This window comes from Manihot esculenta, chromosome 1 (assembly GCF_001659605.2).
Source record: "Manihot esculenta cultivar AM560-2 chromosome 1, M.esculenta_v8, whole genome shotgun sequence".
Taxonomy (NCBI): domain Eukaryota; kingdom Viridiplantae; phylum Streptophyta; class Magnoliopsida; order Malpighiales; family Euphorbiaceae; genus Manihot; species Manihot esculenta.
In genome coordinates, this window is record NC_035161.2 from 23763781 (window position 1) to 23835869 (window position 72089).

Below are 72089 nucleotides of genomic sequence, written 5' to 3' on the forward strand. Positions count from 1 at the left end.
TTACTTTTATTGCAATTTATTTTTATTCTGCTTTCAGTTTATCTCATTTGATCCCACTTTCAGTCTTTTATCTCATCTTTAATTTATTATTATTTCAGTTCATTTTATTGGTCTTGTTGAGAAAAATAAATAGGTAATCAATTCTCTGTGGATTCGATCCTTTCACCACTATCTGCAGTTGTAAAATTGTTGATAACCAGGAAGGTTATTTTTGACCGGCTTCGACAACCGCGAGTCAATATGGCTAGATCTAAGTTTATAGGCTTTGAGTTGGGTTGTTGATGAATGTATGCTTATGTGATGTTCTTGTTGTTGTTGTTGGGGCTTAGGTTAGTTTTATGTCCCTTATACTTGATGGAGTGAGTTTTTGCATGTTTTGAGAAGTTGGGGTATGAGTTTGGTGAGTTTTGGTGGCTAAGTGTTGAGGCAGAATCGGGTTCTGCCATTCTGAAGAACCCAGGTTCGGCCGTCGAACTTGCCTGTAGAGACAGCCTTTGGCCGCCTAACTTGCCCCCGAAAGGATGGACTTTTGGATCTGTGAAGGGGTTAGGCCGCCGAACCTACCCCCGAAGGTTGGTGACTTTCGGATCTGTAAGAGAGTTTCGGCCTCCGAACCTGCCCCTGAAAGTCCCTAACTTTCGGATCTGTGGAGGATCTTCGACCGCCGAACCTGCCCCCGAAGGACCCCGACTTTTGAATCTGTAGAGGACCTTCGGCCACCGAAGGTGCCGCCGAAAGTCCTCTTGCCAGCCTTCTTTTGCTTGTTTTATATGCATGTTTTGTGATGTTTTAGGGGGTTTTTGGGGAGTTATATGGAGTCATGTTTTAGCTATGTTTGGTCCCTCATGGGAATCCATTTGTGTAGAATAGGACCTGGGAGACCGTAAAGGCCAGCAGTGAGTCTGCTGCTTCAGTTTTAGTCAGGCGTCAGCCAGAGGTGAGTAAAACTAAACTAATCTATTATTTTAAAGTAATCAACTTTTAAGCATGTTCATGCATCACGAATGCCATGTTACGTAATAGGTTGTTTGCATTAGAATTCATGAATGTGATGCATTGCATAATTTACTGTTGATGTGGATGGATGTTGGATGACCCACTAGCTCTCAATATGATATGATATGATATGATACGGAAGTCCAGGTCGAGGCTCATTCTACGCCCTTGGCACGATGTAAGAGAAAGTCCAGGTCGATGCCCATTCTACGCCCCTGGCACAGTTGGACATGTTATGTTATATTTAAGAGGAAGTCCTGAGGAGCTCCGTCGAGGACCGGACATTATTTGGATATGTAAAGGGTTACTGTTAACAAGTCTATCCTTGATGTGTATTGTTTGTGTTGTGATGCATTCCATGAGAGCATATGTTTATTAAATTGTTTTTACGTTCTGCTCACTAGGCTCTTGTAGCTTATCCCATTTCCTTAACCCCAGGTTTATAGGGTCAAGAATAGCTCGGGAAGTCGGCTAGATGGCTGGTATAGTTTAATGTAATAAAATAGAAGTGGACATGTACTATGTAATGGATTAGATTTGTGATTTGCCCTAGTTTATGTTTTGTAAATCCCTATAAACATGATTTTTATGTAAAAGTTTTAATGATAAGTTATATTGAACCAAGCTTGATGTATGTGGTGTTGACCATGCTAGAGCATTTGATGAGGGCTCTAGTGTGGGTTTTATGTATACAGTTTATGGTGCATGCACAGGTTGAGCTTGGTATATGAAAAGTTTAAATTTTTTATGAAAATGTATGATAATGTATGGGATTTTATCAGGTACACAGGAGGTATGGTAGGCTTGCTACGGGTTCCGGCGACCTTAAGTCGACCTGAATCCTAGCGCCGGTAGCGGTCCGGTTTTCGGGTCGTTACAACTGTGTTTTTCTTTATTGAAATTTGATATTTATTTTCTTTTCATATTTTTTCTTCTCTTTTATTATGATATTTTAAATATTTTATTATATGTTTATTAAAGTTAAAGTTTCAGCATTTTATTTTTAGTTTTTATTGCTGGATATTTGATATTTTTATACATAATTGTGTTGTTCTATTTTTTTAGTATATTTTCTATTTTTAAATATCTAATTTCAGTTTTAAACATCTATTTTTCATTCTAAATTAAATATGTATAGTTCTTTTTTTATTTTTCAATATTTTAGATGGCTCTATTATGAACATAATAATTAAACATTTATGTTCTTTTTAGAAAGTAAAAGAGAAGAGGGTTGATAAGGGATTTGATTATAAACTAAAATCAAGTTGACGAATTGATTCAATGTATCATAGCTACCAATGGGAAAAAGAGACACCAATGCAAATTCTCCTGCTCTTGTAGATTTATAAGCTCCAACATCAAACAAATTAGATCAAAAAAATTAGTAGCGATAGTTTGGGGGTGGATGTTAAGTTATTAATCATCCCATTATCACTAACAAGGCACTACTATGGTTCTTTGAAAGTCCGAAATTACATTGCAAAAATGATGATATCGTGTCTTCCTCCTCTTCTATGAATGTATGTGATTGTGCACAAAGTCTTTTATAATTAAAGTAGTAAATTGGTTTTTGGTATTTGAAAATAATTTTTATATTTAAAATATAAATTAATATTATATTAATAAAAAATTATAAATTATATTTTCTAAAGAATTGATATTGCTGAGATTAGATTGATGACGTGACCAAAATGGAACTGTGTTGTGATTGGACAGAACCTGCAAGGGAGACAACGTGAGGTGGTGGTAGGTGCCTATGACAGCCACTCCGACGCTTAAATCAGTATCTAGACAAGTAGGAAAAGTGTAATGAATTGCTTAGAGTTTTAGTATTTGAGAATAGCGTATCTTTGTCTCTGCGATTCTTCTCCCTATATATTGTAAGAGATAGAGATGAATGTAGTATTTTTTTTATAATCTAGCAGTAATATGGTCGTCTACTTAATAAGGGACATCGCTAGCTATTAGGTGAAAATCTCGCGATCACAGGAATAATGGAAATATATTAGGCTGTGTTTGATAATGGTAACTTCGTGTTGATTGCTGAGGGAAAGGCGAGTCTTTTGGTGGTAACTTGAGTGCTAAAGTGTCTGAATATTCTTTACCTCGGGATGGACTGCATCTCCTACTCACCTGATCCTTACCTCATAGACCTATCTCGTGATGACAGCTCATAGCTCACTTTTGACGGTTGTTATGTAGTATCAGAGATCCTCCCGCTAGTGTTTGATTCTTTAAATTCGAAGGTGATGTTTCGTCTTATTGACCCTATGGCGTAACCTAGTTATTTACATCGTTTTGTCTTCCCTTGGTCATAATGGCGTCCTTATTTTTCGGTCTATATTAAAGAGTTTGCTGGCTATGCCTCTATATAAGAATCCCTATTCTCTTTTGTGTTTGGCAACTGCCATTTTCGGGGAACATGGAGTGGAGCAATTTCTTACTTCTTCCTTTTAAGGATAACCAGGCTTGTGTGGAGGACATCAGTGTGGTCTACGAAAAGCAGCCAAAGGTGAATTTTTGTGAAGGCACAGACATACTACTGGAGATTGCATCCGACCCTACTATAATGCCTCTTCGGCATTATGATTTTCGAGCCTTTACAATTATACTTTTTGGCGCTGAAGGCTACAACCAGCTCGACTATAACCTTTTTTCTTTCAGTGTCACAACTCTCATGAGAAGGGTTGGATTATACAAGATTGATTCCAAGGGCAAGGCCAAAAAAGCAGTTAGGGAGACAGTTCTTCACATGGCCTTTCAGACGATGTCTTCCTATAGGATTAGATTTTGAGGGTTCTGATATAATAAAGAACTTTTTTGAGTCTCTTTCGTCTCCTTGTAATATTTTGTAATGAAAATACTTATTTTACCTTTTTGTCAGCAAAGATGCATTCACCTCTGCCCCATATGACACCATATGTGTAATATATGACCTTTTAATTCTTGTTTGTTCTTGTTTGGAAGGTCTACCTTGTAACAGCCCGGCCCTTTCACCGGCACTGTTACCGTTCACGGCCCAGGGCTATCCCTCGCCTGGCCTCGTGCCACCTCGGGCTTTCCACTGGCGTCGTGAACAGCTTTTAACATCCATTCACCCTCACGGGTTCCTGGCAGGATTTGTCCCCTTGGGTTCTCGCATCGCATCCTTCCCCAAGTGGATTTGGCCCAAATTTCCCTTTGGAAATTAGGTCGCCTCCCCCACTACTCGAACCCTTGACCTCCCACTTTAAGGGAATAGTCTGGTGAGAGTGAGTACCAATTATTCCAATTTTTTTTTGTAACAGCCCGGCCCTTTCACCGGCACTGTTACCGTTCACGGCCCAGGGCTATCCCTCTCCTGGCCTCGTGCCACCTCGGGCTTTCCACTGGCGTCGTGAACAGCTTTTAACATCCATTCACCCTCACGGGTTCCTGGCAGAATTTGTCCCCTTGGGTTCTCGCATCGCATCCTTCCCTAAGTGGATTTGGCCCAAATTTCCCTTTGGAAATTAGGTCGCCTCCCCCACTACTCGAACCCTTGACCTCCCACTTTAAGGGAATAGTCTGGTGAGAGTGAGTACCAATTGTTCCAAATCCACTTGGGCTGTTACAAAAAAAAATTGGAACAATTGGTACTCACTCTCACCAGACTATTCCCTTAAAGTGGGAGGTCAATGGTTCAAGTAGTGGGGGAGGCGACCTAATTTCCAAAGGGAAATTTGGGCCAAATCCACTTGGGGAAGGATGCGATGCGAGAACTCAAGGGGACAAATCCTGCCAGGAACCCGTGAGGGTGAATGAATGTTAAAAGCTGTTCACGATGCCAGTGGAAAGCCCGAGGTGGCACGAGGCCAGGCGAGGGATAGCCCTGGGCCGTGAACGGTAACAATGCCAGTGAAAGGGCCGGGCTGTTACATACCTCATCCTTCAATGGCTTTCCCCTCATTTTGTGGGGTTCAGTATATCCCCTTCTCAACTCTCTTAGTGTGGGTGATCTTTCTTCTGAGTTCAAGGCCTAAATGGTCTGGCAGACATTGTCTTAGGACCTAGCCTAGTGAAAATCGCCTTGTGGCCTTATTTAATGAGACCAACACCCGAGTGGTCTGGCGAAAACCGTCTTATGACTTGGCGAACACTGCCTTATGGCCTTAATTAATGGGACCACACTCGAGTGGTCTGGCGAAAACTATCTTGTGACCTGACCTGGCAAAGACTGGCTTGTGGCTTTGATTAAAGGGACTAACACCCGAGTGGTCTGGCGAAAATCGCTTTGTGACATGGCTTGACGAAAATTGTCTTTTGGCCTTGATTAATGGGACCAACGCCCGAATGGTCTGGTGAAAACCGCCTTGTGATCTGACCTGGTGAAAGCTATCTTGTGGCCTTTATTAATGGTACCAATGCTCAAATGGTTTGGTGAAAACCGCTTTGTGATCTGGCTTGGTGAAAACTGTCTTGTGGCCTTAATTAGTGGAACCAACGCTCGAAGGTTTGGCAAAATGACTTGACCTGGCGAAAATTGTCTTGTGGCCTTGATTAATGGGACCAACGCTCGAGCGGTCTAGTGAAAATCGCTTTGTGATCTGGCCTGACGAAAATTGCCTTATGGCCTTGATTAGTGGGACCAATGCCCGAGCGGTTCGGCGGAAGCCGCCTTGTAATCTGGCTTAGCGAAAATTATTTTATGGCCTTGATTAGTGGGACCGACGCTCGAGCGATCTGGCAAAATTATGACCTGACTGGCGAAAACTGCCTTATGGCCTTAGTTAGTGGGACTAATGCCTGAGCAGTCTAGCGGAGACCTTCTTATGATCTAACTTGGCGAAAACTACCTTATGACCTTGATTAGTGGGACTAATGTCTGAGCGGTCTAGCGAAAACCGCCTTGGATTGACCCATGGTAACTTTGAATTGTTTAGCAGATATAGGGGGAAGGAAATCTATTGTTCCTGTTCCCGGAGAATGTAACATATGAAAATACCTCATTGTTATTAAAAGAATATTGTTCACCTACATACGAGGGTGGAACCACTCGGTTCCCCCAAATGTTTTACTTATGAGATTTTGAGCGGACGACTCCTACGGGCGATAGACTCCCAAGATTTCTAAAAGTTGCTTATCTATCCAGTAATTATGTTTGTAAATAGACTTCCAAGATTTTCAAAAGTTGCTTATCTACCCAGTAGTTATATTTGTAATTTGCTTACTTTACCTACCCCTTGTCGGCTCCTTTTGTTATCATATGTATGCTCCTACAGGCTCTCTATCAGGAGTTATTTCCTCGGGTTCATATATCTTTTCTTCTTTACTATTCCTTGTGAATTTTCAAAGGGTGTCATCCCTTATGTGTTTTTCGATCTCGTCCTTCAGTTGTCAACATTTTTCTGTTGCATGATCACCTTGGCAGATCTTCCATAAGTCAGAAGAAAGGTTTTTAGGAGGTATGCAAGTAATAAACCTGAATTTGAATATCATAGCAAACTGTGTAAAATTTTGAATTAAATCTGGGCTTAAGTGTTGGTATTATTTCTAAGCTAAATACTCAGCACAACATAAAATTATTGATGTCCTGAAACCGCATGGTCATCTTGAAAATGACTAGATGGCTTCTGAGGTCCATCGTTTTGTTGTACTTGTCTAAGTTAGGCAGTTTGAACTTTAAAGGTGTCCGTTAATATTTCTTTTGAAAAATGTGAGACACCGTCAAAATTGAAATCATCTTCATTTTCTTGTTCCTTTTTAGTATTTTTGTACGGCTCGTACTAACTTTCAATAAATAAATAGTATGCTATTGTTATTATAAATATAAATATCATAAATATAAAATTTCTTTTATTTATAGAAAATAACTTGCAAAAATAATTTTAAAAAATATTTTCTATTAAAATAATTTATTTTTTATTATTTAATTTTAATTTAAAAATAAAATATATTTACAAATTTATATGCAAATGACTTCTTCTTTTTAAAATTACTTAAATTTTTCTTTTTATTAAAAAATATTTTCAATTAATTAATATTTTTTAGTGCCTAAAAAATATTTTTTGTATTCTATCTTTCTGACATTGTTGAGTTGCCAAAAGCTCTTGAACCGACAATGAATCTAACGCCTGAGCCAAACTATTTTGAACCGCAATAATGAGAAAAGGATGCTCAAAAAGGTTTGATAGCCTCACAATTTGCGATGGAAAGGGAGATGGACGGAAGCTGGATTGTTGTAGTAGTTAGCGGATTGTTACTCTTATTTTTGGTGTCGCCACAGCCGTCCAGCAAAGCAATACCTAGCTGCTTTTATAAAATTTTGCAAAATCTACTTGGATAACCAACTACGTATCTCTACAGAAGAAAAGACCTGTATTAAGGGTACAAAGGTTACATATATGTACACCAGTATTTCAACTACAAAATCAGATTCAGCTCCGCCTTTATGCGCCAAAACCTGTAGGATAGCTCGCCACCGGTGACCTTCAAGATGGTCAACTATCAAATGCCACTGATTTAGGGTTTCACCGGCTGACTTGATGCAATAATGTGTCTAGAGACTCTTTCGGCAAAGATTACACAACAGAGAATGCCCCACCTTATCTTACCAACTGGCTAAAGTCCCATGAGTTCTGAAAAATAATGGTAGCAGAAAATAACTATCCCAGATTCCCAGCAGAAAAGGAAGAAGCCTGGCTTCCTCATGAATCACAAACAAAGACCATTGACCAAAAGTTAAAACGTTGAAAATTACATTGCCCCCGTCTCATCTGAGCTAGCTGAGACCTCACTTCCAACTGGACCTGCTCCACCCCGGATCTCATCTTCACTGAACATACTCTCCTCGCTTGAATTAGAAAGTGGCTCACTATCATCATCAGTAAGCAAATCTGCCTTCCGCCTCTTCCTAATTTCGTTTATTCCTCTTCCTTGCAGTGCCAAACGCCTTCGTTTCCTTGCTTTCCGCTTGCCCTTGGGAAACTCATCTCTTTGTGGTGATTCAAGGCTTTTACTTTCACCTTCCTTCACATTTCTTCCCTTGCCATAATCATTATCTTCTGATTCCTCAGCGTCAAGCTTGCGCCTTTTCCGACTTGAAGTTGTCTGGAACAGAATCACCAAATTGCAAATTTAAATAGTGGATACAACTCGGTAAAAACTTTATCTCCTAGGATAAGGTAACACACATATAAGTCTGCCATTAACTTCTACTTTTAAATGATACTTGGGTAGAATAAGTGCGTAGAACAAATATTTTTCTTATTTCCTACCTTAAATTTTCAACTAACCAGGGGGTGAGTCTGTGTATTATAGCCATCATCACCAAGCCCATTCTAGCTATTAATTGTATTTATCATTTTTTTACAGCAATAATCACAATAGCAGGAACCATTCAACTAAGATGTAACAAGAACATATTACTAAATATCCCCATTTCAAACTTGCGAAACGTTTAGATGCAATTAGATACCATCTAGTCTAGTTTGCTTGCAATTTTCACTCAAATTTTCATTTTATTTTATATTTTTAATTAAACATCTAATTTTAAAAATTATTAAATTCAATTCTTTTTATTGAGTTATAAAATAAAAATATTAAATAATAAATCCGCTTGTATGGTCCTGAATTCAGTTATCAACTCCTCAAGTAGTAAAATAAAAAATAATAAATTCTACTTGTATAGTTATGAATAAATAATTAATAAAATACATAAATAATAAAGACATTATATAAAAGTGACAAATTAATTCAATATATAATATTTTAATACAATATATATTTAACTTTTATATTATATTTATTTACTATATTTAAATTTAATAAATAAAATATATATTTAAATTAAGTAAAAAATAGAATTTATTTATTTAATATTTTTATTTTATAACTCAATGAAAAGAATTTAATTTAAGTCTCTGTGTTTTAGCATAATTAACAAATCAGTCTCTCTATTTTTACAACTGAACACTTAAATCTCTGTATTTTTATTCCGTCAAAATTAAAGATCCCTCCGTCCTAAAATCCATTAAAAAAGAGAGAAATATTTTTAATTCCAAAAACACCCTTCAAAAAACCTCACCCTCTCCCTCCTTCATTTACTACCCTCCACATTATCTCTCTCTCCATTAAAACAAGCAATATTGGCTTTAGAGAAATGGGATTGCAATTGATGCCATCACAATAATCTTCCGCAATCCAATAATTTCCAGAGGAACCGTTTACGATATTAGAAAGCTTTTCTCACCAATCAACATCCTTCCGGTGATGGCATTTTGAGTCACACCCGAGGCGTTGGAGGGGATTATCCATCATTAAAGCACGAGTATCACAACCTACTACTGTGAATACGTTGTAGTCGGAAATAGAGAAAGGACTTCCTGTCAAATTGGGCGACAGCAGATGATCAGTCTCCATGCCAGAACAATTCGACGACATTATTGGACTTTTGACGTTAGCCCAGCCACATACAGAAATACTAAGGAGCTCCACTTTGGTTGTTGCACTTAATCTCAAACCATTCGTTGAAAGCCAATATTGCATGTTTTAATGGACAGAGATAATGTGGTGACAAGTAAATGAAGGAAGAGAGAGAGGGTAAGGTTTTTTAAAGGGTGTTTTTGAACTCTTTTTTAACGGATTTTAGGATGGAAGGACCTCCAATTTTGACGGAATAAAAATACAGGAATTTAAGTGTTCAGTTCTAAAAATAGAAAGACTGATCCGTTAATTATGCTAAAATATAAGGACTAAAATGTAATTTACCCTTTAAAATATAATAAAAGAAAATAAAATTCTGAGTGAAAAATGAAAATTATTTATAAATTTATAAAAAGATTTTAATATATTAATTATTAATTTGTAAGTATTTTGAAAAAATTACTATATAGTCCCTATGGTATAAAGAAATTCATTAATTAGTCTCTCAATTATGAAAAACACAATAAAACACCCATGAGGTTTTAAAAATTATACTAATTAGTCCTTCGTTAACTTTAATCTCAAGTATTATATAAAAGTCTAAAATGCAAGAGACTACTCAGTAAATATTGTTTAATACCGAGAGACCAACTAATGAATATTTTCATATCACAACACTAAATAGTAAAACACTTCACATTTAAGGATGTTTTAATATATTTTTCAAAACCAAAAAATCAACTAATGAATTTCTCCATACCATAGAGACCAAACAGTATATTTCCTTTAGTGTTTTAATATTTAAATTTTATATTAAAACAGGGACATGTCAACCACTAGACATGTTCAGTGTCGTACTCTCAAGGTTGGCCGTGACTATGAGTCGCATCCATCTGTGTTTTTTTTTCATAAAAAAAAAATAGTAGAGTAGCATCCAGCTAACAGTTCTTTTTAAAACAAAATTAGCCTGGCATGATTTTAAGTTATATCTGACTAAAAATCGCAACCTTTTCATAAATATTTTTTGATTCAACACTTTTTGGTATGCAAGTTTTTGAAAGACCACCTTTTGGTCAAGACCCACTAGTGGCATCTAACTTGGCTCAGTGAAAAACTATTGCACGTGCATTATGCAACAAGTTATTGAACAATATAAGAACATACCTTGGGACCGCGATCCACCAACTGTGCCCACTCATGTCTGTTCCTAAGGCAGTCGAGAACAGCCTGAGAATGACTAGAATATGCATAACGTTCTCCATTATGTTTCCTCAAGTTATGCCAATGCTGCAAATGGAATCAATAGAAATTTAGAGCGAACCTTTCTTTTCTCTAAAATGACAAGGAAATAAAACATTCACTTGATAGGCACTTAATTCAATTGGAAAAATACCGGCAAGACAGCATTACAGAGTTCCTCATATGTCATGCGCCTGCCTTTGCCCATAATCTCATTGATTAAGCCTATAGATGAAAAATAAATGGCCATATAGGATTCAATTATTGTAAGGAGGATGTATTAAAAAAACGATTCTAATTCCTTGAGAGTCAGCTACCTGGTAAAGTGTGATGAACAGGATCCCGAACATTGGCTGTCTCCTCATCAGATATATTTCTTGGCGAATTACGTGTAGATGCCAAATGAAGGTCATTAAGCTCAGTAGAAGAATATGGACCACTGTTTACAGTTGAGGTGGAGGCAGAAGGGATGCTTTTCTTGACAGAATGTACTGCTATTGGATCCTCTCCCTTAGACAAGTCATCAGCTTTATATCCTGTATCTTGTCTCTTCTGATCAGGTGAAGATGGCACTCTATCCCCCTTTTTAGTCTCATCATCAGGCGCGTGAGAATGGGAAAACCCATCTTTAGATGCATCCTTCTTTTTTCTTCTAGAAACCTGCAAAATTTTATCAATTCCGGTAGCACATTGAAGGACCATACTAATAAACAACTCTCACAAAAAACAACCATTGGGACAATGAGTTAGATATATTGTTCGTTAAGTACTATAAACAATATGCATCTTACCAAATTATAATCTCTTCCTCCAGAACTAGATGTACGTTTTATTAGCAGGCTTGTTGCAGTTGGAGAAGCCAACTGGGGTAAGCTGCCTGCATGACGAACACGTGGAACACGAGGAACTCTAGGAGAACTATTGAGTTCTTGATGCAAAAGCAAAGCAAGCTGCCAAGTAAATAAAAAATAGATCTCACAATCAAATCAGCTGAAAATAAATCAACCTAAATAAGAAGATATGGTGATTCTGTTTGTACCTCTTCATCGCTTAGAGTTGCGGAAGAATTAGTAGAAGGGGGAGGGTTCATAGACATTGCATGATTTGCCTGGGATGACGACTGGCTACCAGACTGATTAAACTTTTCACTTCTTAGGGGTAACCCCGATGCCGATGCCTTATTTTGAACCTGTGAAGCACAATCATTTTGTGGAACTGTAGTCTCACAGGAATTCTGGGCTGAAGATATTTTAACAGATGACTGATGATCAGAATCTTTTGACTCCATCAAAGCTCTCTTAATAACGGATAGATGTGAACTTTTGCTTGAGTTTGATGGTTTTGAAGCAGAATTCACAGAGGATTTTGGATGTTCATTTACTTTTCTTCTTGACAAGTCCTGGTTGTCTTCATCCTTGACCTTAACAATATCACTTGCAGCTCGTTCTTTCTTAGCATTAGAATTGCACTGAGACACTATTTGTTGCTTAGCATTAGGATTAGTATCTGTATCAATAATATCTACTGATCTAAATTTGTCACAATCGGAGGATTTGGAAACCATGACAGCAGATGAAGTAGAAGAAGATCTTCTAACACACACAACAATTTTATTCTGATTGGGTAACGCCAAAGATTTGGAGATAACACCACCTTCTTCATGAAAAGCTGAACCAAGTTTAGGTTCTGAGGCACATTTGTGCAATGTGAACAGACCCTCCTCTGATTCCTCTAATTCTTGTTGAATCAGGGAAGGTTCACTAGTTAAGCCATTCTGCTTATCTGCATGGCAATCAATGGTTGCTTCTCGAGTTTTGTCAACCTCTTGAGTATTTTGCTTGCCAGATAGTGAAATACTTAATGCTGCATTTTTCGTTGTAGAATTTTCAGTAATGTTATCATAATCAAGATCTATATGTTTCACATCACCAATCGAAGATCGATCAGTCAGGATTCCCATAGAATTTTCACCATTAGCATCTACTTTAACATTATTCTGCACTGAACTCAGGAACATATCATGCTCATCATTAATCTGACTGTCCTTCACTTCTGGAATAGTCATTGCCACCTCATCAGTTAGAGGCTTAACATCATTTCCAGCAGAACCTTCCATCATATCATCTCGATTACCATTTGGCATGTTATCTCCCTACAGTAAGTAGAGGCTAGTCAGTCCAAAAAAAAAAATAGAAAAAAAGAAAACAAGATGAAGTATAAATGATTAAAAGAAATGAATATACAATTGAACCAAAAAAGAAACTACAATTTCGCATCTGTCACCAACTGGTAGCAGCCCTGGATAATTGATTCAGGCCCAAGACAGTGAGGGTATACTTCAGAAGGAATAGAAGAAATGCTAATGAACTGGTAAAGGAAGCAAGAGTTGGAATTATCAAATTGGAAGGAGTGGAAAGAACAGTTAATTTGTTAGCGGAAATCAAGTGCTATGGTTGCAGAACCCTAACAGAGAATTTAGAGAAGAATAAAAAACGAGAGAAAGAGAGAGAAGATAGAAAAGAATTAGAGTGAAGGAGAGACAAAGTGATATTTCTTGATTGAGCTTGAATAAACTACAAGCTGGATCTATATTGAGCCTTTATACAGCTTTTTAGAGCAAGTGCCTCTACAGTCAAACCAAAGTAGTTACAGCTGAATCAACTACTCTAGAGCTACTTAACTGCAATTCCCGCCACCTCTCTACCATTTTCCTTTCTAGAAATATCCAGAATCTTCCTCATCTTCTATTTCTATATTTCTTCCCACAGTATGTGACAATACCCCCTTCATGAGCACTTGCTTGTCCCCAAGGAAGCGGAATACATGGAAACTGGACAGCACTAGATAGTAGCCAAGGAAGTGGAAATTTCTAGAAACTAGGCTATAGTAGTATTACATACTATAGGAAAAAAATATACAAATAGAAGATGAGGAAGATTCCGGATGTTTCTAGAAAGAAAACTGGTAGAGAGCTGGAATAAGTGTTAGATGATTGGTTATAATTGGAAAACTTGTAGAGTTTGAGAGGGGCACTAGAGTTTCTTGGTTTCTTGTTTTCTAGTAATTGCTCTTGCGATCTTGCCACTTCTGCTTGGGTTACCGCCTAGGAGAAAATGAAGGGGAAGTAAGTGAAGACTTTGGGCCCACACCAGTACGTTTGGTTGCAACTACAGAGGAATGAGGAAACCTACCCACAAAAAGTAATTCTCCCGTTCACTTCTCTTGCCAAGTTCATCATTCTGCAAATCTCAGTTGTTTCATGATGTCCAAGATGAATCCGAATCTCACGTTTGAGGCCATTAAATGAATTATCCAAGGTAATGTTGCTTGGTGAGAGAAAGAATTTAGGAAGCACAAGCAGCAGATTGGTCTGTAAAGAACTAAAGATAAACAGTGTCCACTTGACGAATAGAAGCCAACCTTTCAAATGGATTAACTGCTATATCGAGCAAGGAGCTCCTAAGTGTGTTGTTCCCAAGTAAGAAGGGGATGTCGTTCCCGCAACCAATGAAACCAATGAAGAGTGTTGCCATCCGTGCAGAATAGAGCCATTGGAACCTTGAACTTGGGTTTTGTCGAGTGAATCTCAAAGAACTGCCCAGCACAACCAATCCATCCAACAGCATTAGTGCCATCAAAAGTGGGGAGGTCGATGCATTTGGGAGGTAAGGTTGTATCTTCAGATAAAATGGTGGAGCACAAGGAAGAGGAATCAGGTGCAGGATCTGGTGGCATGCAGGTAGAAGAAGTATTTGAGGATGGTTCATTTTTTTGGAAGACCAGCTTTTCCACAAGCTTGGTAAGAAGTCCTTCAGTGCCTATTAACTTCGCTTGCATTTGCTCTGTTAGCAGACCCTTTCTAATGTATAACATATTCACATGTAGAAAAAGAAAAACATTGAAATGCAAGACCAAATCAAAGCCACTAAATAGGGGAGTTGAGAAATTCTTGTTTTTCTTGCAACATAATTAAGCTGCTACCATATTTTGTGGGTTTAGTTCAGTCATGTTCTCCACTTAATTAGTTGTTGCTTCGAGGGTGATCATCCATGTCTAGTTCATGCTTTTGAGTTCCCTTGCCTTGTTTGTAGGAAAAGGTTACCTTTTCTCTTCGCTATTTAAGTGCAGTAACTTAATAAAGAAGATACGATCAGAATCTTACCAAAAGTACTTAACTCAAGAGAGTTTCGAATTCTCTCTTAATGAACTTGTATAATATTCATCATAGGTCAAAAAAGAAAAAACATGATTTCACCCATATCCATTAACTCGTCCCATAACCATATCCTATACTAGGGACCATAACATGCTCATTCTCCAAATGCAGTTTTGCAACTCCATCATCAACCTCTATACCATCTTCACCCTAGACTCCATTCAAGTATTGGGTATTTGTCAGCATGTCGAACCAAATTAGTAGAATAAGGAACAAACAATGAGAGTAAACTCAGAAAATAATAAGCAAGCTCAAATCATTCTGCAAATATTGTACTGATTTAGTCTTTCTCATAAAAGAGATTTAAGAAGAAAGCAAGAGTAAACCCTTCCCACAACTGAGCCGTCATAATTCAAATTCCCCCAAGCTAATAGTAGGAAATAACAGAAAAGATATTTAGACAGGACATACCAATAACTTGATATTCCTCTCTTATACATATAGCAGTATCGCATTAATGATACATCATTTGCTGATGCTCTATTTGTTTTCTTGTGCTGCCACCTTGTCCTTACTAGAATACACTTTCCATTTGGGTTCACAGCCCTGCCTCTCTGCTTATCAGTATCTGGTCTCAAAATTCTTACCATCAACCTTATTTAACCTTTCAATCTCCAATGAAGCTAGACATGAAATAATTTTCCTTCAACTCAAGTATAAGCCTTTCCATTCTCACCCTCAAATCCTCAGATGCACTTGGATAATCCTCTAAAGACCCTACCTCAACCTACTTAATTTTTCTACTACATCCTTTAATCTTGAGTCCTAACTCCCCAAATCACAAATTGCTTCCTCAAATTCTTCCCAAGAATGAATCCCATCCCTGTTCCAATTACGCAACCAGACATCTACCTTATCCATCAAAAAGAGGCTAGCAATACTCACTCTTTGATCCCTGAGTATTTTGTAAACTTTGAAAATCCTTGACACACTTCCATAGCCACACCCTAGGCCCTTCTCCATAAAAAGTAACTAATTCAATCTTAGGCAGAATTGATTGCATACTTTCATTTTGTCAATGGTTTGTTGGGATTAGGTAAGAGACCTCTGTTTTCTCCACCCTTGGCTTAGAGATTTCCAAGATTTCCATATCTAACCCCTCCTTTAGTAGAGCTACTTGCCCCCTTGTTCTTCTTAAAAGCCAATATATCAGCCATCATCTTCACTACACAAGATCTCAGCTCCTCCAAACTTACATTGTTATCCTTGGAGTTCTTCCTCACTTATTCCTTAAAATCCTTCAATTCCTCACCATTTTTTTGTGTTGCTTCTTGCAAGTTCCTCACTTGATTGTCCAATTCTACAATGCTCTCCATTCTCTGATCTAGTCATATCTGTGAATCCAAGGAATCAATTGCCCACTGAATTCAAGAGCTCTAATACCAATTATTAGGGTTGCAGAACTCTAATAGAAAATTTAGAGAAGAACATAGAAGAAAGAGAGAGAGAGAGGATAAAAGATAGAACAGAATTAGAGAGGGGAGAGAAAGAGATAGATTGAGAGAGAAAATGATACTTCTTGATTGACCTTGAATGAATTACAAATTGCATCTCTATGAGTCTTTATACAGCTTAGAGTAAACTACCTTTGAAGTCAACCAAAGTAGTTACGAGCTCCAATTCCTGCCAACTCTCAGCTACTTTTCTTTCTAGAAACATGTAGAATCTTCCTCATCTTCTATTTCTAAATTTCTTCCTATAGTATGTAACATCAAGGTAGTCTCACAAGGAATGTGAAAATGGTTGGTTTATATCCGAATTGAATTTAAGAATCAAATTGAACAAAACTTAAATGAATCAGTTCAACTCTGTCAATTGTTCGGATTTCAAAAATCAAAAACACAAATCCATTTCACCATTCATCCTTATCATGATTTGATAATCAACAAAAATTAACCAACTCAACAAAAATCCATGAACCCAATAATAAAAAATCTCATATGCAACATAGAATGGTGAAAGAAGCTAATGAGCATCAAAGGCTGTTCAATTTACAATAGATGAGGATGCTTTCTTGAAGCCGAGGCCTCATAGGCAAGAAACTCTTTAACAATCAATTCAAAGCTAGCAGCAAGGTGTTATGGACCATTTAAACTTGTTCAAAAATTGGGTTTGTAGCTAACTGATTGTTAGCTACCTTCATTTGTTAAAACACATCCCATTTTCAAGTTTCTCGATTAGCAAAGTGGTGGGTAATCATGCTCTATCATCTAAGTTGCCAAAAGAACTAGAGGTAGATAATGATTTGGTTGAACCAGAAGAAGTTGATGGATACAAGAATGAAAAATGATCAAGGGCAGCAAATGATTCAGCTTTTGATTAGTGGAGGGAAATATCTATTGAAGAATCTACATGGATGCACAAGGTTGGATTCAGCATCAGTTTCAAAACTTCAACGTAGTGGACAAGGCTGATCTCCAAGGAGATAACAATGATACAGCCAGGGATAATTGATCAGGCATGAAGATAGCTACAGGTATATTCAGAAGGATTAGATGAAATGCTACTAAACTGGAAAAGTAACATGAGCTGTAATCATCCAATTGGAATGAGCAAGACAGCTAATTTGCTGCAGAAATCAAGTTAGTCTATGGTGCCACCTGGTCATTATATGGAATGAAGAGTTTGGAGCGGATTACAGGGGAACTTTTTGAAAAAAGGCATAGAAATTTAATCCTTATTTAGTAGCTGTGCATCTACCGCACGTCCAGAAGTGTTATAAGTTCCTGTGCTTTCGAAGGTCAATGGAAATCCTTGTATAGACGTCATAAAGGTTATACGGCAAAAACTAAGAAATTAATTCTATCCCAAAAAAAATTGAAAGAGTTTAACCACAGCATAGATCTTATGCAAACAGACCATGGTTTTAAATAAAAATGCAACGGTCATTGTTTATATGTTTTTGGCCCTCAATTTACCATTACACACGTTATTTAAAGGCAGTGAAAATTTGGTCCTATTACAGCTGTTATGACCTGAACATAATAGTAACAGCCATCATTTACCATTAAGTAATGGTAACCGTCTTGTTTTTTAAAGCCAGATGGGATCAACAACTCTTCATCATTTTTTTTTCCATATTTGGGAGTTTTAAGTTGTTATATCTCACTTTCTCAAATTTAAATCAAAACATAACTATCTATCTGCAGATCTTTCACTTCTTTTCTCTTAAGCTAAGATCATTGAGTATCTTTCTAGTTCTACACATATATATCTTACAAAATTTTAGTTATTTATCTTTATTTTGGTATTTTTTACTTGTTTGTTAAAGAAAATTATTTTTGATGCCAGGTTCTTTGTCAATAAAGTATGAAGAATTATTGTTTACTATCTATACTGTTATTTTAGCTTTAATTGATTATTGCTAATGATGTCCAACAATGAAGAATTGCATAACTTGATGTTTTTATGCTTACTATTTGATTGGGTATCTTAATTGGACTTACATCTCTAAATATCTCTTCATTTCATGAACTTTGCAAATTTTTTGAGAAAATTGTGATTATGGATAGCGATAGACTATTACTGTTACGTTGAAGCCATTACAATCCTATTTTTGTTACTTTCAACCATGACTACAAACTTGGCAATTTAAATCTGCGGAACAAACTAATTACCAAGAAAAATTAAACATACAACAAATTAACCAGCTTGAAAAAATAAAACATTTACTCACAATTCAAAAATATGAAAAGAGAATTTCAATAATAGAAAATAGAGTAAAAAATGTGTTAAGTTTTATGGTTTAACAAAAAGAAAAAAAGATTTAGAAATTCAGAAAAAATAAATAAATAGAGCAATATGAAAAAAAATGGAGCCAAAGGCAGCTGACAGAAACAACAAAGATCCAAATAAGGCAAAAAGGAGAGGGATGTTAGGGAGTGGTGTTCCTAGGGAAATGGAAAGATCAATTATGACAACTAGAAGTGGTGTTCATACAAGATCCCAAGGATAGAGATGGAAAATCTCGCTACTTTCCAACACATCCTATGCCAGATTATGACAGGGACATTCTAAGTCTAGTGACAGTGGTCTTTAGGTATCAGAAGACACGCCAAAGGTGAAGGTTTATAAGGTATGCATTTTTGGGGCCTTGCAATCCGGTGAGGTGGTCACCTCAACAATAGGCTCATTCCTTCCTGCCTGCCTTTGAGGTTCAAAAGGGAAAAAACATAGGCTTGAAGAATGCCTAAGGCATTGTTGACAACTATGCACCTACGAAAACAACAACTGGATTTCCATACCTACCTACCCACTTGTGTAGCTTCCTCAATTGAGAGGCAGGTATGGAAGTCAACTAGTCAAGACATACCTCTTGCTCTGCAGGGATTGTTCTGACATCAATTTCTTCAGGTACCGATTTAGCTACATCATGAAGTTCGGGAGAAGTCTTAAATGCTTCTACACCTTCATGGCTAACTTTCCCTTTATTCAGTTCAACTCCAGTTGGAAAATTATGTGTAGAAATGCCAGTAGATAAAGCAGCTTCTGAGGAGCACTCATTCACTGCCACACAGTTCTTGGACTTCTCTACACCATCATCCACAGAAGCATAAAAATCTGATTCATGTTCCTGAATCATAGTGTCTCTCAATTTCTTGTTCTTCATGCTCCAGTTGTCACTCTTGATAGAATTTGGACCTCTGTCTTCATAAAATTCCAATGTTGTTGCATCACCGATGGATGTAAATGCTAGTAATAACAATAAAAGTCACAAAAAGAAAAAGAATTGGAGTCAACAAGTGCCTTCTAGCACTACAACATGTGACCCTTAACATTCAAGCTATTAGTATAAATTATGCACCTTAGTCAACATTTATGTCCTTTTTTGGGGGGGTGGGGGGTATTTGCATAATAATTAAAAGGCATGAAAATGTGCAGAGTACATCAAATAACCTGTTCTAGAAACATGTGAACCTCTCTTCCTTGCATCCACCTCCTTGTATGCAGCTCTAGCCTTCTTCTTTCCACTTTGTTCTTTGGATGTTCCAAGATCTTCTTTCTTGCTTTTACTTGAGTGTATTACAACTGGTCGAAGTAAGCTTCTCTCCTTTTTAACTCCAACCTGCGGATGCCTAACCTCACTGTCCTCATTCACCCAATTTCTCTTTTCCCTAGAGTACTGTTGTCTATCAAAACTGCTTTCCTCACCTCTCTCCTTCATGCCAATAAAAGCTGCTGTGGGGGTTGGCAATGGACCCTCCTTGGCTAGGGAAAACAAAACACCTGCACCTTTATCAACAGTATTTTCATTATGTTCCTCATTTCTGCTATCACCACACTCTTCCTCCCAGCAGGGGAACTCCTTATACTGAAAATTAAACTTTTTAGGCACATATCCTGTGCATTTCCACAACTCGGGTGTAAAAACAGAGGGCAACCCGGAAAACAATGCAGGATCACCACCTGGAATGCCCTGAACATGTACTCTCTCCTCCATTGGTATATCAGTCCAAAGCCTAAAAGGCCTGCATGAGGACCCATTTCCTGCAAAGCTACTCTCTAGTCGGATAGTTTTGGTAGGCAATTCAACCAGCAATTGAGCAACCTCAGTCTCCTCACTTTCATCCTTATTCTTCTTGCTCTTGCACTTATCACAAGTAAATAACTCATCTCCCTTCATATACCGGGAGCACCGCGTGTGCACCCAAACACCACAATCATCACAATTAACCATCTCTTCCCCATCATCAAAATTAACACCGCAGACGCAATCCACCGTCCAGGAGCCATCGACCCAGTCCTCGTGCAGGTCATGACTCTGGAGACGGTGCGACCGCCCCTTCATATCTTGAAATTTGGTGCCCAGTAACCCAAAAGAAAAACTGCCCCTATGATTCACCAGGAGATTGTAAAATACCTAACCCTAAATTATCTGACCCTATGTTAAGCAAAAGCTCATTCACATTTTTTTGTGATGAATTATTTTTGAAACATAATAGTTTCCCTAATTCTCACCAGATTCGAACACTAAACCATATGATAAGAATGAGCACCTGATAATTTTCAAACTTGAATTCTGATGAAGCTGTTCCTCCCTGATACTTTGGTTTTTGCCACGAAGAGAATATATCCGATTGCTAGATTGATTAAAGAAAGAAGATTGCGAGAAGGGAGCTAAAAGAGCTGTGTGGGAGAGAGCGGAGAATCCTGTTTCTCCTCTATCTGCACGGAACGAAAAATGGCACGCGCTTATGAACTCTAGCGGAATCGGAACGGAACAGGGGCATTTAGAAAGTGTTGGGTACTTGGGGGTTCATTTGGCGTCCGCCTCTCTCCGTTTGACTCTCCACCATTTTCCATGGGACAAAAGTTCAAATATGCCCTCCACTATTAAACAATGCCAAATAAGTCACTTTTTATGTTCTTTTTTTAATTTACTCCTTCGTTTAAACGAAGCACAAAAATAATTTTATATTTTATCGATTTTTCACTTCTGTGTTTCCATTTACATAATTTTTCTGATGTTATTAAAAATATTGATTTAAAAATTATATTATTATATATTAATTTAATATAAATTGAAATATAAATTTTAAAATAAAAATAAGAAAAGTTATAAAAAAATTTTTATATTTTTTTAATTAATAATTATATTTTAATTATTATGTAAAAATTTTTTAACCGCATTAAAAAATTACAGTTATTTATTAATAATACGATATTATAAATACTATTTTAATATAAATTAAAATTATAGAATCTTAAATAAAAATGAATAAAATTATAGAATATTTTTTTAATATTTTTTCCTTTTATTTAACTCTGTATCAATTTTAACATATTAAAATATTTTTATAATAACAAAATATTATTTTTTTCAATATTATTTTAAACTTTAAAAAATTATTACAAATTTAAAAAAATAAAAAAATTTCTAAAATTTCAAAAATAATCTTGTAACTGAATATTAAAAATACCAATTTTAAAAAAATCAAAACATAAACTGATTGATAAAATCATCAAAATAAAAAATAAAAGAAGATCAATAGAATAATATTTAGTTGTAACCATCATAAATGGATTTATAAAATCATCAAAAGAAAAAACAAAGAAGATCGATAGAATAATATTTAGTTGTAACCATCATATCCAAAACATTTAGAACCAAGCACTCGAGAATAAGAGAATAATTACATTTTCTCTATAAATTTAAACACTTTTCCTAAAAAATTCAAGAATATTAGAGCAAATATTTTATTAGCAACAATTAAAATTTATATAGCACAATAATCTTTTAATGTAGATAATATATTAGCACTCGAAAACAGAATCACGTGGCAAGAGTCTAATAAAAAAATACTATATTCTAAAAAAAACTTAGACACTTTAGATCTCAGCAAGACTCTCCCTCAACTACAGAGTGAAGCTCCACACATAAGTTACCGCAAGAGAGCGCAATCCAGCAGATCCCCTTATGCATATAATCATGAGATTTCCTATCAATTAGTTGGGATCAACTGAATTTATAGGAGATGCGATAATTAACTCTATCTCCTCATAGTATAAAAACTAATGATCTCAGATACTAAAGTATGCATTCTTACATAACTACTATTGAGTTCTAAGCAATTTCTTATATTCATTCTTTTCTTCAGTTTACTGACTTGAGCGTCGAGTGGCTACCATAGACGCCAACCACCTTGTGTTTTTTTTTTCTTATAGAGTAACCAATCGCGGCATAACTTCGTTTCAGCCACATCATTTAGTTACATTACCGGGAAATCTATTGAATTCTCTCTATTCATTTGGATTAAAACCGGTCTCTTATTCCTTTTTTTTTTAAAAGAAATCTTTCTTTTCTCTCTCTCGAAATAATCAATAGTTCACGAGATGCTGCTAAGATTGCTACTAATGAGGACACTATCATTTTTTCCGCTCCTGACAGCAGACAAAACATATCATCTATGATCAACGATAGAAGATAAAACATATCCTCTATGATCAACGAAGCAGATCTCAACAATCTAAAGAATGAGTAAATGCTCTAATACATTAAAAGGTTGCAGACCACCCTCGAACAGTATAAAACTCGGGAGGAGGCCTCATTTATGACTCCCAAAATAAGGGAGGACAGTTTTATTGATACTCCAATGATTTGGACAGAAGCGATCTAGAAGAAATTGAGAAATGAATTAAAAATGAATTTTAAAATTTATTTTTAATTTTAAAATTTAAAGATTTTTTTTCACAAATAAAAAAATATATTATAATAATTTATAATATAATCGCTAAAATTTAATAAAATGTATAATTTAATTTTTAATAATAAATAATATTAATTTTTAAAATTTAATTTTTTAATAAAATAATTATTCTATTAAATTTATTTTATTAAAATATAATAATTTAGTCTTTTAAATTTAATTTTTTCTATAATTATTTAATCCTTTAAATTTTAATAAAATTAATAATTTACTCTCAATTTATTTAATAGTTAATAATTTAATTTTTATGCTTTTATATTTTATTAATAAAATAAAAACATAAAAATTAAATTATTAACTATTAAATAAATTGAGAGTAAATTATTAATTTTATTAAAATTTAAAATTTATACTGTAAATTATTCCAAATAAAATATGAGACGCAATGTGACCTTTATTAAAAAATTATCTTCAACATCTTTTTCATTCTTGATACATAGTGTCTTGTTATTATATTTTATTATATTATATGTTAATTATCTTGTTATTATATTTATTATATTATTAAATCAAAATTATATAAATTATACTAAGCTAAAATAAAATTAAAAAATAAAAAATATTTATTATTTAATTTATCTAAATCATTTTATTTTTTTATTATATTCATTCTATTAGTTTTTTTTAATGCCATTTTTAATTAGACAGAAATAGATTTCATATCCATTTTCAAAATTTCAAAAAATGCAAGATATTTATGTATAAACTTTTTAAGGTTTAAAATTTAAAAATAGATTTTAAATTTCATTTTTATTAATAAAATATTTTAAATTAATTAAGCTATAATTAAAAAGATAACTAAAATAAATGAAAAAGATTCGAATGATATTAATCAATCTGAGCATTATTCAAAATAAAAAAAATGAATCGAATCAAATTAATTTGAAAATTTGGTTCGGTTATTTATTTATTTTGATTTGGTTTAGTTTTTAATTTCAAAATTTTCGATTATTTCGATTCAGTTTGATTTTGATTAAAAAAATAAAAAAAATCAAACCAAATTGATTAGTAATAATAATATATTATTTTTAATAATATAGAAAGATTAGATCATTATTAAAATATTTTAATTAAATTTTAAAATATTAACAATAACGTGTAAATAATAAAAAAATTAATTAAAAATTTAAACCGATTAAATTGAATCGAATTGAATCAAATCAATTCGGTTTGATTTAATTTTTAATTAAAATAAATTTAATTCGATTTTTATAAATTTAAAATTTTAATTTTTTATTTATTCAGTTCAATTTTAAATTGAACCAACCGAATGCTAATCTCTAATTATTAATACAATGTGTTGATAGGTTTAGGATGATTATATTAAATTTTAGAATATCACAAATTTAATTTCGAAGATCTAACAAATCTCTTTGAAAAAAAAAAATCTGCTTATAATAAAGAAAAAAGAAAAAGAAAATGCCACGTGCGTAAGGCACTTACTTCACTGGCAAAACTTTCAGTGAGAGTGAAGTGGTCTTGCAGCCGTTTCAAATGCTCAAGTAGTATTTGTGATCCGTTAGCTACTTACTGGAGATATCAATGATCTTGTGGAGAGATTTTCTCCTGAGTTTGTTGTTGAGATCCTATAAATAAATCCATCCTCTTAGCTTTAATGCTCTCTGTTTGTCTTTGGCTTGTATTTCTTCTTCTCTATCCAATTTTAACATTAGTCTCTTTCCCCTAGACAGGAGGATCATCATGGCAACTGCCACAGCTGCACAGTTTGTCTCAATGAGCTCTCACTTGAGCAATCATCCATCAGAACCAAAAGCTAATTCGGGTCTGATGGGACTCAGGAGTCAAAGCACGACTCACCATGGTTTAAGATATCTGAACAAGATAGATAAGCTCCAAATGAGGACACAATCAAAGGTACAGAAAAAGGTATCTGCCACTGAGAATGTTAGGCCTTCTGGCAAAATCATTTGTGGGCATGGGATGAATTTGGTCTTTGTTGGAGCTGAAGTTGGTCCATGGAGCAAAACTGGTGGACTCGGTGATGTTCTTGGAGGACTTCCCCCTGCCTTGGCTGTGAGTATAGGCGCCGCTTTGCTTGGTTTAATTACGCGTTTCATTCAACTAATTCAACTTGCAATTCTTTTCCAGGCAAGAGGGCACCGCGTCATGACAGTCTCTCCCCGCTATGATCAGTACAAGGATGCTTGGGACACCAGTGTCGTGGTGGAGGTATTTTGCCATGGCTTCTGTTTTTTCTCTTATTTCTAAATCCTGTTGTATTGTAGGATCGTCTCCTCTGGTGATTTGCCTCTCAATTCTCATTTACAGATTAGAGTTGGAGAAAGAAATGAAACTGTCCGCTTCTTCCACTGCTACAAACGAGGAGTTGATCGTGTGTTCGTGGATCACCCGTTGTTCCTTGAGAAGGTTGGAAAAAACTTTTAGCAATTTTTTTTTGGTGGGTAGTTCTAAATTTGTTCTAATGTTTAGGTTTGGGGAAAAACTGGATCGAAAATCTATGGCCCAAAAGCAGGATTAGATTACAAGGACAACCAGTTGCGTTTTAGCTTGTTATGCCTAGTAAGTCTTCCATTGTTCCTTTTTCTTTGCATATAATTAAACTCCATCTCTGGGGCGCTTAACAAAAGTGCCCAGTTTTTTTTTTTTTTGTTTTTTAAATATATGCCGGCCAGCAATGCCAACCGGCATCTCATATGTTATAAAAATTTATTATTATATTATAAATAATATTATTAAATTAATATAATATAAATATATTAATAATTAAAAAAAAAAATTGAATTTCCAAGCTCTGGGCGCTTGTAAAGCGGCCCAAGGTTGGGCTTGACCGCCAATGCCGCTCAATTCCAAATCAATAAAATTTTTTTCCCTACCTTAAATTAACAAATTTTTTTCTCTTTAATTTCAAATTTGCAAAACCCTATAATTCATGTACCTTTTATTCTTTTCCTCTCAAGTTGCATGAAGGAGAATTTTTTTTTTTCCAAATTACTTCTTTACAGTGTGTAAAATTTCACATCTAAATACTTGCAGGCTGCTCTAGAGGCACCAAGAGTTCTGAACTTGAACAGCTGCAAAAATTTCTCAGGACCCTATGGTGTGCATTTCTTCTCAAAATTTTAACTGCGATTTTCAGTTTTTCTGTTGACGGGTAACTGGTTCAAACTATGCATTTTATTGTCTTAAATTCTTAATTCAGGAGAGGACGTTGTCTTCATTGCCAACGACTGGCACACGGCTCTGCTTCCGTGTTACCTCAAAACTTTTTACCAACCTTCGGGGATTTACAGAACTGCCAAGGTTTTGATTGCCCATGATTGGCATTGGATAATTTATGGTTTTTGTTTACTTGTGTCATTTGCGGGGTTACTGACTCTTTTGTCATTAATATTATTATTTTTGTTTGGTGGTCAATTGATGATAGGTTGCCTTTTGCATCCACAACATTGCCTATCAGGGTAGATTTTCCTTCTCAGAGTTCTCACAACTCAATTTGCCTGATAAATTCAGGAGCTCTTTTGACTTTATTGATGGGTATGATTTTTCAGGGCACATGCAATTGATTTATTTTCATAAATTACTTGTTTTGCCAAGTGTTGAAAGGCTTTGCTCTTGGCAGGTATAATAAGCCCGTGAAGGGAAGGAAAATCAATTGGATGAAGGCTGGGATATTGGAATCAGACAAGGTGTTGACTGTGAGCCCTTACTATGCTCAAGAAGTTATTGATGGAATTGAAAGAGGTGTGGAGCTGGATAACATCATTCGTAAAACTGGCATTACTGGCATTATAAATGGGATGGATGTCCAGGAATGGAATCCTGCTACAGATAAATATATTAGCATCAACTATGATGCCACAACTGTAAGTGGTTTGCTTAAAATGAAGTTTGGTAACAATAAAGAATCAATGGCAAAAGATGGCGTTTACTGGGATTTTGTTGTTCAGGTTATGAAGGCGAAACCTTTGTTAAAGGAAGCCCTTCAAGCAGAAGTCGGATTGCCTGTTGGTGCGGATATTCCTTTGATAGGCTTTATTGGTAGATTAGAAGAGCAGAAAGGTTCAGATATTCTCGTTGCAGCTATTTCCCAATTGGTTGAACACGACGTGCAGATAGTAATCCTTGTAAGTAGCACAATCAAGTGTGTCATTGGTGTATTACTGATATCCAGAGTGTTAGATGCTTTGCTTTTTTATTCTCTTTAGGGAACAGGCAAAAGTAGCTTTGAGACGCAGATTGAACAGCTGGAGGTACAGTATCCTGACAAAGCCAGAGGATTGGCTAAATTCAACGTCACCTTGGCTCACATGATCATAGCTGGTTCTGACTTTATGTTGATCCCAAGTAGATTTGAGCCCTGTGGTCTCATTCAATTGCATGCTATGCGATATGGAACAGTAATGGCGCTAAAACTTTCTGCTTCCTTTTAGTAGCTATTATCATGGTGACGGGAATTTTCTCATATGGCAGTTAACAGCAGTAATTTATGCTAATTTTGGCGCAGATTCCCATTGTTGCTTCCACTGGTGGTCTAGTTGATACTGTTAAAGAAGGTTACACAGGATTCCATATTGGAGCCTTCAATGTTGACGTAAGTAAAGAAGCAATAGCTCTAGTCTGCTTATCCCTTTACTTTGGTAGATATAGAAATAATGAGACTCTTAATGGGATTTTTTCCAGTGCGAAACAATTGATCCAGCAGATGTAGCTGCAGTAGTAAAAACTGTGGGAAGAGCCATTGCCACTTATACCACCAGTAGTTTGAGAGAAATGATCCTGAATTGTATGGCCCAAGATTTTTCATGGAAGGTTTGTACATTGCCAAATCATCTAAGGATCTCATCTCTCTTGCAATGGTAAGAAAACTAACCAGTGATTTGAGTTTTAATAACGCGTTTTGTTTTGAATGCAGGGACCAGCCAGATTGTGGGAGAAGTTGCTCCTAAGCCTGGAGGTTGCTGACAGTGAAGCTGGAATTGAAGGGGAGGAAATCACACCTCTTGCTATGGAGAATGTTCCCGCTCCATGAACCAGCAAGGATGAAGGTGTAGATAGATGAATGCAGACGTCTGCTAGGATTAGGGGCACCTCTGTTTTAAAATTTTTTTCCCTATTTTACCATGGCATTCTCTTGCGGAGGGTGAATGGTATCTGGATCAATGTCGCAGCCTTTGCCAATAAATAATGGTTGAATTCTCATATGCTAACCGTTGTCAATTTGCATGTCTCATCATATCCTTTATCCTTTACATTGTTCACCGATCTACAAGACTATGAACATTACTCTAAAAGTGAATTGGAGGATAAAGTCTCAATGACGAGAACTGTTAGCCAACCTTTGAAAATGCATCACACATGAACACAATTTTCATGGTTATTGAAATTCCATACCAGTTCAATTGGTGGTTCAACTTAAATTTGAAAGCCTTTGAAGACATGGGACCTTGGAGGATTTTTATGGTTTAAATAGAAAATAAAACTTCATTTTTATTTGAATACTATATTGGCAGCCTTTTTGAAATTTTAGGGTTAGAAAAAAAATTTTGACTTTCTGAATTTAAATTAAAATTATATGTGAATTTGAAATTTGACCCTAACACATTTCTAAAACACCCTAGTGAATTTGGGATTTGATCGCTATATTTATAAAACGTGCTAAGACCTAAAAATTATTATATTAGTAAATTTACATTTAAAATTTTTTTAACGGAGTTCAAGTATTTACTTTTTTTTAATTAATATATTATAATAATATATTTATATTATATTAATTTAATAAATTTTTTAAAATAATAAATATTTTAATATTATTTTTAATATATTAATACAGTGACACTAATCTAAATAATATCAGTTATAAATTTATCGGCATGTGCTTTTAAAAAATTTTTATCGATATGTAACTATTATATTTAATATATTTTATTATTTTTAATATATAAATGTATTATAAAAGTTGATAATAAAAAAAACAATAATAATATTTAAAATTATAAAATGGGAGTTGTTTATAATTCATAAAAAAAATTAATTAATTAATTAATTAATACAAATATTTATATAATATTTAATTAATTAATGCATTATTTTCTTCTTCTTCTTCAGATAATGAAACCATTTATAATCCCTTGGAAGTATCAGACTCTGACCAAGACATTAATGTTCCTATAAATACTATAGAAAAACAAAATAAGAGACCAGATGATCTAAAAATATTAGATAGAAAACAAAAACAATATAATGCAAAAAACATTTACGAATAGAACATAGATGATCTATCAGAAACAGAAATAATACAAATAACCAAAGAAATGGTCATAGTAGGAAATATTTATAAACAAAGAGTTGGTATTACTGAAAGAGATGCTGTTGAAAATCTAATTCTAGGATTTACTGGAGAATTAAGAACTACTTGGTGGGATAAATTATTAAGTAATGAGATAAAAACAAATATATTAACAGCAAGAAGAATTGATAGTATGAACCAGTTATTGACCCAGCAACAGGACAACCACAATCTTTTACCTTAGCATATCTAGTATATAATATTATATCACATTTCATAGGAGACTTAGACCTATATACAGAAAGAAATAGTGAAATTCTACAAAACCTAAAGTGTAGAAAATTAGAAAATTTTAGATGGTATAAAGACAATTTTCTCAAAAGAGTTTATGCTCTCGCAGACCCTAATGCATATCATTGGAAAGAAAAGTTCTTAACAGGACTACCAAGATTATTTGCAACAAAAGTAAAAGAAACAATTGAACAAAAATTTGGCCATATATCATACGATGATTTAACATATGGTGACTTAATAACATGTGTCAATTTAACAGGAATAAGATTATGTAGGGATATGAAATTACAACAGAAATTAAAAATAGAAAATAGACAATCTAGAAGAGAATTAGGAAATTGGTGTGAACAATTTGGTTTTGGAACCATAAAGAGACATAAACAGAAGAGATATAAACCTTTTAAGACATATAAGATTTATAAAAAATATAATTACAAACATAAACGATATAATAAACAAATAGACAAGAAACCCTTCAGAAGAAAACAATTTAAACGAAATAATTATAATAGAAAAAATAACTTCAAAAGACCAAATAATAAAAATAATATAACATGTTATTTATGCAACCAGAAAGGACACTATGCAAAAGAATGTCCTGCTAGAAAGAAAATATATGAATTAGGTTTAGAATTAAAAATTGACAACATAGAACAATTATTAGAAAAGATTGACCAAATTAAACTATCTTCTTCAGAACTAGATGATGAATATAGTAGTGACAACTCATCAGACACAATAAGCAGTACAGATAGTAACCATAACTGTCAAGGAGAAATTTGTAATTGTAATAATAAAATAAATGTCTTAACAGAATACCATCAAGTATTAGAACAAATAGAACAAGTACAAGATTCCAATATAAAACGTAAAATGTTTAAAAAATTAACCAAATTAATCAATGAGGAAATAAAACAAGAAATTGAACCTCCAACAAAGTTTGAAGATATTGAACAAATGTTTAAAAACAAAAAATCAGTAACCACAATTTCTTCTATAGATTTACAAGCAGAAATAAGACAATTAAAATCAGAAGTAAGACAATTGAAATTAAGATGTGACTATTTAGAACAAAATAAAAAATTAACACAGAATTTAGAAATAGGACAAAATTCAGGAAAAGATAAAGTAAACATAGAACAAAAACCAACAGCAATAACTTCAGACAGTGAGGGAGAAACAACGTTAAAATTCAATGATATTACGAGAATAAGATATCAAAAATGGTATGTAAAAATAAATTTGACAATAAGAGATTTTACATTAGAAACTATAGCCATGTTAGATTCAGGTGCAGATATGAATTGCATAGACCAAGGAATTATACCAAGTAGATATTTTCATAAGACTAAACAGACATTATCCGCAGCAAATTCGACTAAAGTCAAAATAGATTACAAAATACCAAGTGCACATATTTGTAATAATGGAATATGTTTTAAAACCAGTTTCATGTTAATTAAAAATCTCAATACACAAATTATCCTAGGAAATCCATTTTTACAAATGTTATATCCCTTTAAAGTCACACAATTAGGTTTAGAAACCAATGTATTAGGACAGGATATTATATTTCAATTCATAACACCAATTAATTACCATGATGTTAATTTATTTCAACAAGAAAACATAAGTAAAATTAATAATTTAGAAAACCAAATAAAATTTTTAAAGGAAGATTTACATTCTATTAGAATCGAAGAACAATTAGAAAATCCAAACATTAAACAACAAATTAAAAACCTTCAAGAACAATTTGAAAAAGACCTATGTTCAGATTTACCAACAGCATTTTGGGATCGAAAACAACACATAGTAACTTTACCATATGAACCGGACTTTAAAGAACATGATATACCAACTAAAGCCAGGCCTATTCAAATGAACCAAGAAATGTTAGAATTTTGTAAAAAAGAAATTCAAGATTTATTAAACAAAAAGTTAATTAGACCAAGCAAATCACCATGGTCATGTGCAGCATTTTATGTCATTAAAAATGCTGAAATAGAACGCGGTGCACCAAGATTGGTAATCAATTATAAACCATTAAACAAGGTTTTAAGATGGATCAGATATCCTATACCAAACAAACAAGATCTCTTAAATAGATTATATAAAGCAGAAATCTTTTCAAAATTTGATATGAAATCAGGTTTTTGGCAAGTACAAATAGATGAAAAAGATAAATATAAAACAGCATTTACCGTACCATTTGGACAGTATGAATGGAACATTATGCCATTTGGCTTAAAGAATGCACCAAGTGAATTCCAAAAAATTATGAATGACATCTTTACACCATATGATTTTATCATAACTTATATAGATGATGTTTTAGTATTTAGTCAAAACATTGATCAACATATCAAGCATTTACATATCTTTTATAAAATCATAAAAAGAAATGGATTGGTTTTATCCAAACCCAAAATAAAAATTTTTCAAACAAAAATTAGATTCTTAGGTCATGAAATATATCAAAATACTATAGTACCAATTCAGAGAAGTATAGAATTTGCAGATAAATTTCCGAATGAAATTAAAGATAAAAATCAATTACAAAGATTTTTAGGTTCTTTAAATTATGTTGCTGATTTCTTACCAAATATAAGAATATTATGCAAACCATTATACAATAGATTAAAAAAGAATCCTAAACCATGGACAGAAGAACATACTCAATTAATACTGGAAATTAAAAAGCATGTAAAAACTTTACCATGTTTAAACCTTTGTAACCCCAATTATCCTAAGATCGTAGAAACAGACGCATCTGACCAAGGATATGGTGGAATATTAAAACAGAATATAAACCATAAAGATTATATTATAAGATACTATTCTGGTATATGGAATCCTACACAAGAAAAATATTCTACAATTAAAAAAGAGATTTTAGCAATAGTTTTATGTGTTACAAAATTCCAAAGTGATTTATTAAATCAAAAGTTTACCATTAGAGTTGATTGTAAAGCTGCGAAAGATGTTTTGACCAAAGATGTAAAAAATCTTGCAGCCAAACATATTTTTGCTAGATGGCAAGCATTTCTGTCTATTTTTGAGTTTGAAATTGAACATATTAAAGGAACTGATAATTCCATAGCTGATTTTCTAACCAGAGAATTTTTGCAGGAAACACCATGAACAAGGATAAAGGCAAGGAAGAAGCACCAAAAGTCTCTTTAAGACAAAAAGCCAATTTGACCAATGCCAATATCAATTTATTTTCGGGACAAAGTCCTCGACCAAATTTAAACTTATCATCAATATCAGGACAAAGTCCTAGACAAAATGCATACATGCATAGGCCCATGTTTACTAGTAGTACAAGTATAATGAATAGGCCCTTAAGCCTAATGTCCAGCGCTCTTATTATCAGACCAAGTTCTCCTCAGCCTAAGTCACCAAGCCCACAATTTACTTTACTAAATAAATTTACCCCTTTACAATCACAAGAGTTAATCACTCCCTCTACCTTCAAACAAGCTGTCACAGGACAGCTCAAACCCAAATCCATTACCAATGAGATCCTCACCAATAGAGCAATCCGAATATAGTTACAAAGATATTGAAGACATTATTCTTACCATAGAACTAGAATATTGGATACAAAATCCAAACCTTAATGCCTACCAGATTTGCAACTCCATTTTCCCAAAAACTCATTTTTATATTCCAGACAATTTCTCTAAAAATCAGTCTTTTTATGAGTCTATCCTTGTTAAAACCAATTCTATAATTATGCATAATACTTTTGATCCTCATATTCAGAATAAAATAAGATATTGCAAAGTAAGAATTACCAAAGTTCTCACCATGTCTGATTGGGGACAAGAGCCTCACAAAAGTAAAGATATTTCTTTGTCCAATGGACAATTGACCAAATTTAATTACTATGATTATCAAAGTGCTTGGGAACGAACGTTTCTAAACCAAAATGACCAAATGTCTATTTCATTTTTCTTTTATATCTCTGATGACTTTCCCTATCCAATACCTTATTGGTTCCATTATTGGTGGAATAAATTTGGTATAGATTCAAGTATTATACCAGCTTCAGTTCACCAAGCCCATGATCAATTTTTTGATAATGCCCAATTACCCGACCATATTATCACATCTCCTAAATGGCTTATTTTTTCCCACCTTTTTCATATCCCATGGATTTATATGTCAGAATACCAAATAAAAGACCAAACCCTAGATAATTTTCAAATACCAAATCTAGTCCGCAAATACAAAATAAAATGGTGGACTAAGACCGATCCAAATAATTGTAGCCCAAAAGCTGTAGACCAATTTCTGTCCTCTCAACCTCATTATTGTAAAACCTTGAGCCCAATTCAAATTACCAAACAAGAAACATTCCTAGCCAGGAAACAACAAGTCATGACCCAAATGGCCAAATGTACCTCAGAAGAAGAATATGACAAATTATTGGAAGAAATAAAAGAAACCAAAAGCTCTGTCTCTTCTCCTATAGATCTCTCCACCGACAATGATGATTTTTTCACACAAGCAGAGATATAAATGGCCCACACAGGACCCACAAGACATATGATGTAAGCACCAAAGATAAGAAGCACTTACCAGAAAAGACAACAAGTGGCCGACAAAGAAAAAGAGAAATGACACCAAGTGGCCGACAAAGAAAAAGAAAAAGAGAAAAAGACAAGTGACTCAACAAAGCACTGAAAGAAACGACAAAGGAACAGACGTAAGCGATGATGTCAAAAGGCACTCACCAATAATGAAGCAGACAAAAGACAAATCATGGGACCCACACCAACACAATGGCAGACAAAATAAAATGGTGGACCCCACAACGCATTTACCTCGACGGACCGCTCAGCCGGATTTAATAAAAATTGGCGTCCGCAGGCTATAAATAGAGGTTCCCACTTCATTGTACAGACACACGGAAAAATTCACCAAGAAATTTCTCTCTCTATGTACTTCATGCTTAGTTTAGCTTATCTTTCTACAATCTGTAAGGAGTTCCAAGTTTACTACAACTGGAACGTAGCAGTTTATGTTTAAACAAAGTTTGTAATTAGTAAGTTGTATTTATATTTTGTATTCTGTATTCAATAATATTATACAATTGTTACAAAGTAAGTCCGTGTTGACGGCAAACTACTCTCTCTCTCTTCGATTATCATTCTGAGTTAACTCTGGAATTCCAGGTTAACAGTGCAGGAACCCTGACCACAATAAGTATGCTCTGTGCTTGCAGTTCAAACTGATCTGGCACATCAGAAACCATGAACATTGAAATAGGCATATTTTGTTGTCATATTTGTGATCAATTTTATATTTTATATTATTGTTATGATTGTAAAAATTGGTATACTGTTGACATTATTGATCCTTATTGTACTCTTAATATTATATAATGGAATATTTAATTTTAGTTTATGTTTATGAATCAGACAATGAATATATTACTGAATATATTGTTTATTATGGACCATCTCTTTATGTATTCTTTCATACGATAATAGGGATTGCATTACAATTCTTTAACAATTAATCATAAAATGAGATTTATAATAGCTGCATTAGAACAGTTAAGTTTAGTAGATTTAACAAACAAAGGTGAAGTAGAAGTTTTTAGACATTGTTTAGTACAACAAGGAACATTTATATATGAGTGGCATATAACCAATCATAACCAGTTCTGTGACTGTAGAGAAACACAAAGAACATTAGATTTATTTAATTGCATTATAGCCTACTTAGATCAATTATTAAGAAACAATAATTTTTAAAAGTTTTTAAAGAAAGTAAAGAAATTAACTATTAATTATCTGTAATAGAATTTAAATCAGACCTGGGATCGTTTAATGGTATCAGAGCCAGTGAAGGCTTTATTTGTCTTAAATAAATTCAAATTAAATTTTTAGGGTTGGAACTGTGTCACGAAAGTCGTAAGTCAGGCAAAAGGTGTAAGTCCTGCAGAACAAGTAGAGAAGGAAGTGTATGCGAAAACCCTAGACTTTTAAGATGAGTTTATTTAGGAGAAATAGATCTTCTAGATCCAGACAACCAGATAACGAGCTCATAAATGATTTAAATATTAATACAGATAATAGTAAAACAATATTATCTAGAGAAAGTATTTGGAATAATCAACAATTAACAAATTGGAAACCTCCCAAGACACCAATAGATACAATATATAAAACAGGTATATTAGATTTTAAATCTGCCAGAGCAATTAAAACAAAAGAAAAGGTAGTACCTTTATATTCTGAAAACCAATCTATGAGTCTATTAAGTAAAAAGACCATATTAAAATATATTAATCAAGGATATAGATTTATGCATATAGGATTAGTACAAATTGCCATAAAACCATTAACAGTAGAAGGATTAAATACCAGTATGCATGTAGCACTAAGAGATTGCAGGCATCTTAATTACAAAGATTCTTTACTAGGATTATTTGAAACTAGTTTAACAAATGGACCAATATATTCAAACTGTTTTCCTAATTTTACAATTTCATTAACTGACCCTCATATAATGAAAATATTAACATTAGACATATTAACACATAACTATAATATGTTAAAAGGATCCCATATTTATGAAGTATTTTATAGATTAAATTATAAAATAATGAATACAGGATTATGTCCTAATGCTATTGACCATAATAGACAAACAGGAGAAACAATTTATTGGGAAATTGACCAAACCAAAGTGTACCCCCTATGGGTCAGTGGACCCAAGTGTGACCCGTCAGTGGCAGAGTCAGTCTGCCAGTGTAGTCCAGTTTTTGTGGAGGGAAGATGCCTGTCCGCCGACCTTGTGGTTCTAGATTTGACAGATTTTGACGTCATTCTAGGGATGGATTGGCTATCTACCCATGGTGCTACCTTGGACTGCAGAGACAAGGTAGTTAAGTTCAGATGTCAGGATGGGTCAGAGGTTGTCTTCAGAGGAGATAGGGGGAGTACACCTAGAGGTTTGATATCAGCCCTTTAGGCTCATATGTAACGACCCGAAAATCGGACCGCTACCGGCGCTAGGATCCGGGTCGACTTAAGGCCGCCGGGACCCGTAGCAAGCCTGACATAAAACCTGTGAACCTGTATAATCCCATACATGATCAACAACATGCATAAAAATTAAAACTTTTCTTTTCATAAACATCAACCAAACTCAACCTGTGCATAAATATAAACATAACTTTGATCCCTCTGTGGGATCTCATCTGTGCCCTCAAAGGGTAACATAACCTGTGTTGAGCTGGTTTACATAAACATCACCAAAATCTCTAAGATCATGTATAAAAAGGGATACAACATTCTATGGTCAAGCACACACTAACATCCATAAAACTCATTACATAACTATACTGTACTTTTACATTACAATTTGATCATGTCCATTGCTAGCTATTACATAAACATGACTTCTTTACTCTATCCGGACTCCCGCACTATACTGTACCTGCAAGCCTGGGGGTAAAGGGAGAGGGGTGAGCTAAAAGCCCAGTGAGCTGAACTATTAAAACACTTTAATACTATGCTCTATGAAATGCATCATAACATAAACAATTCACATAAGGGTTGGGTGAACCCGTCACCAATTAGTCCAAGTTAACTCTGTGCCAGGCCTGTAGAATGGGGTCCTGGTCTTTCCTGTCAGAACATACATTACTTACCATTTTCCTAGGGCCTCCTCTGGGCTCCTGGTCTTCAAGTCCCATAACCGTGCTAGACCATAGGATGGAATCCTGGTCTTTCCTTACTCTGTGCCAGGCCTGTAGACTGGGGCCTGGTCTTTCTTACTCTGTGCCAGGCCTGTAGCATGGGGCCTGGTCTTCCTGTCATGGACTAACTGGGTCATCCGACATTCACCCACATCAACAATAATTTATGCAATGCGGCATATTCGTGAAAACTAATGCAATCATCCTATTACATAATCATGATGCATGAAACATGGTAAAATATTTAATTTAAAAGATTAAGTTTTAGTTCCACTCACCTCTGGCTGACTCTGACAACACCGAAGCAGCTGAACTCACTGCTGGGGTCCTCGGTTCCTCGGGTCCGAACCTACACAGGTGGACTCAAAATGAGGGACCAAACATACCTGAACATAACTATAAACTACTCCCCAAAAACCCCCTAAAACATCCTGAAAATATCACATAGAGATATGCATGAAATGGCTGAACAGGGCACTTTCGGCGGCACCTTCGGCGGCCGAAAGTCCTGGACAGATCCGAAAGTCAGGCAGGTTCGGCGGCACCTTCGGCGGCCGAACCTCCCAGACAGATCCGAAAGTCTTCTTTCGGGGGCAAGCTTCGGCAGCCGAATGCTGCCTCCACAAGGGGGTTCGGCGGCCGAAACTCCCTTCGGCGGCCGAACCTGGTTTCTGCCAGAAGGGCAGAAACTTGGTTCACATGAACCTCTTGCCTCCCAAAACCTCAAATCATGCATAAATCTCAACTAAAACATGCATACAAGTTCCTAGGGGTCTCAAGCAGTCATATACCCCAACTACAACACTTCAAACACACACAATCAACACACATTGTTCATAACATCAACATTAACCCATAAACTCAACATATACCCTAACATGCATTTCTACCCATAGATCTTGCATAAAACTTATTTAAAACACATAAGGAGCTTAAGATCGGCTCTTACCTCTTGAAGATCGAGAGGGAGACGACCTAAACTTGGAGATCCACGAAAATGAGCTCCTGAGTTCCCAAAGCTCCAAAACTTGGTTTAAATGCTCAAACTTGCAAATATGAGTTTAAAACTCAAGAAAAATGGAAGAGATTTGGAGGAAGAACACAAGAGTTGCAAAGGGAAGGTCGGAAGCTTGCTGTGGCCGAAAATGGGAGAAAACTCACCCATTTCGGCTAAGTGCCCCTTTTATAGGTGGCTGGCTAGGCCACGTTCGGGGGCCGAATGTGCCTCCGCATCCATGCAATGTTCGGCGGCCGAACTTGACTTTCGGCGGCCGAAACTGGACTTCCCTAACTCATGCTTTCGGGGGCCTAACGTGCCTCCAAAACGCATGCATGTTCGGCGGCCGAACTTGGCTTTCGGCGGCCGAACCTGGGTTTTCCTCCTATGACTTTTCATGCAAAAACTCATTTAATTTCATACTTAAAACCATTAAAAACATGAAAACATTTTACAAAAACATGATTCTACCCTTCTAGAGATCTCCGACATCCGAGATTCCACCGGACGGTAGGAATTCCGATACCGGAGTCTAGCCGGGTATTACATCATAGGTTGCTCAGGAGGGGTTGTCAGGGTTTTTTAGCTCATGTGAGAGAGCTGGATAGTCATGTTAGAGAGCTCGCCTCAGTGCCCGTGGTCAGTGAGTTCTTAGATGTGTTCCCAGACGAGCTGCCAGGTTTACCACCTGCTAGGGAGATAGAGTTTAAAATTGAACTGATGCCTGGAACTAGACTGATCTCTATCCCTCCCTACAGGATGGCACCAACAGAATTGAAGGAGCTTAAGGAGCAGCTGCAAGAGTTGGTAGATAGAGGATTAATCCGACCGAGTACCTCACCTTGGGGTGCTCCAGTTCTATTTGTGAAAAAGAAGGATGGATCTCTCAGACTTTGTATCGACTACAGGCAGTTGAACAAGGTCACTACCAAGAATAAGTACCCGTTGCCAAGGATCGACGATCTATTCGACCAGCTAGCAGGAGCAGGTTGTTTCTCCAAAATAGATCTGAGATCGGGGTACCATCAGCTAAGGATAAGAGAAGAGGATGTACCAAAGACAGCTTTCAGGACCAGATATGGGTATTATGAGTTCCTTGTGATGCCGTTCGGGTTAACCAATGCCCCTGCAGCATTCATGGATCTCATGAACAGAGTATTTAGCCAATACCTGGATCACTTTGTTATTGTCTTCATAGATGATATCTTAGTGTATTCCAGGAATGCAGAGGAGCATGCCCATCATCTGAGGTTAGTTCTGCAGACCTTGAGGGAACATGGCTTGTATGCCAAGTTCTCCAAGTGTGAGTTCTGGCTGAGGAGCATCTCTTTCTTGGGGCATGTGGTGTCAGAAAATGGAATTGAGGTAGACCCCAAGAAAGTGGAAGCTGTAGCTAGCTGGCCTAGACCCACTACAGTGACAGAGATCAAGAGTTTCTTGGGTTTGGTAGGTTACTACAGGAGGTTCGTTCAGGACTTCTCTAAGATTGCAGCTCCCATGACCAGATTGACTAAGAAGAACCAGAGGTTCGTGTGGACCGACCAGTGTGAAGAAAGCTTTGAGGAGCTCAAGAAGAGGTTGACTTCAGCACCAGTGTTAGCCCTGCCATCTAGTAACGAAGACTTCTCAGTGTATTGTGATGCGTCCCGTGTGGGACTGGGTTGTGTGCTTATGCAGAATGAAAGGGTGATTGCTTATGCTTCTAGGCAGCTGAAGAAGCATGAGTTGAATTACCCTACACATGACCTAGAGATGGCAGCGGTAATCTTTGCACTCAAGATGTGGAGGCATTATCTTTATGGGGTAAAATGTGAGATCTTCATAGATCATAAGAGCCTGCAGTACATCCTGAGTCAGAGAGATCTGAATTTGAGGCAGAGAAGATGGGTAAAACTGCTCAGTGACTATGATTGCAAGATCCAGTACCATCCGGGTAAGGCAAATGTTATGGCAGACGCCTTAAGCCGGAAATCACTTGGCAGTTTGTCCCATATTTCAGCAGAGAGAAGGCCAGTAGTGAAGGAGTTCTTCGAACTCATCAATGAAGGTCTACAGTTGGAGTTGTCTGGTACAGGTGCTTTGATTGCCCAGATGAGAGTGGCACCCGTGTTTCTGGAGCAGGTGGCTCAGAAACAGCATGAGGACCCAGAGTTAGTAAAGATTGCCAGGACTGTTCAGTCAGGCAAGAACGAAGAGTTCAGATTTGACAGTAAGGGGATCCTCCGCTATGGGAATAGATTATGTGTACCAGATGACGTGGGACTGAAGAGAGATATTATGAGGGAAGCTCATAATGCCAGATACAGTGTTCACCCTTGAGCCACCAAGATGTATCAAGATTTGAAGAAGGTTTATTGGTGGCCAGCTATGAAAAGAGAAGTGGCACAGTTTGTGTCAGCCTGCGAAGTATGTCAGTGTAACGATCCGAAAATCGGACCGCTACCGGTGCTAGGATCCAGGTCGGCTTAAGGCCGCCGGGACCCGTAGCAAGCCTGACATGCAACCTGTAAACCTGTTTAATCCCATACATGATCAACAACATACATAAAAATTAAAACTTTTCTTTCATACATTCTATCATACACCAAACTCAACCTGTGCATGCACTGAACATAATCATAAACTTGACTCCTCTGTGGGATCTCATCTATGCCCCAATGGGCGATACATCATACGTTGAGTTGGTTTACAAAAACATCATAAAACATCTAAGATCAAGTATTAAAAGGGATACCTCATACATAAAGTCAAGCACAATTTCTAATCCTCAATATCATTACATGACTAAAACTGTACTTTTATATAACATTAATACATTTATCATGTCCACACTATCTATTACATACACATAACTTCATTACTCTTGCGGACCTCCTGGTCTACCCTGTACCTGCAATCCTGGGGAATTTGGGAGAGGGGTGAGCTACTAGAGCCCAGCGAGCAGAATAATAAAAACATTTAAATCATATGGTAACATGGAATGCATCACATCACAGCTAATCACATCAAGGATGAATTTGTCACCAATAGCCCTCTACATAGTCCAACTGTGCCAGAACGTAGAATGGGTCCTGGTCTTTCCCTTACATAGCATAACATAACAGTCCAACTGTGCCAGAACATAGAATGGGTCTCACATCATAGATCGAGGGCTATGGATCATCCAACATTCATCCACATCAACATTAAAATATGCAATGCAACATATTCGTGAATTCTAATGCAAACAACCTAAAACGTCACATGGCATTCATGATGCATGAACATGCTCAAAACTTTACAATTGATTTACTTTAAAACGTAGAGATTTATTCTACTCACCTCTGGATAGCTCTGACCAGACACTGGAGCAGCTGACTCACTGCTGGGGTCCTTGGTTCCTCGGGTCTGAACCTACACAGGTGGACTCAAATGAGGGACCAAACAACTAGAACATAACTCTAAACTACTCCCCAAAAACCCCTTAAAACATCATGAAACAATCATAGAAAAACATGCAAGAGAGGGCTGGACAGGGCACTTTCGGCGGCAGGTTCGGCGGCCGAAAGTCCCTGCAGAGCCGAAAGTCAGGCAGGTTCGGCGACCGAAACTCCCAGACAGAGGCGAAACTCATGCATGTTCGGCGGCACTTTCGGCGGCCGAAACTCCCAGACAGAGACGAAAGTCTCCTTTCGGGGGCAAGCTTCGGCAACCGAAGGCTGCCTCCACAAGCATGTTCGGCGGCCGAAAGTTCCTTCGGCTGCCGAACCTGGTTTCTCCCATAGTGGCCGAAACTCAGCTCTTCTATGCACATTTGCCTCCAAAACTTTCCAATCATGCACAAACCTATTCTACAACATTCCCAATCATACACAAACAAGTATACAAGCTCCTAGGGGCTTCAAACCATTAAAAACCCCAACTACAACACATCAAACAACTCACATTGTTCATAAACACATATTAAACCCATAAACCTAACCATGAGCTAAACATGCATTCTACCCCATAGATCGACTTAAAACTTACTTAAAACATGCAATGAGCTTAAGATCGGCTCTTACCTCGTGGAGATCGAGAGAGAGATGACCTAAACTCGGAGATGGGAGGGGTTGAGTTTTCTTGAACCTCACAGCTCCAAAACTTTGCTCAAAACTTGAAAATCTTCAAAACAAAGTAAAAACTCATGAAAATCGTGAAAGATTTAAAGGAAAGGACTCAAGATCGGTGAGGGGCGGCAGAGAGCTCACCTTGGCCGAAAATGGGGAAAAAGCTCGCCCGTTTTCGGCTAAGGGGCCCTTTTATAGTGGCTGGCCAGGCCACGTTCGGGGGCCGAACGTGCCTCCGCATGCATGCCATGTTCGGCGGCCGAACCTGGACTTCCCTCACTTATGCCTTCGGGGGCCTAAGGCACACCCGAAATGCATGCATGTTCGGCGGCCGAACCTGGGTTTTCCTCCAAGGTTGTTTTCATGCAAAAAATCATTTCCTTTTTACTTAAAACCATGAAATACATTAAAACATTTTATGAAAACATGTTTCTACCCTACTAGAGGCTTCCGACATCCGAGATTCCACCGGGCGGTAGGAATTCCGATACCGGAGTCTAGCCGGATATTACAGTCAGAGGGTGAAGCTGGAACATCAAAAGCCGGCTGGAATGCTTAACCCACTACCTATTCCAGAGTGGAAATGGGAGAACATAGCTATGGACTTCGTGGTGGGGCTACCGGCGGCGTCCAGCAGATTAGACTCCATATGGGTGATCGTGGACAGACTCACCAAATCTGCTCACTTCATCCCTGTCAGGAGTGGCTATTCTGTGGACAAATTGGCGCAGGTGTATGTTGATGAGGTTGTCAGACTGCATGGGGTTCCTGTTTCAATAGTGTCTGATCGAGGGCCCCAGTTCACCTCCAGGTTTTGGCGGAGTCTGCAGAACGCTATGGGTACCAGGTTGGATTTTAGCACTGCTTTCCATCCTCAGACGGACAGACAATCAGAGAGGACCATCCAGACGATAGAAGATATGCTCAGAATGTGTGTGCTGGATTTTGGCGTTTCTTGGAGGCAGCATCTACCTTTAGTGGAGTTTGCCTACAATAACAGCCATCATGCTAGCATATGGATGGCCCCATATGAAGCTTTATATGGAAGGAAGTGCAGATCGCCTGTCTGTTGGGAAGAAGTTGGAGAAAAGGCCTTGGCAGGGCCTAAGCTAGTAGAGATCACCAGCAGAGTGGTGCCCATAATCAGAGAAAGGATCAAGACTGCTGCAAGCAGGCAAAAGAGTTATGCAGATATCCGCAGAAGGCAAGTAGAGTTTCAGGAGGGGGATTTGGTATTGCTCAAGGTGTCTCCAATGAAAGGGGTGATTCGGTTTGGGAAGAAGGGTAAGCTAGCTCCACGATACATCGAACCCTTTGAAGTCTTGAAAAAGATCGGGAATGTATCGTACAAGCTGGACTTTCCTGCTTCAATGGAGAGAATCCATCCGATTTTCCATGTTTCCATGTTAAGAAAGTTCGTGTCAGATCCGGGCAAGGTTCTTAGTGAGCCTGATATGGAGATCCAAGAAGATCTCACCTATGTTGAACAGCCAGTACGGATTCTTGACACTCAGATCAGAAAGTTGAGAAACAAGGAGATCCCGATGGTGAAAGTCCTTTGGAATCACCACAACATCGAAGAGTGTACCTGGGAGACACGGGAGTCCATGCTCCAGCAATATCCTCATCTCTTCTAAGGTGAGTTTTTATGTGCTTTATATGAATGTTTATGTTTTATGCTTTGTATGACCATGTTTGATGCCATGCTGTGTTGTTTGGTGAACATTCGGGGACGAATGTTCTTAAGGGGGGAAGAATGTAATATCCGGCTAGACTCCGGTATCGAAATTCCTACCGTCCGGTGGAATCTCGGATGTCGGAAACCTCTAGAAGGTTAAAACCATGTTTTCATAAAATATTTTAAGGTATTCTATGTTTTTAAGTGAAAAGGAAATTGAGTTTTGTATGAAAATGACCAAGGAGGCATTTCCAGGTTCGGCCGCCGAACGTGGGATGGCTTAGGGGGGCATGTTAGGCTTTCAAAAGTCTCAAAGGTTCGGCCGCCGAACCTCATGTTCGGCTGCCGAACTTGCATGAGATGTGGGGGCACGTTCGGCTGCTGAAAGGTGGTCTGCCAGCCCTATATAAGAGCTCCATGGCCGAAACGGGCGAGTTTTCTCTCCATTTTTGGCCACGGTGAGTGCATGCTCTCCTTTGGTTCATTTTTGATGTTTTTCCTCCAATCTTTCATGTTTTAACAAGTTTTATGTTGATTTGAAGAGATTTGAGCAAAAAGAGCAAGTTTTGGAAACTTGGAGACCAAAGAGCGGATCTCTCCCATCTCCAAGTCGGATCGTCTCTCCTCTCGTTCTACAAGAGGTAAGAGTAGATCCGTAGTTCCTTTCATGTTTTAAATAAGTTTTATGAAGTTTCTTAGGGTAGAAATGCATGTGTAGGTTTATGTTGAGTTTTTGGTTAAATGTGTGTTTATGAGCAATGTATGTTGGATATACATGTTTGATGTGTTGTAGATGGGGTTTAGGATAGTTTGAAGCCCCTAGGAGCTTCTGTGGACAAATTGGCGCAGGTGTATGTTTATGAGCAATGTATGTTGGATATACATGTTTGATGTGTTGTAGATGAGCAATCTATTTTGGAGAAACAACCCGCTCCTGCTAACTGGTCGAATAGATCATCGATCCTTGGCAGAGGGTACCTATTTTTGGTAGTGACTTTGTTCAACTGCCTGTAGTCGATACAAAGTCTAAGGGATCCATCCTTCTTCCTCACAAACAAGACCGGAGCACCCCAAGGTGAGGTACTCTGTCGGATGAAGCCCTTTTCTACCAGCTCTTGCAATTGCTCTTTCAACTCCTTCAACTCGGCTGGGGCCATCCTGTAGGGAGGGATAGAGATCGGCCTAGTTCCAGGCACCAACTCTATCTCGAACTCTATCTCCCTAGCAGGTGGTAAACCTGGAAGCTCGTTTGGAAAGACATCCTGAAATTCTCTGACAACTGGCACCGAGGCTGGCTCCCTGACCTGACTACTAAGCTCTCTCACATGAGCCAAATACCCCTGACATCCCTTCCTAAGGAACCTACGAGCCTGAAGAGCTGATATCAGACCTCTAGGTGTGCCCCTCTTGTCTCCTTTGAAGACGACCTCTGACCCGTTCTGATCTCTGAACCTGACTACCTTGTCCCTGCAGTCCAAGGTAGCACCATGGGTAGATAGCCAATCCATTCCTAGAATGACGTCAAAGTCTGTCAAATCTAGAACCACAAGGTCGGCGGAGAGGCATCTTCCCTCGACAAAAACTGGACTGCACTGGCAGACTGACACTGCCACTGACGGGTCACACTTGGGTCCACTGACCCATAGGGGACACTCTAACCCAGAGACTATCAGACCCAACCTCTCAATGGCTCTCGGAGCAATAAATGAATGAGATGCACCCGGGTCCATTAATGCATACACATCAGAACACCCAATGACGAGATTACCTGACACCACGGTGTTAGATGTGTTAGCCTCCTGCTGAGTCATGGTGAAGATCATGGCTGGAGCTGATGGACCTTCACCTCGGGAACCAGAAGAAGAGGCTGCCCCTCTCCCTCTACCTCTGCCACTGCCCTGAGTTGTGGCTGGAGCTGCTGGCTGTGCCACACTACCAGAAGCTGTCTGCTGGGGCTGGCCCATAAAAGGTGCTTTAGGACACTCCCGAGCTATGTGTCCCTCCTGTCCACATCTGAAACATGTATTAGTCCCAGCTCGACACACTCCCCTGTGCGGCCTCCCACACCTTTGGCATTCTGTACCATCTGAGCCTGAGCTCGAGCCACCGCCAAATCCCAGACCGGATTTCAACTTATTCCAAAACTTATTCTTCTTCGGCTTCTTGGTGGTGTTATCCCACCTCTTCTTACTTGAACTCTGAGAAGAGAGACCTGGCCCTCCTCTGCCTGGGGTTTTAACCCCTGAAGACTGGGTCACTGACTGCTTCACTGACCCCTCAACTATAGCACTCGCCTCCATCCTTCGAGCCATATCCACCACAGTGTGGAAACTTTCCCTCTCAACTGACTGAATCAACGAGGAGTACCTAGAATGCAGCTTCATAACATATCTCTTGGCTTTCTTCGTATCTGTATCTAGAGCTTGCCCTAAAAAAGGCAATAGCTCCAAGAATTTATCTGTGAACTCCTCTACACTCATGTGCTCTGTCTGCCTCAGTTGCTCAAACTCAATCATCTTCAGTTCTGTGGAACTGTCTGGAAAAGCCCATCCAGCGAACTCATTTGCAAATTCTTCCCATGTGATGCCGTCTAGTCTCGGGTCCACATAACACTTGAACCATTCCCATGCCTTCTTGCACTTTAAAGTGAACCCTGCCATCTGAATGGCCCTGCTATCATCCGCCCCTAGCTCATTAGTTATTGTCTTCACTACTCTCAGATACTCAAAGGGGTCATCCCCTGACTTGTATTTCGGAGCATCCAACTTGAGGTAATCTGTCATCTTTACTTTGCTCCCACCGACTGAGCTAGGTCTAGAAGGTTGAGTAACTGGGGCTGCTAGTTCTGAAGGTGGTGGAGGTGGGGGTGCAGCATTCCCCGAGGTGGGGTTTGCCGGGTTTGGATAGAAGGGTGAGGGAGGGTAAGCTGGGTACTGTGTGTAAGGTGGATAGAAAGGTGGATAAGGCATGAAGGTAGGGTAGGGGTTAAAGCTGGAATAATCCGATGTACCTCCCATCGGATACCCTGAACCCTGTGGGAAGGGTGGATAATGGGGTGGAAAACCATACCCCGAGGCCTGAACGCCTCCCTGTGACTCCCCTATCCTTTCTTCCTCCATGCTAACATCCAGATTCCCATCCCTCCTCTGATCCTCTTCCATGACCTCCCTCACATCTGAAGAACTTCCTGCTCTATCTGTCCCCCTTTTGCTAGCATCAAAAGACCTTCTAGGGTCCCTTGACACTCTTTCTCTGTTTGCTCTACAAGACATTGCCCTAGGCAATGTAGGAGGACGGGCGCTTGTGCCCTCATCCTCAGGTGGTACTCCAGTCAATCTTGCCGATCGACGGGTTCCTCTCATCCTATTTTCTGAAAAACAGTACACATCACACAACATTAGCATCATATGGTTCATGTGGGCACATATGAACCCTCATCACATATACATCATTCATCTCATAGCATCAATGCACATGTATATAATCATGGCATTTCACATCATCATACAAGACAGGACTCCATATCCTATCCTAGTGGACATGATCTTTCCTATTGTGCTTGACCTTTTATAACATTTATGAGCCCGACACTCTAGGTCCGATCCTATGAACCTAGGGCTCTGATACCATTCTGTAACGACCCGAAAATCGGACCGCTACCGGCGCTAGGATCCAGATCGGCTTAAGGCCGCCGGGACCCGTAGCAAGCCTGACATGAAACCTGTAAACCTGTATAATCCCATACATGATCAACAACATGCATAAAAATTAAAACTTTTCTTTCCATATACCTCAACCAAACTCAACCTGTGCATGCACTGTACATAGCATAAACATAATCATGACCCCTCAGTGGGATCTCATCAATGCCCCAATGGGCGATACATCATACGTTGAGTTGGTTTGCATACTCATCATAAAATATCTAAGATCATGTATTGAAAGGGATATCTCATACATAAAATCAAGCGCAACCTCTAATCCTCAAAGTCATTACATACCTAAAATTGTACTTTTACATAACATTAATACATTTATCATGTCCACACTATCTATTACATTCACATGACTTCCTTACTCTTGTAAACCTCCTGGTCTACCCTGTACCTGCAATCCTGGGGAAATTGGGAGAGGAGTGAGCTACTAGAGCCCAGTGAGCAGAATAATAAAAACATTTAAATTATATGGATCATGGAATGCATCACATCACAGCTAATCACATCAAGGATGAACTTGTCACCAATAGCCCTCTACATAGTCCAACTGTGCCAGAACGTAGAATGGGTCCTGGTCTTTCCCTTACATAGCATAACATAACAGTGTCCAACTGTGCCAGAACGTAGAATGGGTCCTGGTCTTTCTCTTACATAGTGCTAGCGAACGTAGAATGGGTCCCACTGGTCTTACATTCCGTACCGTACATATCACATCGTCACATCATGGATCGAGGGCTATGGATCATCCAACATTCATCCACATCAACATTAAAATGTGCAATGCAACATATTCGTGGATTCTAATGCAAACAACCTAAAACATCACATGGCATTCATGATGCATGAACATGCTCAAAACTGTATAATTGATTTACTTAAAAACATAAAGGTTTATTCCACTCACCTCTGGGTAGCTCTGACCAGACACTGGAGCAGCTGACTCACTGCTGGGGTCCTCGGTTCCTCGGGTCCGAACCTACACAGGTGGACTCAAATGAGGGACCAAACAAACAAGAACATAACTCTAAACTACTCCCCAAAAACCCCCTAAAACATTATGAAACAATCATAGAAAAACATGCAAGAGAGGGCTGGACAGGGCACTTTCGGCGGCAGGTTCGGCGGCCGAAAGTCCCTCCAGAGCCGAAAGTCAGGCAGGTTCGGTGGCACCTTCGGCGGCCGAAACTCCCTGACAGAGGCGAAACTCAATCATGTTCGGCGGCACTTTTGGCGGCCGAAACTCCCAGACAGATATGAAAGTCTCCTTTCGGGGGCAAGCTTCGGCAGCCGAAGGCTGCCTCCACAAGCATGTTCGGCGGCCGAAAGTTCCTTCGGCTGCCGAACCTGGTTTCTCCCTCAGTGACAGAAACTCAGCTCTTCTATGCACGTTGCCTCCAAAACTACCCAATCATGCATAAACCTATTCTACAACATTCCCAAACATACACAAACAAGCATACAAGTTCCTAGGGGCATCAAACCAACAAAAACCCCAACTACAACACCTCAAGCAACACACATTGTTCATAAACACATATAAAACCCATAAACCTAACTATGAGCTAAACATGCATTCTACCCCATAGATCGACTTAAAACTTACTTAAAACATGCAATGAGCTTAAGATCGGCTCTTACCTCGTGGAGATCGAGAGAGAGACGACCTAAACTCGGAGATGGGAGGGGTTGAGTTTCCTTGAACTTCAAAGCTTCAAAACTTTAAAATCTTCAAAACAAACCAAAAACTCATGAAAATCTTGAAAGATCTGAAGGGAAAACTCAAGAATTGGTGAGGAATGGCGGAGAGCTCACCTTGGCCAACAATGGGGAGAAAAACTCGCCCGTTTTCGGCTAAGGGACCCTTTTATAGTGGCTGGCCAGGCCACGTTCGGGGGCCGAACGTGCCTCCGCATGCATGCCATATTCGGCGGCCGAACCTGGACTTTCCTCACTTATGCTTTCGGGGGCCTAAAGGCGCTCCCGAAGGCACGCATGTTCGGCGGCCGAACCTGAGTTTTCCTCCAAGGTTATTTTTATGCAAAAACTCATTTCCATTTTACTTAAAACCATGAAATACCTTAAAACATTTTATGAAAACATGTTTCTACCCTACTAGAGGCTTCTGACATCTGAGATTCCACCGGACGGTAGGAATTCCGATACCGGAGTCTAGCCGGGTATTACAGGGCAGGTTCGGCGGCACTTTCGGCGGACGAAGGTCCCTTCCAGAGCCGAAAGCCATGCAGGTTCGGCGGCAGGTTTGGCGGCCGAAAGTCTCTTCCAGAGACCAAACTCATGCATGTTCGGCGGCACCTTCGGTGGCCAAAAGTCCCTTCCAGAGCCGAAAGTCCAACTTTCGGAGGCAGGGTTCAGCTGCCGAAACAAGCCACCATAGGCAGGTTCGGCGGCCGAAAGTACCTTCGGCGGCCGAAAGTACCTTCGGCGGCCGAACCTGAGTTCGTCCAGAAGGATAGAACTCAGCCTCCTCATGCATAAACAGCCTCCAAACCACCCAAAACCTCACATGCTCTCACCCAAACATGCAAACACACTCCCACATGCATATAGGGGCATAAACCAACTTAAACCCCCAACATAAACATCACATAACATACATTGGGCATAAAACCCACATAAACCTTAACATGCAAATCTACCCATACTCAACCATCAAAACATCATTAAACTTACTTAAAACTTCATTAAAACGTAAAGGAAGCAAAGATCTACACTTACCTCTTGAAGATCGAGGGTTGGTGCGATCTCTAACTTGGAGATGGGAGGAAACAACTCTTTGGATCTCCAAACTCCCAAAACTTGATTCAAGCTTAAAACTCTTCAAAACCACAATATAACTCATAAAAACATGAAGGAGATGAAGAAAAACATGAAAATGACCAAAGGAGGACATGAACACACCTGAGCTCGAGAATAGGGAGAAAACTTGCCCATTTTCGGTCTGAGGGGCTTTTATAGGTGGCCGGCTGAACCACCTTCGGCAGCCAAAGCTTCATGCAAAACTTCACCACTTTTAGCGGCCGAACTTGGGGTTCGGCGGCCGAAAGGAAGCCACCTTCGGAAGCCTAAAGCACTCCCGAAACAAACCTATGTTCGGCGGCCGAACTTGAGGTTCGGCGGCCGAACCTGAGTTCTTCCTCGGCCTTTTCTTTTCAAAACTCATTTCTTTTCCATTTAAGACCATAAAATCAATTGAAAACATTTTAGAAAACACATTTTATCCTTCTAGAAGACTCTGACATCTTAAAAATTCTAGATTCCAACAGAGATTCCGCCGAAAGGTAGGGATTCCGATGCCGGAATCTAGCCGGGTATTACATTCTTCCTCCCTTTAAGAACATTCATCCCCAAATGTTCAACAAACAAACAGAAAATCTCAAAACATAGCATCAAGCATACATAAACAAGCAAGCAAATAAGCAAGCAAAACCTAAAAAACTCTCTCCTAAAAGAGAGACACAGGTACTGCTGGAGTATGGACTCCCAGATCTCCCAGGCGAACTCGCCCACACTGGCGATCCCAAAGGACTTTCACCATCGGGATTTCCTTGTTCCTTCTCTTTCTGACTTGTGTGTCTATGATCCGCACTAACTGCTCAACATAGGTGAGACCTCCAAGATCTCCACCTCTGGTTCTTTACGGACCTCACTTGGATCTGACACAACTTCCATAACACAGGAACATGGAAATTCGAATAGATTTTCTCCATAAAGAATCACTGTAATACCCGGCTAGACTCCGGTATCGGAATTCCTACCGTCTGGTGGAATCTCAGATGTCGGAAGCCTCTAGTAGGGTAGAAACATGTTTTCATAAAATGTTTTAAGGTATTTCATGGTTTTAAGTAAAATGGAAATGAGTTTTTGCATAAAAACAACCTTGGAGGAAAACTCAGGTTCGGCCGCCGAACCTCAAGTTCGGCCGCCGAACATGCAGGCCTTCGGGAGCGCCTTTAGGCCCCCAAAAGCATAAGTGAGGAAAGTCCAGGTTCGGCCACCGAACCTCAAGTTCGGCCGCCGAACCTCAAGTTCGGCCGCCGAACATGGCATGCATGCGGAGGCACGTTCGGCCCCCGAACGTGGCCTGGCCAGCCACTATAAAAGGGTCCCTTAGCCGAAAACGGGCGAGCTTTTTCCCCATTTCCGGCCAAGGTGAGCTCTCTGCCGTCCCTCACCGATCTTGAGTTCTTTCCTTCCAATCCTACTCAATTTTCATGAGTCTTTACTTTGTTTTGAAGATTTTCAAGCTTTGAGCAAAGTTTTGGAGCTTTGAGGTTCAAGGGAACTCAACCCCTCCCACCTCCGAGTTTAGGTCGTCTCTCTCGATTTCCATGAGGTAAGAGCCGATCTTAAGCTCATTTCATGTTTTAAGCAAGCTTTAAGTAGATCTATGGGGTAGAATGCATGTTTAGCTCATAGTTAGGTTTATGGGTTTTATATGTGTTTATGAAGAATGTGAGTTGTTTGTTGTGTTGTAGTTGGGGTTTTTATTGGTTTGATGCCCCTAGGAACTTGTATGCTTGTTTGTGCATGTTTGGGAATGTTGTAGAATAGGTTTATGCATGATTGGATAGTTTTGGAGGCAATGTGCATTGAAGAGCTGAGTTTCTGCCATTCTGGGAGAAACCAGGTTCGGCAGCCGAAGGAACTTTCGGCCGCCGAACCCTCTTGTGGAGGCAGCATTCGGCTGCCGAAGCTTGCCCCCGAAAGAGGACTTTCGTCTCTGTCTGGGAGTTTCGGCCGCCGAAAGTGCCGCCGAACATGCATGAGTTTCGCCTCTGTCTGGGAGTTTCGGCCGCCGAAGGTGCCGCCGAACCTGCCTGACTTTCGGCTCTGGAGGGACTTTCGGCCGCCGAACCTGCCGCCGAAAGTGCCCTGTCCAGCCCTGTAACAGCCCGGAAAACCGATACCCCTCTTGTAACGGTCCGAACCGCTCGGCACTAGGATCCAGATCGGCTTAAGGCCGCCGGGACCCGTAGTAAGCCTGCTATGAACTCTGTGTACCTGATAAAATCCCATACATGATCCAACTCGACTCCTAACTTTTCTTTAAAATTACCAGACTTAACCTTTAAAACATCAGACATCTCAATCTGAATAGCCCTTAGGGCTAAACCAGTGATACTCTACCAAGTAACCTCCATGCACTATGCTCCGAAACATAGAACCCACGCTGTAGGGTCAGCATATCATAAGTTAACCTTGGCTACCATAGAGTCACAGGAATCAAACCTGGTCTTCTCTAATGGCCTCTCTATAGGTCACAGGAATCAAACCTGATCTTCCCTCTGCACTGGTCTTAGGTCAAAGGACTTAAACCCTATCTTCCCTCACAGTTATCAGTCACTGGGTTTTTGAAACACAACATCTATTAAGCCTGGTTTGACTCATTTCTCATCAAGAAACTGAAAACAGGATACATGCATACACAAGGGATAAAACATACTATAGGCAAAGCACATACTAATCCATAAGCACCTTAACTGAGCATCTATACAAATATCTCTTTAATTTACATCATGTCCACTACTCTATTACACATGCAATACTGGAGCCAACACTCTGATGCTTCTATCTCCCCAGCTAACTCTGTACCTGCACAACTGGGATTACGGGAAAGGGATGAGCTATAAAGCCCAGTGAGTAGAAACACTGAAAACAGTTCAGTCATACGCATTTTGTATGAAAATGCATCACAACTCAAACATTCCACATCTTGGATTAGACATGACCTCAAAACTCCCTCGACGGGCTATTGATGTCGCCTTGGTCCAATCCTCATAAACAATGATAATGCAATGCACCATATTCGTGATTCTAATGCAATCACCCTATTATAAATCATAGCATTCATGATGCATGAACTATGCTCATACATTCCATTTTCTCAGTAAAAAGAGTAAGTTTAGTTCTACTCACCTCTGCTCCTCAAGTAGAAACCTGACTGACTCTGCAACTGCTAATCCTGACGACCTCCCAGAACTGTCGGGTCCAATCCTACACAAAAGGACTCGATTGAGGTGTCAAACATACTCTTATTAACTCTTAAACAACTTCCCAAAACCCTTCTAAAAGCTCATAAAACAATCACGTAAAACATGCAAAGAAAAGTTGGTCAGGACACCTTCGGCGGCACCTTCGGCGGCCGAATGTGCATGACAGATCCGAAAGTCCATTCTTTCGGAAGCAACCTTAGGCAGCCGAAACTGCTTCACAAGGGGTTCGGCGGCCGAATCCTCCCTTCGGCGGCCGAACCTGAGTTCATCCAGAACTCAGCTTCGTGCATGAACAAGCCTGCCAAGCACCAACCCCACTCCACACATGCATAACTCCACCTTCAACTTGCACATACTTTGGTATATGCACCAAGGGGTCCAAAACTATCTAATAACCCCAACAAAACACAACAAACATAACACATAAACATGTATACATGTATAAATCCTCAAAACTACCATTAATAACCTAAGCATGCATCTCTGTCCTTAATCCCCATAAAAGCTGTTAAAACTCATTAAAACAAGATTAAAAACGTCCCTTACCTCTTGAAAACAGAAGAGGAACAGCCAACTCAGCAACTCCTCCTCCAAAGCTTCAAACCCTCACAACTCTTCTTTTCTCTCAAAAACGTTCAAACCCTTTGCAAAAGACCAAACCTTCTGCATAAGCTGATTAAAGCTTGCAGATGAGTCATGGGAGACGTGGCCTAACCCTCTGATCATGATCTGGAGGTGAACACCTGGCCAAACCACCGACTGAGGAGCGTGCACAGCTAACCGACCACCTCAGCTTCGGCTGCCGAAACTGCATGCAAAACCATGCAACTTTCGGGGGCCGAACATAAACTTCGGGGGCCGAACTTTGGGCACTTTCGGTGGCCGAACTTAACATTCGGGAGCCGAACCTGACATAAACTCCTTTGGCCAAATCTCCTCAAAACTTCACTCTTTTCTGAATCAAACCTTTTAAACACTTAAAAACATTTTAGAAAACCTTCACTCTTACCCTTCTAGAACCTCTGACATCCCTGAATTCCACCGGATGGTAAGAATTCTGATGCCTGAACTAGCCGGGTATTACAATCTTCCCCCCTTATAAAACATTCGTCCTCGAATGTTAAAAACAAACAAACAAGAAACGAACAAGATCTTAAACTATTCTAAACTCCACAGCTTTCGCTGCGCTACTCTGCTCTTTATTCCTTTTTCTCTTTATCTTTTACTTAACTAATCTCTTTTCTAACCTTTATTTCCAAACTCTCAACTGGCAGCATCCAACTCTCTGATTACACTAAAACCATAAATAACAGTTTCCCTGTTCTACTAGATCAATCTTAATTAGGAACACTTGGTACATACTTACCAACTTGAACTCGCTGTTTTACTAACCTATCAGAACAACTTAAGGATTCACCTTTCGTTTCCCACACCAATTCTGGAATATACCAGTGTGAAGTACTAAGTCAGATAAAACCTTATCTATCCCAACTTTCCACTATTCTGATAACTCTTAGCTCTCTCTGCAGGTACCATTCTGTAGGGAAAGGAAAGAAAGAAATGGTTCTGCGTCCAGATACCATTTTCACTCCTATCTCAAATTTCCTAACAGATGGTAAACCTGACAGTATGCTAGTACCCACTAGCAATGGCACGGAGGCTGATTCCCTATCTTGACAAACTTACTCACAAGAGCTAAAACAACCCTCTGATAACCTTTCCTGAATAACGGTGAGCCTGTAGGGCTGACATCAACTTCTAGGCACCTCTATACACTGTCCTTCTAAAGGACTACCACCGATCCATCCTATACCCTGAACTCTCCTACCTTGTCGCTGCTGACACAGGTAGTACTGTGAGTAACTAGCCAATCCGCCCTAGAATGACATCACACAGTCAACTCTAGAACCCTAAGGTCAGCTGGATCGCATCTACTCACCACAAACTCTGAACTGAACTGACTGACTCTGCTTCGTCAGATGGATCATACACTTAGGTCCACTGACCCAAGAAATACACTCTAAGCCCAGAAGTCATCAAACCCATCCTACCAACAGCTCACAACAACAAGGAAAGCGAAACACTGGGGTCCAACACAAACAGCATACACATTCGAATACTTACAAACGAACGTACCTAACGTCGCCGTATTCGATGTGTTAGTCTCCTATTACGTCAGGGTGCTAAAACTAATAGAACTGCCCTCGGGAATCTTTCCAAGAAAAGACTGTCCCTTTTCTCTGCCTCAACTACCACCCAATCTCAGACTGGCTCTAACCTCTTTCTGAACTGATACTGTTCACACAAACACATATCATATCACTCAATCATGAGCATACCTGGCACAGAGGTGTCAGATGTGTCAGCCTCTCCTCCTTGCCTATCAGCCTGAGCTGCTCTATCTGTATCTGCTCCCTGAGACTGAACCAACTGGGGCGCAAAAGGATACTCACGCATCACATGTCCCTCCTGTCCACACCTATAACATCCTGTCGTACCAACAAGACAAACTCCCTTATGCAACCTTCCACACCTCAAACATTTTGCTCTGCCTCTACCAGAACTTGCACCAACATCATCACCTAGACTCTTATTTTTCTTTGACCGTCTCAAGCCTCTAACCTTTTTCTTAATGGTTCTCCCCCACATCACTCCTTTCGCGGTAGCTGCACTCCAAGTGGAGGGTTCATTCTCTCCTATCCTAGAGTCCTTGGGTTGAGCATCCTCTAAAACCTCTTCATTCAAATTCACCTGTATACCTACATCCTTTCTTTGCACATCTCCTCCTGTCTCTCTCCTGTTTCCTGCCATTCGTCCTAGATCTATTCCTTCTCTAATTTCCTCAAAAGACTCTTCAGACGGATCTGATTCCACAAGGTAACCAGCACCACTCATCTGAGCTCTCCTGAAGAACAACACACAAGGAACACTGATTAGCACACATATAGTTCAAAACACATGACCTTACAAAAGCTATACATGCATACACAGCATAACATTAATACGTATGAATATACATGTGCATTTCACATCAGCATGCAAAACAAAATTCAACTGCCTTATCCTAGTGGCCATGAGTTTACTTATTGTGCTTGCCTTCCTAGAACATCTAAACCAACCTCTTTCCGATGCGGGATATCTCTCATCCTTGAACAAAAATGCTCAACACACCGTACTTAGGAGGCCCTATGCTCTGATACCAACTGTAACAGCCCGGAAAACCGATACCCCTCTTGTAACGGTCCGAACCGCTCGGCACTAGGATCCAGATCGGCTTAAGGCCGCCGGGACCCGTAGTAAGCCTGCTATGAACTCTGTGTACCTGATAAAATCCCATACATGATCCAACTCGAATCCTAACTTTTCTTTAAAATTACCAGACTTAACCTTTAAAACATCAGACATCTCAATCTGAATAGCCCTCAGGGCTAAACCAGTGATACTCTACCAAGTAACCTCCATGCACTATGCTCCGAAACATAGAACCCACGCTGTAGGGTCAGCATATCATAAGTTAACCTTGGCTACCATAGAGTCACAGGAATCAAACCTGGTCTTCTCTAATGGCCTCTCTATAGGTCACAGGAATCAAACCTGATCTTCCCTCTGCACTGGTCTTAGGTCAAGGGACTTAAACCCTATCTTCCCTCACAGTTATCAGTCACTGGGTTTTTGAAACACAACATCTATTAAGCCTGGTTTGACTCATTTCTCATCAAGAAACTGAAAACAGGATACATGCATACACAAGGGATAAAACATACTATAGGCAAAGCACATACTAATCCATAAGCACCTTAACTGAGCATCTATACAAATATCTCTTTAATTTACATCATGTCCACTACTCTATTACACATGCAATACTGGAGCCAACACTCTGATGCTTCTATCTCCCCAGCTAACTCTGTACCTGCACAACTGGGATTACGGGAAAGGGATGAGCTATAAAGCCCAGTGAGTAGAAACACTGAAAACAGTTCAGTCATACGCATTTTGTATGAAAATGCATCACAACTCAAACATTCCAAATCTTGGATTAGACATGACCTCAAAACTCCCTCGACGGGCTATTGATGTCGCCTTGGTCCAATCCTCATAAACAATGATAATGCAATGCACCATATTCGTGATTCTAATGCAATCACCCTATTATAAATCATAGCATTCATGATGCATGAACTATGCTCATACATTCCATTTTCTCAGTAAAAAGATTAAGTTTAGTTCTACTCACCTCTGCTCCTCAAGCAGAAACCTGACTGACTCTGCAACTGCTAATCCTGACGACCTCCCAGAACTGTCGGGTCCAATCCTACACAAAAGGACTCGATTGAGGTGTCAAACATACTCTTATTAACTCTTAAACAACTTCCCAAAACCCTTCTAAAAGCTCATAAAACAATCACGTAAAACATGCAAAGAAAAGTTGGTCAGGACACCTTCGGCGGCACCTTCGGCGGCCGAATGTGCATGACAGATCCGAAAGTCCATTCTTTCGGAAGCAACCTTAGGCAGCCGAAACTGCTTCACAAGGGGTTCGGCGGCCGAATCCTCCCTTCGGCGGCCGAACCTGAGTTCATCCAGAACTCAGCTTCGTGCATGAACAAGCCTGCCAAGCACCAACCCCACTCCACACATGCATAACTCCACCTTCAACTTGCACATACTTTGGTATATGCACCAAGGGGTCCAAAACTATCTAATAACCCCAACAAAACACAACAAACATAACACATAAACATGTATACATGTATAAATCCTCAAAACTACCATTAATAACCTAAGCATGCATCTCTGTCCTTAATCCCCATAAAAGCTGTTAAAACTCATTAAAACAAGATTAAAAACGTCCCTTACCTCTTGAAAACAGAAGAGGAACAGCCAACTCAGCAACTCCTCCTCCAAAGCTTCAAACCCTCACAACTCTTCTTTTCTCTCAAAAACGTTCAAACCCTTTGCAAAAGACCAAACCTTCTGCATAAGCTGATTAAAGCTTGCAGATGAGTCATGGGAGACGTGGCCTAACCCTCTGATCATGATCTGGAGGTGAACACCTGGCCAAACCACCGACTGAGGAGCGTGCACAGCTAACCGACCACCTCAGCTTCGGCTGCCGAAACTGCATGCAAAACCATGCAACTTTCGGGGGCCGAACATAAACTTCGGGGGCCGAACTTTGGGCACTTTCGGTGGCCGAACTTAACATTCAGGAGCCGAACCTGACATAAACTCCTTTGGCCAAATCTCCTCAAAACTTCACTCTTTTCTGAATCAAACCTTTTAAACACTTAAAAACATTTTAGAAAACCTTCACTCTTACCCTTCTAGAACCTCTGACATCCCTGAATTCCACCGGATGGTAAGAATTCTGATGCCTGAACTAGCCGGGTATTACAAGCCCTCTCTTGCATGTTTTTCTATGATTGTTTCATGATGTTTTAGGGGGTTTTTGGGGAGTAGTTTAGAGTTATGTTCATGTATGTCTGGTCCCTCATTTGAGTCCACCTGTGTAGGTTCGGACCCGAGGAACCGAGGACCCCAGCAGTGAGTCAGCTGCTCCGGTGTCTGGTCAGAGCTATCCAGAGGTGAGTGGAATAAACCTTTATGTTTTTAAGCAAATTAATCGTATAGTTTTGAGCATGTTCATGCATCATGAATGCCATGTGATGTTTTAGGTTGTTTGCATTAGAATCCACGAATATGTTGCATTGCACATTTTAATGTTGATGTGGATGAATGTTGGATGATCCATAGCCCTCGATCTATGATGTGACGATGTGATATGTACGGTACGGAATGTAAGACCAGTGGGACCCATTCTACGTTCGCTGGCACTATGTAAGAGAAAGACCAGGACCCATTCTACGTTCTAGCACAGTTGGACCATGTTATGTTATGCTATGTAAGAGAAAGACCAGGACCCATTCTACGTTCTGGCACAGTTGGACTATGCAGAGGGCTAATGGTGACAAGTTCATCCTTGATGTGATTAGCTGTGATGTGATGCATTTCATGTTATCATATGTTTTAAATGTTTTATTATTCTGCTCACTGGGCTCTAGTAGCTCACCCCTCTCCCATTTTCACTAGGATTGCAGGTACAGGGTAGACCAGGAGATCCGTAAGAGTAATGAAGTCATGTGTTTGTAATAGATAGTGTGGACATGATAAATGTATTAATGTTATGTAAAAGTACAGTTTTAGGTATGTAATGACCTTGAGGAGTAGAGGTTGTGCTTGACTATATGTATAAGATATCCCTTTTAATACATGATCTTAAATATTTTATGATGAGTATGCAAACCAACTCAACGTATGATGTATTGCCCATTGGGGCATTGATGAGATCCCACAGAGGGGTTATGATTATGTTTATGTTATGTTCAGTGCATGCACAGGTTGAGTTCGGTTGATGTATATGGAAAGAAAAGTTTTAATTTTTATGCATGTTGTTGATCATGTATGGTATTATGCAGGTTTATAGGTTTCATGTCAGGCTTGCTACGGGTCCCAGCGGCCTTAAGCCGATCTGGATCCTAGCGCCGGTAGTGGTCCGATTTTCGGATCGTTACAGAAATGGTATCAGAGCCCTAGGTTCATAGGATCGGACCTAGAGTGTCGGGCTCATAGTTTGTTCTAGAAGGTCAAGCATAATAGGAAGATCATGTCCACTAGGATAGGATGTTGAGTCCTGTCTTGTATGATGATGTGAGATGCCATGATTATATACATGTGCATTGATGCTATGATATGAATGATGTGTATGTAATGAGGGTTCATGTGTGCCCACATGAACCATATGATGCTAATGTTTGTGTGATGTGTACTGTTTTTCAGAAAACAGGATGAGAGGAACTCGTCGATCTGCCCGATTGACTGGAGTACCACCTGAGGATGAGGGCACGAGCGCCCGTCCTCCTACATTGCCTAGGGCGATGTCCTGTAGAGCAAACAGAGAGAGAGTGTCAAGGGACCCTAGAAGGTCTTTTGATGCTAGCAGAAGGGGGACAGATAGAGGAGGAAGTTCTTCAGACGTGAGGGAGGTTATGGAAGGGGATCAGAGGAGGGATGGGAATCTGGATGTTAGCATGGAGGAAGAGGGGACAGGGGAGTCTCAGGGAGGCGTTCAGGCCTCGGGGTATGGTTTTCCACCCCATTATCCACCCTTCCCACAGGGTTCAGGGTATCCGATGGGAGGCACATCGGATTATTCCAGCTTTAACCCCTACCCTACCTACATGCCTTATCCACCTTTCTATCCACCTTATACACAGTACCCAGCTTATCCACCCTCACCCTTCTATCCAAACCCGGCAAACCCCACCTCGGGAAATGCTGCACCCCCACCTCCACCACCTACAGAACCAGCAGCCCCAGTTACTCAACCTTCTAGGCCTAGCTCAGCTGGTGAGAGCAAAGTAAAGACGACAGATTACCTTAAGCTGGATGCTCCCAAATACAAGTCAGGGGATGACCCCTTTGAGTATCTGAGAGTAGTGAAGACAATAACTGATGAGCTAGGGGCGGATGATAGCAGGGCCATTCAGATGGCAGGGTTCACCTTAAAGTGCAAGAAGGCACGGGAATGGTTCAAGTGTTATGTGGACCCGAGACTAGACGGCATGACATGGGAAGAATTTGCGAATGAGTTCGCTGGATGGGCTTTTCCAGACAGTTCCAGAGAACTGAAGATGATTGAGTTTGAGCAACTGAGGCAGACAGAGCACATGAGTGTAGAGGAGTTTACAGATAAATTCATGGAGCTATTGCCTTTTTCAGGGCAAGCTCTAGATACAGATACAAAGAAAGCCAAGAGGTATGTTATGAAGCTGCATTCTAGGTACTCCTCGTTGATTCAGTCAGTTGAGAGGGAAAGTTTCCACACTGTGGTGGATATGGGTCGAAGGATGGAGGCGAGTGCTATAGTTGAGGGGTCAGTAAAGCAGTCAGTGACCCAGTCTTCAGGGGTTAAGACCCCAGGCAGAGGAGGGCCAGGTCTCTCTTCTCAGAGCTCTGGTATGAAGAGGTGGGATAACACCACCAAGAAGCCGAAGAAGAATAAGTTTTGGAATAAGTTGAAATCCGGTCTGGGATTTGGCGGTGGCTCAAGCTCAGGCTCAGATGGTACAGAATGCCAAAGGTGTAGGAGGCCGCACAGGGGAGTGTGTCGAGCTGGGACTAATACATGTTTCAGATGTGGAAAGGAGGGACACATGGCTCGGGAGTGTCCTAGAGCACCTTTTATGGGTCAGCCCCAGCAGACAGCTTCTGGTAGTGTGGCACAGCCAGCAGCTCCAGCCACAACTCAGGGCAGTGGCAGAGGTCGAGGGAGAGGGGCAGCCTCTTCTTCTGGTTCCCGAGGTGAAGGTCCATCAGCTCCAGCCAGGATCTTCACCATAACTCAGCAGGAGGCTAACACATCCAACACCGTGGTGTCAGGTAATCTCATCATTGGGTGTTCTGATGTGTATACTTTAATGGACCCAGGTGCATCTCATTCATTTATTGCTCCGAGAGCCGTCGAGAGGTTGGGTCTGATAGTCTCTGGGTTAGAGTGTCCCCTATGGGTCAGTGGACCCAAGTGTGACCCGTCAGTGGCAGTGTCAGTCTGCCAGTACAGTCCAGTTTTTGTTGAGGGAAGATGCCTCTCCGCCGACCTTGTGGTTCTAGATTTGACAGATTTTGACGTCATTCTAGGGATGGATTGGCTATCTACCCATGGTGCTACCTTGGACTGCAGGGACAAGGTAGTCAGGTTCAGAGATCAGAACGGGTCAGAGGTCGTCTTCAGAGGAGACAAGAGGGGTACACCTAGAGGTCTGATATCAGCTCTTCAGGCTCGTAGGTTGCTTAGGAAGGGATGTCAGGGGTATTTGGCTCATGTGAGAGAGCTTAGTAGTCAGGTCAGGGAGCCAGCCTTGGTGCCAGTTGTTAGAGAGTTTCAGGATGTCTTTCTAGACGAGCTTCCAGGTTTACCACCTGCTAGGGAGATAGAGTTCGAGATAGAGTTGGTGCTTGAAACTAGATCGATCTCTATCCCTCCCTATAGGATGGCCCCAGCCGAGTTGAAGGAGTTGAAAGAACAGTTGCAAGAGCTGGTAGAAAAGGGTTTCATCCGACAGAGTACCTCACCTTGGGGTGCTCCGGTCTTGTTTGTGAGGAAGAAGGATGGATCCCTTAGACTTTGTATCGACTACAGGCAGTTGAACAAAGTCACTACCAAAAATAGGTACCCTCTGCCAAGGATCAATGATCTATTCAACCAGCTAGCAGGAGCGGGTTGTTTCTCCAAAATAGATCTAAGATCGGGGTACCATCAGCTAAGGATAAGGGAGGAAGATGTGCCAAAGACAGCTTTCAGGACCAGATATGGGCATTTTGAGTTCCTTGTAATGCCGTTCGGGTTAACCAATGCCCCTGCAGCATTCATGGATCTCATGAACAGAGTATTTAGCCAATACCTGGATCACTTTGTTATTGTCTTCATAGATGATATCTTGGTGTATTCCAGGAATGCAGAGGAGCATGCCCATCATCTGAGGTTGGTTCTGCAGACCCTGAGGGAACATGGCTTGTATGCCAAGTTCTCTAAGTGTGAGTTCTGGCTGAGGAGCATTTCATTCTTGGGGCATGTGGTGTCAGAAAATGGTATAGAGGTAGACCCCAAGAAGGTAGAAGCTGTGGCTAACTGGCCTAGACCCACTTCAGTGACAGAGATTAGAAGTTTCTTGGGTTTGGCAGGTTACTACAGGAGGTTCGTCCAGGACTTCTCGAAAATTTCGGCTACTCTGACCAGGTTAACCAGGAAGAATCAGAAGTTTGTGTGGACCGACCAGTGCGAAGAGAGTTTTGAAGAGCTTAAGAAGAGGTTGACTTCAGCACCAGTGTTAGCTCTGCCATCCAGTGATAAAGACTTTATAGTCTTTTGTGATGCGTCCCGTGTGGGACTGGGTTGCGTACTAATGCAGAATGAGAGGGTGATTGCTTATGCTTCTAGGCAGCTGAAGAAGCATGAGTTGAATTACCCCACACATGACCTGGAGATGGCAGCAGTAATCTTTGCACTCAAGATGTGGAGGCACTACCTCTATGGGGTTAAATGTGAGATCTTCACGGATCATAAGAGCCTATAGTACATCTTAAGTCAAAGAGATTTGAACTTGAGACAGAGAAGATGGGTGGAGCTGCTGAGTGACTATGATTGCAAGATTCAGTACCATCCGGGTAAGGCGAATGTTGTGGCGGACGCCTTAAGCCGGAAATCACTCGGCAATTTATCCCACATATCGGCAGAGAGGAGGCCAGTGGTGAAGGAGTTTTACAAGCTCATTGAGGAAGGTCTACAGATGGAGTTATCTGGTACAGGTGCCTTGGTGGCTCAGATGAGAGTGGCACCCATGTTTCTGGAGCAGGTGGCTCAGAAACAGCATGAGGACCCGGAGTTAGTGAAGATTGCCAGGACTGTTCAGTCAGGCAATGATAGTGAGTTCAGATTCGACAGCAAGGGGATCCTCCGTTATGGGAGTCGACTATGTGTACCAGATGACATAGGGCTAAAAGGAGACATTATGAGAGAGGCTCATAATGCAAGATACAGCATTCACCCCGGAGCCACCAAAATATATCAAGATCTAAAGAAGGTTTATTGGTGGCCAGTTATGAAGAAAGAAGTGGCACAGTTTGTGTCAGCCTGCGAAGTGTGTCAGAGGGTAAAGCTGAAACATCAGAAGCCGGCTGGAATGCTTAACCCGCTACCTATTCCAGAATGGAAATGGGAAAATATAGCTATGGACTTCGTAGTGGGGTTACCGGCGACGTCCAACAGATTGGACTCCATATGGGTGATTATGGACAGACTCACCAAATCTGCTCACTTCATCCCTGTCAAGAGTGGCTATTCTGTGGACAAGTTGGCGCAGGTGTATGTCGATGAGATCGTCAGGCTGCATGGGGTTCCTGTTTCAATAGTGTCCGATAGAGGGCCCCAGTTCACCTCCAGGTTTTGGCGGAGTCTGCAAAATGCCATGGGTACCAGGTTGGATTTCAGTACTGCCTTCCACCCCCAGACGGACGGACAGTCCAAAAGGAGCATCCAGACTATCGAGGATATGCTTAGAATGTGTGTGCTGGACTTTGGCGGTTCTTGGAGGCAGCATCTACCTTTGGTGGAGTTTGCCTACAATAACAGCCATCATGCTAGCATCGGGATGGCTCCATATGAAGCTTTGTACGGAAGGAAGTGCAGGTCACCTGTTTGTTGGGAGGAAGTTGGGGAAAAGGCCTTGGCAGGGCCTGAGCTAGTAGAGATTACCAGCAGGGTAGTACCCATAATCAGAGAAAGGATCAAGACTGCTGCCAGCAGACAGAAGAGCTACGCAGACATCCGCAGAAGACAGTTTAGAGTTTCAGGAGGGGGATCTGGTATTGCTTAAGGTGTCTCCTATGAAAGGAGTGGTTCGCTTCGGAAAGAAAGGTAAACTAGCCCTACGATACATCGGACCCTTTGAAATCTTGCAAAAGATTGGGAATGTGTCGTACAAGCTGGATTTACCTGCTTCAATGGAAAGAATCCATCCGGTTTTCCATGTTTCAATGTTGAGGAAGTTTGTGTCAGATCCGAGCAAGGTTCTTAGTGAGCTTGATGTGGAGGTCCGAGAGGATCTCACCTATGTTGAACAGCCAGTACGGATCATAGACACCCAGATCAGAAAGCTAAGGAACAAGGAAATCCCGATGGTGAAAGTCCTGTGGAACCACCACAATTTGGAGGAATGCACTTGGGAGACACGGGAGTCTATGCTCCAGCAATACCCTCATCTCTTTTAAGGTTAGATCTCTATGTGTTTATGTGCTATGTATGTATGTTATGTTTTATGCCATGCTATGTGCTAGTTGGGGAAACATTCGGGGACGAATGTTCTTAAGGGGGGGAGAATGTAATACCCGGCAAGACTCCGGTATCGGAATTCCTACCGTCCGGTGGAATCTCGGATGTCGGAAGCCTCTAGTAGGGTAGAAACATGTTTTCATAAAATGTTTTAAGGTATTTCATGGTTTTAAGTAAAATGGAAATGAGTTTTTGCATAAAAACAACCTTGGAGGAAAACTCAGGTTCGGCCGCCGAACCTCAAGTTCGGCCGCTGAACATGCAAGCCTTCGGGAGCGCCTTTAGGCCCCCGAAAGCATAAGTGAGGAAAGTCCAGGTTCGGCCACCGAACCTCAAGTTCGGCCGCCGAACATGGCATGCATGCGGAGGCACGTTCGGCCCCCAAATGTGGCCTGGCCAGCCACTATAAAAGGGTCCCTTAGCCGAAAACGGGCGAGCTTTTTCCCCATTTCCGGCCAAGGTGAGCTCTCTGCCGTCCCTCACCGATCTTGAGTTCTTTCCTTCCAATCCTACTCGATTTTCATGAGTCTTTACTTTGTTTTGAAGATTTTCAAGCTTTGAGCAAAGGTTTGGAGCTTTGAGGTTCAAGGGAACTCAACCCCTCCCACCTCCGAGTTTAGGTCGTCTCTCTCGATCTCCATGAGGTAAGAGCCGATCTTAAGCTCATTTCATGTTTTAAGCAAGCTTTAAGTAGATCTATGGGGTAGAATGCATGTTTAGCTCATAGTTAGGTTTATGGGTTTTATATGTGTTTATGAAGAATGTGAGTTGTTTGTTGTGTTGTAGTTGGGGTTTTTGTTGGTTTGATGCCCCTAGGAACTTGTATGCTTGTTTGTGCATGTTTGGGAATGTTGTAGAATAGGTTTATGCATGATTGGATAGTTTTGGAGGCAATGTACATTGAAGAGCTGAGTTTCTGCCATTCTGGGAGAAACCAGGTTCGGCAGCCGAAGGAACTTTCGGCCGCCGAACCCTCTTGTGGAGGCAGCATTCGGCTGCCGAAGCTTGCCCCCGAAAGAGGACTTTCGTCTCTGTCTGGGAGTTTCGGCCGCCGAAAGTGCCGCCGAACATGCATGAGTTTCGCCTCTGTCTGGGAGTTTCGGCCGCCGAAGGTGCCGCCGAACTTGCCTGACTTTCGGCTCTGGAGGTACTTTCGGCCGCCGAACCTGCCGCCGAAAGTGCCCTGTCCAGCTCTCTCTTGCATGTTTTTCTATGATTGTTTCATGATGTTTTAAGGGGTTTTTGGGGAGTAGTTTAGAGTTATGTTCATGTATGTCTGGTCCCTCATTTGAGTCCACCTGTGTAGGTTCGGACCCGAGGAACCGAGGACCCCAGCAGTGAGTCAGCTGCTCCGGTGTCTGGTCAGAGCTATCCAGAGGTGAGTGGAATAAACCTTTATGTTTTTAAGCAAATTAATCGTATAGTTTTGAGCATGTTCATGCATCATGAATGCCATGTGATGTTTTAGGTTGTTTGCATTAGAATCCACGAATATGTTGCATTGCACATTTTAATGTTGATGTGGATGAATGTTGGATGATCCATAGCCCTCGATCTATGATGTGACGATGTGATATGTACGGTACGGAATGTAAGACCAGTGGGACCCATTCTACGTTCGCTGGCACTATGTAAGAGAAAGACCAGGACCCATTCTACGTTCTGGCACAGTTGGACCATGTTATGTTATGCTATGTAAGAGAAAGACCAGGACCCATTCTACGTTCTGGCATAGTTGGACTATGCAGAGGGCTAATGGTGACAAGTTCATCCTTGATGTGATTAGCTGTGATGTGATGCATTTCATGTTATCATATGTTTTAAGTGTTTTATTATTCTGCTCACTGGGCTCTAGTAGCTCACCCCTCTCCCATTTTCCCCAGGATTGCAGGTACAGGGTAGACCAGGAGATCCGTAAGAGTAATGAAGTCATGTGTTTGTAATAGATAGTGTGGACATGATAAATGTATTAATGTTATGTAAAAGTACAGTTTTAGGTATGTAATGACCTTGAGGAGTAGAGGTTGTGCTTGAATATATGTATAAGATATCCTTTTAATACATGATCTTAAATATTTTATGATGAGTATGCAAACCAACTCAACGTATGATGTATTGCCCATTGGGGCATTGATGAGATCCCACAGAGGGGTTATGATTATGTTTATGCTATGTTCAGTGCATGCACAGGTTGAGTTCGGTTGATGTATATGGAAAGAAAAGTTTTAATTTTTATGCATGTTGTTGATCATGTATGGGATTATGCAGGTTTATAGGTTTCATGTCAGGCTTGCTACGGGTCCCGGCGGCCTTAAGTCGATCTGGATCCTAGTGCCGGTAGCGGTCCGATTTTCGGGTCGTTACAATCACCCTCTCAATTGGAGACACCTTAGCAATACCTAACCTTCTCCTCAACTCAACACACTTCCACTGCGCTACACTGATCCTTTCTCTTCTCTCTTCTTCTCTACGAAACTATACCACCTCTAACTCTCAACAGGTAGTACCCGGATTTCAGATCTATCTAGGAAAACAACCAGCTCCTGCTAGCTGATCCAATAGGTCAATCCTAAGGGATACCTGTCCTTGGTAGCATCCTTGTTCAACTGCTTACAGTCGTTACAAAGTCTCAAGGATCCATCCTTCTTTTCCCACAACCATACTAGAGCAATCCAGGGTGAGGTACTAGGTCGGATAAAACCCTTGTCTACCAAGTCTCACAACTGCTCTAACAACTCCTACAACTCTGTAGGTGCCATCCTGTAGGGGAGAATAGAAATGGTTCTAGGTCCAGACACCACTCCTATGCTCAACTCCATTTCCCTGACAAGTGGTAAACCTGACAACTCGTCTGGGAAAATATCTAAAACTCTCTCTAATAACTGACACTGAGACTGGTTCCCTGACCCAACTACTAAACTCTCAAACAAGAGCTAGAACTCTCTAACAACCCCTCCTACGCATCCTACGAGTCTGAAAGGCTGACAACAAACCTCTAGGCATCCCTACACTGTCCCCTCAGCAGACTACCTCTGATCCATCCCGTCCTCTGAACCTGACTACCTTGTCTCTGCAGACCAAGATAGCACCACGAGTAGAAATCAATCCATCCCTCGATTGACGTCCAGACAGTCAAGTCTAGGACCTCAAAGTCGGGTGGAAGGCATCTACCCTCAACTGTCATAGAACTGAACCGGCAGACTGACTCTGCCACAGATGGATCACACTCGGGTCCACTGACCCAAAGAGAACACTCTAGCCCAGAAGCTATCAACTCAACCTCTCGATGGCTCCTAGAGCAACTAAAGAAAGAGAAACACCAGGGTTCACAAAACATACACATCAGAACATTCAAAAGTGAGCGTACCTGACACCACCATGTTCGATGTGTCTGCCTCCTGCTGAGCTTGGGTGAAGATCCGAGCTAGAGCTGGCGGACCTTCTCCACGGGAACCTTCAGAAGAAAAGGCTGACCCTCTTCCTCTGCCTCGACCACTGACCTGCAACATGGCTGGAGCTGCTGGCTGAGCCGCTCTACCTGAAACTGTCCACTGGGACTGAGCCATCCAGGGCGCAGTGGGACACTCTCGTGCTATGTGCCCCTCCTGGTCGCACCTATAACATAGATTGGTCCCATACCAACAGACTCCTTTGTGCGGCCTCCCACACCTCATACAACTAGAAGTATCGGTGCCAGAACTCAAACCACCACTTAATCCCAGACTAGCCTTCAAATTCTTCCAAAACTTCTTCTTCTTCGATCTTCTGAGACCTCTGTCCCCCTTCTTAGGGGTTTTCCCCCACTTTACTCCTCTCGAAGTAGCTGTACTCCAAGTGAAGGGATCATTCCCTCTAGAACCCGAGATTCTGGAATCCTGAGTCTGAGCATCCTCCTGAGAATCTCCCATGCCTTCTTCTGGCACTCTGATTCCCAAACTGATATCTCTTCTCGGAACATCCAACTCCACTTCCCTCATACTAGCTGACATCCTTTTTGGAGCCATTCCTTCTCTGCTTACATTAAAAGACCTTCCAGGGTCCCTTGATATTCCCCATCATCTGACTCCCCACGACTGCGCTCTTGGCAGAGTAGGGGGAAATGTAATAACCGGCTAGACTCCAGTATCGGAATTCCTACCGTCCGGTGGAATCTCGGATGTCGGAGACCTCTAGAAGGGTAAAACCATGTTTTCACGAAATGTTTTAATGTTTTTGATGATTTTAAGTAAAGAGGAAATGAGTTTTTGAATAAAAACAACCTTGGAGGAAAACCCAGGTTCGACCGCCGAATCTCAAGTTCGGCCGCCGAACATGTATGCATTTCGGGTGTGCCTTAGGCCCCCGAAGGCATGAGTGAGGGAAGTCCAGGTTCGGCCGCCGAACATGGCATGCATGCGGAGGCACGTTTGGCCCCCGAACGTGGCCTGGCCAGCCACTATAAAAGGGTCCCTTAGCCGAAAACGGGCGAGCTTTTTCCCCATTTTCGGCCAAGGTGAGCTCTCCGCCGTCCCTCACCGATCTTTGATGTTTTTCCTCTAGATCTTTCAAGTTTTTCATTTGTTTTAACTTTGTTTTGAAGATTTGAGCTTTCAAGCAAAGTTTTGGAGCTTGGAGGTTCAAAAACCCAACCTCTCCCACCTCCGAGTTTTAGGTCGTCTCTCTCTCGATCTTCAAGAGGTAAGAGTCGATCTTAAGCTCATTGTATGTTTTAAATAAGTTTTATGCAAGATCTATGGGGTAGGAATGCATGTGAAGGTTTTTAGTGAGTTTTGATGATTTTTGAGTTATGGACAATGTGACTTGCAAATGCTTGTGTATGTGTGTTGTAGTTGGGGTTTAAGTTAGTTTGAGACCCCTAGGAGCTTGTGTGCATGTTTTGGTTGAGCTAAATGCATGATGGTATGAATTTGAGGCGGTTGTGCATGTTTGAACCAAGTTTCTGCCTTTGGGAGAAACCAGGTTCGGCAGCCGAAGGGACTTTCGGCCGCCGAACCCTCTTGTGGAGGCAGCATTCGGCTGCCGAAACTTGCCCCCGAAAGACGACTTTCGCCTCTGTCTGGGAGTTTCGGCCGCCGAAAGTGCCGCCGAACATGCATGAGTTTCGTCTCTGTTTGGGAGTTTCGGCCGCCGAAGGTGCCGCCGAACCTGCCTGACTTTCGGCTCTGGAGGGACTTTCGGCCGCCGAACCTGCCGCCGAAGGTGCCCCGTCCAGGCCTCCTTTGCATGTTCTTCTATGGTTGTTTCATGATGTTTTAGGGGGGTTTTTGGGAGATGTTTTTAGAGTTATGTTCTAGTTGTTTGGTCCCTCATTTGAGTCCACCTATGTAGGTTCGGACCCGAGGAACCGAGGACCTCAGCAGTGAGTCAGCTGCTTCAGTCAGTGTCAGAGCTAGCCAGAGGTGAGTGGAATAACTCTTATGCTTTTTAAATAAATAAATCAGTTTCGAGCATGTTCATGCATCACGGATGCCATGTGATATTTTAGGTTGTTTGCATTAGAAATCACGAATATGTTGCATTGCATAATATGTTGTTAATGTGGATGAATGTTGAATGATCCATTAGCCCTCATATGTTATGACATGATGATATGATATGGAAGTCCAGATGTGGCCTGCACTACGCCCCTGGCACTATGTAAGAGAAAGACCGGACGTGGCCTGCACTACGCCCCCGGCACCATGGATTATGTATGTTATGTTATGTATAAGAGAAAGACCAGATGTGGCCTGCACTACGCCCCTGGCATGATTGGAATATGTAGAGGGCTAAATGGTGACAAGTTCATCCTTGATATGATTAGTTGTGATGTGATGTATTCCATGATAGCATGTGTTTAAAATGCTTTATGATTCTGCTCACTGGGCTCTAGTAGCTCACCCCTCTCCCAAATTCCCCAGGTTTGCAGGTACGGGTTAGACAGAGAAGTCAAGAAGAGTAATGAAGTCTTATGTATGTAATAGTTAGAATGTGGACATGACAGATTGTATAATGATGTATAGATATGTAATGTAACGATATTAAGGTTAGAAGTGTGCTTGACCATAGTATATTGTAATCCCTTTTTGATACATGATCTTAATGATTATTGATGTCTATGTTTAGCCAACTCAACACATGTATTGCCACCCATTGGGGGCATTGATGAGATCCCACAGAGGGGTCAAATTTATGATTATGGCTATATTCAGTGCATGCACAGGTTGAGTTTGGTGTATGATAGAATGTATGAAAAAAAAAGTTTTAAATTTTTATGTATGATTGTTGATCATGTATGGGATTAAACTGGTTTACAGGTTACATGTCAGGCTTGCTACGGGTCCCGGCGGCCTTAAGCCGATCTGGATCCTAGCGCCGGTAGCGGTCCGATTTTCGAATCGT

At 40.1% G+C, this 72089-nt stretch overlaps 2 protein-coding genes across 2 annotated transcripts; one reads left to right on the forward strand and one right to left on the reverse strand.

The window, feature by feature from the left end:
* Positions 1-7313: 7313 nt before the first annotated feature.
* On the reverse strand, positions 7314-21123 carry LOC110626949. Its single transcript, XM_021773151.2, has 9 exons — positions 19730-21123; positions 19146-19525; positions 11657-12769; positions 11409-11567; positions 10935-11277; positions 10772-10842; positions 10543-10665; positions 7715-8064; positions 7314-7592 (listed from the first exon to the last, which is right to left on the reverse strand). Exons 1-9 carry the CDS (start codon positions 20619-20621, stop codon positions 7565-7567), a joined length of 3459 nt encoding a protein of 1152 aa, XP_021628843.1. The 5' UTR covers positions 20622-21123; the 3' UTR covers positions 7314-7564.
* A 3418-nt stretch (positions 21124-24541) lies between these two features.
* Positions 24542-28460, forward strand: LOC110627580 (granule-bound starch synthase 1, chloroplastic/amyloplastic-like). The gene is made up of 13 exons (XM_021773930.2): positions 24542-25074; positions 25150-25230; positions 25330-25428; positions 25492-25581; positions 26056-26119; positions 26222-26322; positions 26447-26556; positions 26642-26885; positions 26970-27146; positions 27228-27419; positions 27527-27613; positions 27703-27831; positions 27935-28460. The coding sequence occupies exons 1-13, from the start codon at positions 24742-24744 to the stop codon at positions 28049-28051; spliced, it is 1824 nt and encodes a 607-aa protein (XP_021629622.1). The 5' UTR covers positions 24542-24741; the 3' UTR covers positions 28052-28460.
* Positions 28461-72089: the final 43629 nt, after the last annotated feature.

What these genes read in the sequence shown, in the direction of transcription:
- LOC110627580 (XM_021773930.2), top strand. Translation starts at nt 24,742, where the DNA reads ATGGCAACTGCCACAGCTGCACAGTTTGTCTCAATGAGCTCTCACTTG. An exon ending in AAATTTCTCAGGACCCTATG is followed by an intron (nt 26,120 to 26,221) that starts GTGTGCATTTCT and finishes TTCTTAATTCAG; the next exon opens with GAGAGGACGTTGTCTTCATT. An exon ending in TCAACTATGATGCCACAACT is followed by an intron (nt 26,886 to 26,969) that starts GTAAGTGGTTTG and finishes TTTGTTGTTCAG; the next exon opens with GTTATGAAGGCGAAACCTTT.
- LOC110626949 (XM_021773151.2), bottom strand. Translation starts at nt 20,621, where the DNA reads ATGAAGGGGCGGTCGCACCGTCTCCAGAGTCATGACCTGCACGAGGAC. An exon ending in TTCACATGTTTCTAGAACAG is followed by an intron (nt 19,526 to 19,729) that starts GTTATTTGATGT and finishes TGTTATTACTAG; the next exon opens with CATTTACATCCATCGGTGAT. An exon ending in CAATCCCTGCAGAGCAAGAG is followed by an intron (nt 12,770 to 19,145) that starts GTATGTCTTGAC and finishes TACTTACTGTAG; the next exon opens with GGAGATAACATGCCAAATGG.